Genomic DNA, 72,089 nt, shown 5'->3' on the forward strand with positions numbered 1-72,089 from the left:
GCATGCCTCATCTCCCAAGGTATTTGTTATATATATGGCTGCTACAGGTAGATACTCTCCCAACGTCCCAAAATAAATATTATTTTAGCATTCAAATTTTATCCCGCAAAAAATGTTATTTTAGTTTGTAATGAGATACATCTAATTAAAGCAATATATACCATGTACCAAGAAAATACTGTACAGAAAACACATGGAGCAAATCAAGTATTTAGTAGATATGATGTTACTTTTCTAGTTCTAACGCATATACAATCATTGAGGATCCAAAAACCCAAATGAATAACATGGTTTTCAATCACAATTATTAGAAATAATTAAGGGTAATAAAGTCATTTCTTAGAATTAGTAATGTACGTGAAATTTTTAAATACAACACTTATGTTGGGACGGAGGGAGTATACCTATATATAGAGCATTGCAAATTGGTGTCTTGGGCGCACTTTGAACCCTCTTTATTAGTTCAAATATTTGTGCTACTTTTAGAAAATTGGATCTCATTTTAAAAAATTAGTATAAATATTTGAACTAAAGAAGGTTAAAGATACACCTAGGATCACCAATTTGCACATGTATAGATGCCCGTTCAACAGCTCAGTAACATACATAAAAGACAAAACTAGGGGACGCGGTGAAGCGTGCTGAAGGTGATGGCCGTACCAATGATAATCTAAACTAGGAATTCCACTGGATTTATAAACTGTTGGTAGTTAGTTGCAGGCATCTTGGACTGAAACGGCCAAAGGAATCAGTCAGTTGAAAGTGTGAGAGGCTGGCGTGCAAAGTTGCAGTGGCGCGAACATTTGGCTCTTCTTGAGCTGAAGATACGATGGGTGCTTCATATTCGATCCCAACAAAAGATGCCTACCTGGACACGACAATCCGGGGCGGCAATGACAGCATGGAATGGAGATGCATATGTTCACGGATGTACATTCGAGCAAGCCTAGCTGCAAATGATGGATGGAGAACATGGGAGGAATTGCTCTCGAGAGGCAATTTGGCCGTAAAGAAATAGTGCTCTCCACGATCCACATGCTGCTTATGGCATGCACTCTTTGCAGCTGCTACGGTGCTACCTGCTACTGGCTGCGGCCACTTCTTGCTGCCAATGTTCAAACTACGACTCTCTCTCTCTCTCTCGCAGTAGTTTCAAACTACGGCCGTGTTTGGATACGGTAAATTTTTTGCGCACGTTTTTCGAGAAGAGAATCTCGCATGCATGGAGTGCTAAACGAAGTCTATTTGCAAAACCTTTTCAGAAATGGGTGTAAATTTTCGAGACAAATCTAATGACAGTAATTAATTGATGATTTGCTACAGTGATGTTACAGTAATCATCCTCTAATCGCGCGGTCAAAAGCCTCATTAGATTCATCTCGCGATTTACACGGGGGATTGTGGAGGTGGTTTTGTAATTAGACTTCGTTTACTACTCTAAATTTTTTGTCAAAGATGCTACAGTAATACCATGGTTTCTAACCAAACACGGCCTACAACTCGCCGAGCCCAAGTTCACTTTCCAGTAAAACCAAGGAAGATTGGAAGGTTATTGGCAATGAAAACTGTGATTCTGGACGGACACACGTGTAGTTTGGGAGCAACGGAACAATGGTGCGCTGATGCTGGATGCGAGTGTTTCGGTTGAAAGTTGAAAAGATAGCGCGCTCAAGAGGTCAGCAGCAGCGGTGATGGGGTGGGCCGTCGGCGGAAGATTGACTCGTCGTGGAGTTATGGAAGAACTGGCCATTTGTTGGGCCTCAACGTGGGGGCCCAAAGGCCGAAGGGGACAGTGGAGCCGGGAATCCTATTCATCATTCATAAGATTTTTTTCTTCCTCACCTTCCACTATTCGAGATCCATGCAACATCTGATAGCCATTCTATTTTTAGCTCCACTACCATCTCGTCTCCCACCTTCAGCCACCCCTCCGCTCCCCCATCTTTGTAACACCCAAATTTCAATTGTGTTTGAATCCAAAATGATTTTATTCAAATGATGTTTGTGTTAAAAAAAAAAAAGAAAACCTCTCTCTCTCTGCCCAGCCCAGCTCCCCCATCTTTCCTTTCTCCCTTCTTTTCCCTGCTCGGCCCAAACCACCGCTTGGCCCATCTCCCTGCCCAGCCCAATCCACCTCTCTACCCTCTCTCTCCCACCGACAGGCGGGACCCGCCTATCAGGGCCTCCTTCTACCTCCAGTCACGCCCCCCACTTCTCTGCCTGCATGCTCTCCCGGCCGCCCTCCTGCCCGCGCCCGCTCGCCTCCCTCCCCATCACGCCCCGCCTTGAACGCCGCCATCACTACGGCGCTATCCCCTCGCCTCCTCCCTTCCGTTTCTCTCGAAACTGTCGCCGCCATCACCACGGCCTTAATGGCAGGCCACCACCGAACTCCACCGTGCCCCTTCCCCTGCCGCCCCTTCTTCTCCCTTTCTCGGCTATAAAAAGCGCGCCCAAGCCCAGCCTCGCCCCTTTCCCCGCTGTCGCCCTCGCTCACACCCGCTCGCACAGCGCCACCGCCATCCAAGCTCGACGCCGCCGTCATTGATCCACCGTCTCGCCGCCTCCCCTTCGACTCCGACCGCCACCGAAGCTTCACCGCGCGGTGGGGATTCTCGCAGACCCGTTTCCCCTCATTTTCCTGCCCCCTCGCGGCCGGGATTACTCTCCGGAGCAAGCTCCGCCGAGCAGGGCCGCAGGATGTCGTGGCGCGCACCTCTCTGGCTGCTGCCTCACCTCGTCGAGCCCATTCTTCGCGTGCGCCATCTCCCCCTCGTCCCCCTCGGCTTCCTCGCGCACGAAGCCAAGCACTAGAGCGCCGCTTCCGGCAAGCGCGCCGCCCCCCGCCGCCCTCCGTCGCGGCGCACCGAGCGCCCGGTCACGCACGCCCTCCCCAACGCTGCCATCGTCTTCCCCGTCGCTTGCGCGTGATCCCCGGCCAAACCCCGAGTCAAACCGTGGCCCGGAGCATCGGTTTTTGGCCTACTCCGGCCATGCGCCGTCGCCTTGGCTCGCCGCCGGTATCTCGCGCCGCCCACCCGAGCCACCACTTTCCCTGAGCCGCGGAGCCAAGCTGCCAGCGCCCCGCAGCCAAGCCGCCGCCCCCTCTGAGCCGCACTGAGTCTAGCCGTCGCGGCCGAGCCATCTTCCGCACCATCGGATCTCGATCGGACGGATCCAATCCGTCTGACCCAAGTCAAACCAGAGCCGGCCGCTGAATTTTTGCATAAAGGACCCTCAGTTTCTTCTGAATCCACTCGCAGTCCGGAGTAGTTCAAAAGTAATTAGATTTAAATCCTATTTCTTCTGTTTAGACCCCTGATCTCTCTGGTTTTTTTATCCCAGGACCCCTCTTTTTGCATGTTAACCCCTCTATTTATATGTTTAATTATGTTTTAGCCCCTGGTTTCTTCCTGTTTAACCCTGAAAGTTCTGTTTCTTCACTGATAAGCCCTTGAACCTTGTTTTAAACATATTTTTCTCGTTCTAACTCCGTTTTCTGTGATTCTTGCGCTCACGCGATCCTTGCAATGCGTACATCATCTTTAACACCATATCTTTCTCTGTTTTTAATGTTTGTTGTGTTGTTTCTTATTTTTTGCTTGTTTTTGTTTGTGTGTTTTTGTTGTGTTATTTCTTATTTGTTGCTTGTTTTTGTTCGTGTGAACACGTAGACAACGCACCAAGGAAGAGAATCAGCAGTTTGGCAAGGAAGGGAAGTGGACTTTCTCCCCCTGCATATTCTATTTTGTCCCAATAATAGCATGATAATTCACTTTACTTTATTGTTTTATGCATATACTTGATGGAAACACCTATTAAGGATTTACCTAGTCTTTTACTCATGAAACCTTGAATACCGGGTTTAATAAATCTTGTTGGATAGATATAGTAAGATGCTTTATCTTTGGATGGTAAAATAATGAACTTTTGAGGAATGTTAAACATGCTTTATGTTGTTATCTTGGTTAATTTTACAAGATCATGATGTTTAATTGGAACATGGAGAACCACTCAAGAAAACCGTACAACCACAATGTCACATGGCTCTGACCTTAGCCGATTAATTAGACATGTGGTTAGCTGGCAGTCTTATCGAAAGAGCAAGGAGGGGGTCGGTGTAGGGGGTGATAACCTGGTCCTCTTGGGATAGTAGCTTTTGCTAAGGTACTGACTATTAGGGAGGTTTATGGACCACACTACTACTGAAACTCTAGCGGACTATGTAGTTTTCTACTTGTCTTTGTAAAGGCTTCGTAGCGTCCCTATGCAATCACACCTCGGAAGTGTGGTATTGTGCCTGATCAGCACATGCGTGGTTGGGTTCAAATTTCTTCAGAACTTTTACGCGAATTTTGGTAAAAATATACAACCTCTGCAGAGTGTAAAACTGATATACCAGCCGTGCTCGCGGTCAAGAGCGGCTTGGACCCTTACATGATAATTGAACTTGAAGAATAATTTAATCTGTGTTTCTATGGTTTTGTTATGATGATATATCTTTATGCTTAAGTGGGTTGGTATAAATTTATATCTAGTTAATAGGTGCTCGCTAATAAAATATGACCAACTAAAATGCTAATCGCTATAAACTCTAGCCTCTCTTGATGGTCGTGCATTCTTCCCCCACTTGCTGAGTACCAACCATAAGAGTACTCACCCTTGCCTAAATGTTGTTCAGAAGAGAATGTTGAAGTGGAGAACTACGACAACTTCGAGGAGTTCTAGGCGTGCGTTCACCAGTCAACTGCCTGTGAAAGGAGCTGCTGCTGCAGTACTTGTTTAGGATATCGGTGAATCGATTAAAGACCTTTGTGTCTGTTTATCAGAGTGTAATAAAGTTATGTACTCTTTCTCTTGCTTATGTTTTGAACACTATCTTTTGATATATTCACTTATGAAGCCTATCATATGTGTGTAAACTTGATCCTGGCGCACATATGAGATGCATTCGGTTTTGTTTTGAAAATCGAGTGTGACAAAAGTGATATCAGAGCTGTGTTGACTGTAGGACGCTAGCCTAGATAGAAATGGACGGAATTAAGGACTCATTTTCTAGCAAGCCATGTCAGCTTTCGAAAACAACTTATTTCCACATAAAAAATCTATTTTATTTCTTCTTATTTTTCTTTTGTCTCGTTTTATTCTCAAACCTTTCTAAGTTTTGGTTTCTCGCTCTGGACTAAGAAGACATCTCGCAAAAGCACCAGAGTTCCTAAGGTTCACATCTCCCCCACTTAGCCAGCTTCCCCAGCAGCCTGTCAAAGAGCGAAGTTGAAGAAAAAGAAAAGAAAGAAGTGTACCTCTACATTGAAATAGAGGATGGCCGTATCATGAAACTTGACTCAGATGGAAATCTCATGACCTCGGCAGCATCACCATCACCAACAACACCAGGACCCCTCACCATTTTTCTGCACTAGGTTCTTAGGTTGGTTATCCCTCTAAGTGTGTCTCGTTAGAACCGTTCTTGTGAGGACGTGCGATGTGTTAATGCTTGTGTAGATAAATGCTTGTTTTGGAGTTTTGTTTTGCTTCATTAAATAAAATGTTTAAAACTTGTTTTGGGTTCAAATCTTGGTTCTCTTCTTCTGTATCCACACATCATTCTTATCCAAGATTGGTTACTCTAACAATCAGATGCTAAATACCAGGACAGGAAGAGGACAAGACGTTTGTAGGATCAAGAACACTGACTAGAGGGGGGTGAATAGGTGGTTTAAAATCTAAAACCAACAACACTAGAGAAATTTAATTAGTAACAAAGGAAAGCCCTATGTCATGCTACTACTATCTCTAGATGGGGTTGCAACCTAGGGTGACAATATACAAATCAAGCTCTAGTAAAATAAATTTCTCAAAGTAAAAACAAAAATTAAAGTGAGCAAGAGAGGTAACCAAGCTTGACACACGAATTTATCCCGTGGTGTCGATGATTTGCCGGTCACCCCTAATCCACATTGAGGTGGATTCCAAGAATCAACCGCTCCTCTATCAAGAACCTCTTGATCTTGAGCCGGCTTGAATCAAAGAACCGCTCCACACCTCGATTCCACTAGAATTGCTCTTCACCACTCCGGTGAGGTGAGCATAAGACCTCTCACAACCGAAATCGGGGCTCCTCAACAATCTCCTTGGAGGAGCTCCACAAAATCCTCTTCTCCAAGCCATCTAGGGAGCGGCAACTCCCAAGAGTAACAAGTCGATGACGCTTGCTTGAAGTTTCCCTAGTGCCACAAAGCTCAAACTATTGATGCAATGCACTAGGAAGCCCTCACACTCTCAAAAATGCAATCTCTAAACAAGTGTGTGTGAGAGAGGGATGCCTTAGCTCTATAGTGTCAAGTATGCAGTCCAAATGGCCAAGAGAAAGACACAATGGCCGGACATTGGGTATATATAGATATCCCCTCAAAAACTAGCCGTTACATTCTTTTCTGCAAAGTCGCGGACCGTCCGTTGTTCAAAAACCAGACCGTCCGCCGTTATAAGCCACTGAGTCAGAGTGCATTTAATGCGTGTCAGAACTAGCCGTTACATCCCTGGCGGACCGTCCGCGCCCCAGGGGCGGACCGTCCGCAGTTAAGTGTTCCACACCACCAGAGACGAACATCGTCTCTAGTACAACTTTGAAATTAGCCTGCGGACCGTCCGCGCCCTAGGAGCGGACCGTCCGCCGTTCATCCTTGAAATCCACCAGAGACAACAATGTCTCTGGTACAAATTCTCAAATAGTCGGCGGATCGTCCGCGACCCAGGGGCGGACCGTCCGCAGCATAGATATTAGCCCAACCAGAGAAAACACCCTCTCTAGTACATTTTGAGTTAGAGAGGCGGGCCGTCCGCCCACTTGGGCCGGACTGTCCGCCATTCACATCTATTTTCCACCAGAGCCAAACATGCTCTCTGGTATGGGTGCGGACCGTCTGCGCTCCAGGGAGCGGACTGTCCGCGCTTGTGCAGTCAGCTCTCAAACTTGTTCTTTTTCAAATCTTGTCAAAGTGTCGTTAGCCCTCATGCATGCACCTAGACATTTTGAACAAAATGGCACTAAAGACCCATCAAGCATGAGTACACAACCCCTCTTGATAGTACGGCTATCTATCCAACAAATCCGGTCACTTTTCATCCACTAAACGCCTTGTGACCGGTAAAATACAAAAGCCATATTTTATACCTTTGTCTTGAGCCCGAGCTTTGCATATCATCTCCAAACTTCACACGTTCACAACCAAATCCCTTTCATCCGTGGATCAACCTATGCTCATTATCTCGAATGAAATTGTTAATCCACAAATTGTTGTCATTAATTACCAAAACTCGAATTAGGGGCCTAGATGCTTTCAACGTTCCAAGCACAAGACATGCTCATATAGTTAATCAGTAGAATCAAGCACCACCTCTACCACCAAACCCATAAATGGAGCAGTTTTTGGCAGCTCAGATGCAGAGCTCACAGTCAATTCACACTTCATTTGGTTTACAGTAATTACAGTGGGTAAGAGTGTACAAATTGGACTTTCTCACGTGGTCATGTTTCTCACACACACACGCTCACCTCTGCAATGGTTACATCAATCTTCGGATCACAGCGAGTTGTATTACTTCTCCTCCTTCCGTCATGAGGAACCTCCGGGGGTTTCCCACCATAGTTCTTCTCTGCCGAAGGTCTTCAGACTTATTTTGATCGCCTGAGGGTGTTGTTCGTCTCCTTCGGTCGCTCAGCTGCTCGAAGGTGGCAATTGAGCCCTTCAACATTATCGGAGCTAACGCACAACCTTTGGTATTCGTTCTCAGCTTGTTCAAGACCTACAGCCAACCCAAGGAAGAAAGTTTGTTCGTAGTCCCCGAAGGTGCCCTTTAGGTCCGGTCACCTTCGGGGCGTACACCCGAAGGTAGCGATCCCCAACAAGTGCGAGGTGGAGCTCTAGTGGCACCAACGATGTTGAAGCGGACGCGCGGAGTTCTGGCCGCTGTGGCGAGTGATGAGCCATGGTGCAGCAGGTCGTCAGCCTTGTAGAGAGCCGGCGAGCGAGGTGGTGAGAAAAAAAAGGAAAAGAAGAGAAGATTTGGGAATCGAATGGCGGCCGTCTACGGACGACAATCCAATGCAAATAATTCACAAAATAGAAATTCATGTACAAGATCATCATCACATCATCATCTACTTGTGAATGAGGGGGGAGCTGGCCCATACGTGTGGAGAGGAGGGGGACGCCGGGACGGGCTCTGCTAATGCGTGAGCGCGCGCCAGAAGACAAACCAGCGATCGATTCTCTTTTCCATGCACTTGCTGTGCTTCGTCGTGGCTGCGTGAGCACGACACATCATCACGGTATCGCACGGCCCGCGAGGTCCCACACGCGTGTGAAAACCCCACCTACCCCCACCCCTAATTAAAAAGCTCTGATATAACTTATGCAAAAAAAAACTTTACGAAAACAAGAAAAGTTATAAATACAACATTATATATACGAAATTATATACGTAATTTATGCGAAATATGCAAAAATTATCAAAAAAGAAAATGTTATACATATATAACGTGTTCGATCAAAAAAGTTTTATATACAAATCATACGGAAGAAGGAAAAGTTATATAACGAAAACAAGTTATGTATATAACTTATATATAACTTTTCCATTGCAGCAAAAATGGTAAAAGATCGTGTTGCTCGTCGTGTCGCCTGTCTCGATGGTCGCCAGGCGGCTACACCACGAACTCTCGGCGCTATCTGACGAGGAAAGAGAGAAGGAGAATGGAAATTGGGAGTAAGAGGAGAGCCGTGTGGTTGGTCCCCACGTGGGATAGCGGGTGAACAAATCGATTGTTGGAATCGCTTCCAACGATCGACCGCTCAATTGGATTTGCGCGCCGGGACTGCAGTCGTGCGGAGGGGGGAGATGGCTGCGGCACGCGAAGGGGGGAGCTGGCGGCGGCGCACGCGAGGCACACACGCTCATTCGAACTCTGACGAGGAGGCACGAGCTGCAGAGCGTGCGGTGGCGAGGACAAATGCGGGATAGCGAGCTAGCTTTGGAGGCCGTGTGACGGGGCTCGTAGAGGAAAGGCCGAGGACTCGGGGAGGAGGTGGAGACTGGTCGGGCGCGCGGCCAGGCTGGGGCTGCGCGCCGCCGGCCGGCGGGATCCATGGAGCCACTACTGCCCGGGCAGCAGCGGCTCTCAGCGCCCCTCTGCGGTAGTGATATAAGAACGCTTGTCATAGGTAACGCGCTCTGTACACTGGGCCACCGATATGGACGTTACATAGGTGCTGTGTAGAATATGGTTTTGCCGTGTGCCTTTGGCACACGGCAAACCATGTGATTCCCGTAGTGACAATGATGGATAGAAAGCGTCACCTATAATACGACCCAATATAAGTGACGCATTTTAAACTTTACATATCAAAGCTGGCAACGTTTTTTTTTTTGATATAACTGTGTCACCTTTGTTCGTGATCATCAATGATGCGGATTGGTAGGAAGCGTCACCTTTGATCCGCGTTAGCATTGGCGACGAGTTTGGCTGGGCAGCGTCTACGATGTTAGGACATTAGTGACATGTTCTGTTCAATGGCGAGAGTAGCAGACATATAGGTGTCGCTTCAAATCAGGACGCGTCAACAATGTGTTATAGGTGACGCGGGTCAATTATGTGTCACTGAATGGGGTGTCTTCTTTATGAAAAAAGTCCAATTTACTCTCTTCAAGTATATAGCTAAAGTCTTAATAACCCTCTAAGCTATAATTTGATTCAATTTAACATCTAAACTATGCCATTTAGTTCATTTCACTCCATAATACAATTTATCTTTTTTTTATTTCTCCATACACAAGTTAAATTTTAATTTCAAATTTTGCAATATAGTAGTGGACATTAGAATGCATATTGAAAAAGTTATTATAGTTTTCATCGTTTTTCATATAATATTGAACTTCAATGATTTATTTATTATTAAATATCCTAACCTATCGAAATAATAATAAAAAATTATGATTGTTTTTGTCTAACATTTGTTATGGTGTATACTATTATCTTGTAAAATTTCAACTTAAAACTCCACCTATGTATGGAGAAATAATAAAAGAAATTGTATTATGGGGTAATTTGAAATAAATGACATAGTTTGGGGGTAAAATAAACCAAACAATAATTTAGGAGTTATCTAGACTTTGGTTATAGTTGAGAGGAGTAATTTAGACTTTTTTTCTTCTTTACTGCTGTGTTCTGGTATAGTGTCGAGTGCTGCCTTATGCGGCCACTGTTCAAAACCCGCCGAGGGTTGGCAACGGAATGTAACTAAAACACTTTCTTTGAAGGCCAGAATCCTTGCCATTTCCGTTTGAAAAATGGTCTATCCTGATGTGTTCAAAGATTTGGATGATTCCTGAATGATTCACATATTTGAATTACAAAATCGGAGTCCAAGAAAACAAATACTTACACATTGAAACACGACACGCACCCTTCCAAAAAAAATACAAGAATTAAGTATCAAGGGAAAATCTAAACGACGTGTGGCCACTCGACGTGTGGCTCACTTGATTGGGACAAGTGGCGGGACGCTCTGTTCGTTCCGGAAGTAGTCTCCCGGATCCGTCTTGCCCTTGGTGATGGCCAGCCTCTTGAAGTTGGGCGCCCCGAAGTACTTCTCGCCCCACACCCTGCCGCTGTCGTAGCTCGTGACGCCGCCGCCGACCACCGCGTTCTGGCCGATGTCCAGGTCCCGGTAGTTCACGTACGCCGCCCTGGGGTTCTTGGTCACGAACTGGCCCATGAAGCTGTAGAAGCCGTTGATCCAGGTCGTCGCCGCCGCGCCGTCGCCCGACCAGAACGCGATGTGCTGGATGTTGTAGAGGACGCCGGTCCGGTGCGGGTAAGGCGTGTCGCCGTCGGCGATGCGGCTGACCTGCCCGCCGTGGGGCTCTAGGATGATGAGCCCGGCGCTAGAGCCGTTGAACCAGGGGATGATCTTCAGCCACGACTCCCTGGCGATGGCTTGCTTCACGTAGTCGGACTTGTTCTTGGTGAGAAGGTGCTCAGGCTGGTCGTCCGGTTGAGGAGGGCCTCCAACGGCTGGCCGGTGCTGCCGGAGTTGATGTAGAGAGCCGACTGCAGCCAGGTCATCTCCCGGCAGTCGGCGCGCGTCATGCCTAGCTCCGGGAAGGCGGGAACCGGGAGCTCGTCACCGGCAGGAGCTGGTCGCACGTGCCGAGTTACAGGGACTGGAACCACTACTATAGAATAGGCCTTCGTTCCAGGCCATTTGTCCCGGTAGTCTTTGGGCCCGGGACAATAGGTGGTTTTTGTCCTGGGTCCAACGGCTAGCCGGGTCAGCAGGGGGGCAAGGCCTTTTGTCCCGGTTGGAGACACCAACCGGGACAAAATGGGGGCCTTTTGTCCCGGTTGGTGGTTCCAACCGGGACAAAAGGCCCGCGTACCCTTTTGTTCCGGTTGGAACTACCAACCGGGACAAAAGGCCCTCATTTTGTCCCGGTTGGTGTCTCCAACCGGGAAAAAAGTCCTTGGCCCCCTTATCCCCTTCCCTCTCCCCCCGCCCGAGCCATTCAGCTCACTTGTTTCATGCTGTTCTCGGCTCGGGAGAGGGAGGAGTTCTTGCTCATTTCTTCACCACATTTGTGAAGATCTTTGATTCCCCGTCCATCCATCGGCGCTAAAGGTTTGGGGCTTGTTTTTCTCTTCTTCCTTGGCTTGTATAGCTCATTTCATGCTTTAGAAATAGAGAAAATGTGTAGCTAGCTCATTTCTTGGACATTTAGCTAGATTGCATATGTAGGTGTGATTTTCTTTTAGATTTAGATGAGTACGTGGATAGTAGAAATTTTTAAAATGAGTGTAGACACTTCATGTGATGTACTTGTATACATGATCATATTGTGGATAGTTGATTTTTGTATTCATGAATGAATTAATGAAATGAGTATATTAGAAATTTTTGTAATATGAATGAATTATTCATGAATGTATTTATTCAGTACTCTAGTGTACTCCTGGAACTGAAGGGTGTCAAAGTAATTAGAAGTTATAGAGAATTCTTTCAATTAATTAGAGATTTCTTTAGGATTAATGATATATTTCGTCTTTTTTATATGATTTCATTGTTATTTGCAAGAGTTATTAATCTGACCATTGTAATTGTAATAGGAAATAATTTTTGCATTGTAATGGTAAGAATTTATAATTATGTGGAAAATAAAGGTATTTTTCAGTAAAATATGGCTTCAGCAGCTGGAGAGAGTGGCGCCGGTGGGGGTGATCGTTGTCCTTCTAGAGAGAAGGGCACAACTCGAGTAGGTCGTCGGTCCAAAAAACCTAGTGCTTTTCATAGGGCAGCGCTCCGTTATTTGGAAAAAGAATATAGAGAATGCATGGCAAGGGGCGAGGAACCTCTGTTTGATCTTGAGGATTTATTGCGGCGTTACGGTTCGTCACCACCAAACTCGGAGGTTTCAGCTCCGCCATCTTCTTCTGCGCTAGCAAGAAATCCGTTAGAACATTCTGCGTTCCAACGCAAGGACGGTTGAAAACCTATGTGTTGTTGACCGAATTTTTAAATTTCATGTATAGTACTCCTTTGTTAAGTTCTGTAATGGATTAAGTACTCCTTTTAATTAATCAAGATGTATGATGGATAATGCATATCTTTTAATTATTCATGTTATGTTACATTTAGTTTAATTTAGGTTTGATATATTTTATTTATTCGATACGTGTAAAGAATTCAAATCGATTTATTTAAAATGCAGATGGACCGGCAATGGATGTACAATGCTGACCGACGTTCGAAAGAATTCATTGATGGCCTGCATTATTTTTTGTTTGTAGCTGAGGCAAACAAGCAGAATGGTTTTATGTGCTGCCCGTGTGTTCATTGCAACAATAACAAGGATTACTCATCTTCAAGAATCCTACACAGCCACATTTTCGCAAATGGTTTCATGAAGAAGTATGTTTGTTGGACGAAGCACGGAGAACAGGGGGTTACCATGGAAGACAATGAAGAAGAAGATTTTGACGACCACTTTCCCGGGAATGCTGGAATCGGTGCATTCGATGACGATATTCCCATGGAAGAACCCGAAGTAGATGTAGCAGAAAATGATCCCAGCGACGATCTGGGGCAGGCATTGCACAATGTGCAGGCAGACTGTGAGAGTGAAACGGAGAGGTTGAAGTTCCAGAAGTTGTTAGAGGACCACCATAAGTTGTTGTACCCAGATTGTCAAAATGGATTTAAGAAACTTGGCACCACCTTGGAGTTGCTGCAATGGAAGGCGACAAATGGTGTATCCGACAAGGGATTTGGTGAATTACTCAAACTTGATAAAAAAATGCTTCCTAAGGACAATGAATTGCCTGCCACAACGTATGAAGCCAAACAACTTGTTTGCCCTTTGGGACTGGAAGTGCAAAAGATACATGCATGCCCCAACGACTGCATACTCTACCGAGGCGAGTACAAGAATTTGGATGCATGTCCCGTATGCAGTGCATTGCGTTACAAGATTAGAAAAGATGATCCTGGAGATGTCGAGGGGGAGCCTCCCCGGAAGAGAGTTCCTGCGAAGGTCATGTGGTATTCGCCTATAATACCACGTTTGAAGCGTCTGTTTAGAAATAAAGATAATGCTAAGTTGATGCGATGGCACAAAGAGGAACGCAAGAAAGACTCGATGTTGAGACACCCCGCTGATGGGTCGCAGTGGAGAAAAATAGATAGAACGTACCCTAAATTTGATTTGGATGCAAGAAACATAAGGTTCGGTTTGAGTACGGATGGCATGAATCCTTTTGGTGAGATGAGCAGTGGTCATAGCACTTGGCTTGTGACTCTTTGTCTGTACAATCTTCCACCATGGCTCTGCATGAAACGAAAGTTCATCATGATGCCAGTGCTTATCCCGGGTCCAAAGCAGCCCAGAAATGACATTGATGTGTACCTAAGACCATTGGTCGAAGAACTCTTATTGCTCTGGGGCGATGAAGGTGCACGGATGTGGGATGAATACAAACAGGAAAACTTCAACCTACGAGCATTGCTGTTCGTAACGATCAATGACTGGCCTGCTCTTAGTAACTTGTCAGGACATTTGAACAAGGGATACAAAGCATGCACACACTGTTTAGATGATACCGATAATATATGGTTGACTCACTGTAAGAAGGTTGTATATATGGGTCATCGTCTGTTTCTTCCCATCAGGCATGCGGTACGAAAGAAGGGCAAGTATTTCAAAGGCCAAGCGGACCACCGAACAAAACCGATGCACCGTAGTGGTAAAGATGTCTTCAACATGGTAAAAGATCTAGAAGTTATTTTTGGAAAGGGGTCTGGTAGCCAACCTGTTCCGAACGAAAACGGAATGGCGCCCATGTAGAAGAAGAAATCTATATTTTGGGAGCTACCATATTGGGAAGTCTTAGATGTTCGTCATGCAATTGATATGATACACCTCACGAAGAATTTTTGCGTCAACCTGATAGCATTCTTGGGAGTGTACGGAAAGACAAAAGATACAGTAGAAGCACGTCAAGAATTGCAACGTATGGAAGAACGAGATGTCTTACATCCACAACAGCGAGATAATGGACGACAATACTTAAGTCCTGCCAGCTATACTCTTAGCAAGGAAGAGAAAGAAATCATGTTTGACTGCTTGAGCAGTATAAAGGTTCTATCTGGATACTCATCCAATATAAAAGGAATCTTAAATTTGGCAGAGAAGAAATTTACAAATCTCAAGTCCCATGACTGCCATGTGCTTATGACCGAACTTCTTCCGGTTGTGCTGCGGGGGATTATGCCTGATAACGTTCGGTTAACCATCGTGAAGATATGTGCTTTCCTCAACGCAGTTTCTCAGAAGATAATTGACCCGGAGAATTTGATAAAGCTGCAAAACGATGTGGTGCAATGTCTTGTTGGCTTTGAGCTGATATTTCCACCATCTTTCTTCAACATCATGACACATCTTCTAGTGCACCTTGTCAAAGAGATTGATATCCTCGGACCAGTATTTCTACACAACATGTTCCCATTCGAAAGGTTCATGGGAGTACTCAAGAAATGTGTTCGTAATAGAGCTCGTCCAGAAGGAAGCATCGCCAGTGCCTACGGAACTGAGGAGGTCATTGACTTTTGTGTTGACTTTATTGATGACCTTAAACCGATTGGAGTCCCTGAATTGCGATATGAGGGGAGACTAACTGGAAAGGATACATTAGGAAAGAAATCTTATGTCTGCACAGATGATTTCTCATTCAAGAAAGCGCATTATACGGTTCTTCAACAATCATCCTTGGTTGACCCATATATCGAGGAACACAAGAAAATTCTGCTCTCCAATTTCCCGGAAAAGTCTGAGGCATGGATTACACGTGAGCACATGAACACTTTCTGCAGCTGGTTGCGGAAGCATCTAATGCATAACATGGATATAAGTGAACAACTGTTCTTATTGGCTAGGGGACCATCTTGGAATATCTTAACATACCAAGGGTACGAGATAAATGGAAACACATTTTATACGATAGCCCTAGATAAAAAGAGTACCAACCAAAACAGCGGTGTTCATATGGATGCCACGGACAATAATGGAAAAAAGGACACATATTACGGCTACATTGAAGAGATATGGGAGCTGGATTACGGTCCCAATTTCAAGGTGCCTCTATTTCGTTGCCAATGAGTTAAGCTATCTGGAGGAGGGGTAACAAAAGATGAGTATGGATGACAATAGTTGATCTCAACAATCTTGGGTATAGAGACGAGCCATTTGTCCTAGCCCAGGATGTTGCTCAGGTTTTCTACATTAAGGACATGTCCAGCAAGCCAAAGAAGGGGATAAACAAGCAAAAGGATGAGCCTAAGCGACACATAGTTCTATCAGGAAAGAGAAACATCGTTGGAGTGGAGGACAACACAGACTTTTCAGAAGAACATAATAATTTTGTTGCCATTCCACCTTTCGAAATAAATGCTGATCCATGCATCCTGCTAGCCAATAATGATGCTCCATACTTGCGCCGTGATCATAATCAAGGGACTTTTGTGAAGAGAAAGTCTGTTACCGCTAATCCTTCATGTACTTGAATCATTTTATATTATTGTATAAAAACATAATCGCAATTAGAATACTTTTATTATATATGTACTGTACAATTATAATTTATGTGTTATATATATTATTTTATATATTTTTCACTTAATTACTAGACTCAATTATAATTTTCATTCAATAATGGATTACTCAATAAATTTTATTTATTTCATGAAATTACATTCACATTGACACACTATACTCTCTCACTAACACACACAATCTCACTAACACACACTATCTCTCAAACTCACACACTACTCATTAATATCATGAAATTGCTTAATTTTATCTAAAATTCACTTTTTAAACGTTAATATCGTGATAGAATCCACTTTCTGTCGAAAAGCAACAGTTTGAAAAAAAAATTCACCTAATATATTTTTGCATGGTCAAAATAACAAATATGATTTCAAAAAAGTTAGATATTTCATTGACCCAATCACTTGAATGAAAATTAATTATTTTTGTTGCGTGTATCAAGTTTATATAGAGATAAGAAATTTTATTCCATAATTTTTGGAATCATAATTTTATTAACTGAATTAACAAATGAAAGCCAATTTTAAAAGAGAAGTAAAAAGAAACAAAAACAAACATAACATTAGGCGGGAACGAGGGAAAACGGCCCCTTTTGTCCCAGGTGGTAGATCTACCCGGGACTAAAGGTGGGCCGCGGGCTGGGAATTTTCCCGGCCCGCCCAAAAGCCCCTTTTGTCCCGGGTGAAGCCACCACCCGGGACAAAAGGACCGGACAAAAGGCCCCCCCCATATATTTCCTAGCTTCCTCCCTCCTTCGCCCTTCCTCCCTCCCGCCGTCCGTTCCCCTGCTCCCCCCACCGCTCGAGCTCCCCGAGCACCGCCGCCGTCGACGTCGCCGCCCAGAGCCCCGCCGCGCGAGCCCACGTCACCGAGCGCCGTCGTCCCTGCGAGCGCCGCCGCCGTTGACGTCCGCCGCCCTCGTCTTCGCCGCCCCCGGCCTCCACTCCGCGCGCACGTCCTCGTCGGCGGCCTCCACTGCACGCCGCCGCGCCGCCACCCTCTCCGCTCAGGGGCGGCGCCAGGGGTATGCCCCTTTATGCCTAGGCATACCCAAAATTTAGAGAAAAATATCATTTTACTTAACTTATAAATATATATACTAGCAAGCTGTTGTAAAAAAAAATCGTCTTTCATCGTATTGGTATAATTGCGCAGTCCTATTTTGATGATCTTCAAGGTAGAAAAAGCACACTCAATGCTCACTGTTGAAACTGGTAGAGACAAGAAGCAACCGAAACAATATATCATTCAAGTGTGCCAAAATCTTATACTGCGAAGACATCAAAACTACTTCTTCTCTTTATATTCTAGCTTACTGGAAATGAAGTAAAGAAGACAATATGCTCGGTGAATTGTCTTTGAATACTCTAACTAAAAAGGAAAATCACTGAGCCAATTAAACTTGAAATGATGTTATGTGATTTCATTTGGGCCAAGGGGGGGCCACAACCCATGTTTGCCGACATGTAGCTCCGCCGGTGCATAGATGTATATACTCCATTGCACAAAAATTGTAGTTTTAGAAAATTTCAAACACATTACTCGTTCAAAAAAATAACTTTGCTACCTATAATTACTTCTACCAATTGTGATTGAAAACTGTATTATTTATTTGGTTTTCTAGATCCTTAATGAATGCATACACATTGAAACTAGAAAAATAATATCTACTGAATATTTGATTCGCTCTATACGTTCTTCTATGCAATGCTTGCTTGGTATAATTAGTATTGCTTTAATTAGATGAATCTCATTACAAGCTAAAACTACATTCTTTGTGGGACAAAATTTGGATGCAAAAACTATACTTATTTTGACATGGAGAGAGTATCATATACAACTTATGGACCCAATTCAATAAAGCCTAGCAAGGAAGCCCCAAATGCAAAAGAATCATTCTCTCCGTCTCTGCTCATAGCTCGCCCTGAGCCCCCGTCCCCCCCCCCCCGGCTCCGCGTTCGCCCCAGTGCGCCTCCGGCCCTCGGCTTTGAGCCCTTCGCCTTCGGCCCTCGGCCCTCCGCCTATCCCCTGGATCGGCTTTGGCGGCACTCCGGCGACCGGCATCCGGCTCTCTCATCCTGATGACCTCCCCAACTCAGCAACAGCAACTCCGGCAGGGGCAAGCCGCAAGCCCCTCGCCGTCCCAGTGCCAATACCCCAGCATCAGTGCGAAGGAGGCCGCAACCGATTATTATTCGCACCGTTCCACAACGCTTGGCTGTAGCTATCGCGTGTTGAGGCAGCGCAAAATGGCGGTGGCAGCTGTAACAGCAGCCGAACGGTGCGATTATGGATTTGTTATGCAACTTATCGTCAACTATATTGCGTATTAGCTTCAATTTTTTTCTATATTCGGCATACCCAGCCGCAAATTTCTGGAGTGGATTATTTAGATAGGGTTTTAAGGGTTTTATTTGTATTCATATTTTAGTTACGATGGACCCGCGACACACAGACGCGGAAGATGAACAGTTCCTGTTGAATATGATTGGCGAAGGTCAAGGAGATGTCGCTGAACAAGCTGATGATGGCAGCAATACCAACATATATTTGAATATGTCCGGTGACGGAATTGAGGCACCATCTATTCAGGATGACGCTGCTGCTGAACAAAGTGCTAATGTACATATCACAACTATACTTATTTGTAGTGACAATCATATTTTCATCTGAATCTATATGAATACTATGAATGTTTTTTTATAGCCGTCTGGATCATCGTCGCAGCAGAAAAAGACGAAGCGAGGCCCAACAAAAAAACTGGAAGGGCGGTTTATTATAACGAAAGTTGGTCCAGATGGCGAACCGATCGCTCCAGAAGCTGCCGCCAAAAAATTCATAAGACAATCCGGATGTATTGTCAGGGACCACATCCCGATCAGCTTCAGGCTCTGGAAAGCTTCCAATCCAAGCGAGGAACGGGATGCGGTACCCGAAAGAGAAAAAGAATGGTGCTGGCAGGAGCTTAAGAAAAACTTCACGGTTCCAGCTGAATCCGAAGAGATATGCAAGCGCTGGACCCTGAGTAAGATGGCCGAACAGCTGCGATCATTCAAGAAAATTTTGGCGAAGAAATATATCAAGACCGGGACCACACCCGTATTTACCGGCGTGCTCGAAAAGCTCAGGGTTCACTGGGATGCATTTGTGGAATACAAGTCTTCAGAGCTTGGGCTTCAGAAGGTGCAGAAGGCCAAAGACAACGCCTCGAAGAAAGTGTACCATCACACTCTAGGCCAAGGAGGCTACAAGCTTGCAGTACCCAAATGGGAGAAGATGGAGCAGGATCTGCTTGACAGAGGCATCCAACCTGCGACCATGAACTGGACTGAAAGGTCAAGGACCTGGTTTTATGGTCACGGGGGAAGCTTGGACCCAATGACTGGTGACTGCATCTATGGGCCAAACATCCAGGGAGCAGCCCAGAGACTACAGGAGGCCATACAAGCAGCGGCCGAGGTAACATTCCAGCCGGATAGAGAGAGGGACGAGCTGACTTACGCCCTTGGGAATCCAGAGCATCCGGGCCGCACAAGAGGCAAAGGCGTGGTTCCGTGGAAGTATGGGTTCAGGGATTACATTGATTCATATAGAAGCCGGCAAAGAAGAAAGAATGATGAGCGGGAGCACTTGCGAAGGCTAGAGGAACGGCTCATGTCACACGATCAAAGACTGGAGGAAGAGGTTCAACGCCAAGTGGCCGTAGCAATGAGCCAGCAACAGCAAGCGCAAACGGTGCCTCCAGAGCCTAGTGTCGCAGCCGATCACCTGTCTCAGTGGAAAAGCAGATGCAGGTGTGGAGCAGGTGTGCCAGGGTTGGGAGACGCTCGAGCTTGATATTCCTGGAGGCGATGGGGAGAGGACACTAGCAGAAGCCATTCATGGCTACATCCTATGGGATAAGCGCTACATTGTCCTAAAGTCGGATGATCAAACACCAAGACCGGCATCTCAGCATGCCTCTCCAAGACCGGCATCTCCGCAAAACTCCCCAAGGGCAGCACTGTCTCGGCAATGTTCACCGGCACATTCTCCATCACCATCATCTCATGCGCCGATGAACACTCAAGCGTCACCGTCGCCTCCATGGTCACCCCCTCCGCCGCCGGCAAAGAAGCAGAAACGGCCGCCGGCAAAGAAGGTAGCTGCACCGGCTAAGGAGCCTCCAAAGAAGAAGAAGGAAAAGGAGAAGAAAACCAAGGAGGCTCCTATTAAACCCTGGGACATGAGCCTTGAAGAATGCGATCGGATAACTCAAGAAAGAGTTAAAGAGCACTTCAAGCCGAAGCCGAAGCCGGAGCCCGAGAAAGTGATGAATCCGATAGATTTGAAATTTTTTAAGGGAATGTGCGAAGCAAATAAGAGAAAATTCATTCTGAGAGACCCCCCTTCAGACTACGAACGCACAATTATCAAAACTACTGAGAAAAAGAAGAGACAATCAAAGTCGTCGTCGTCCGATGTTCCACAGCTCGGAGCCCAAAAGAAACAATCAATAGAGCCTCTCGTTGTGGGACAGACGACGCAAGAACAAGACTTTGTTACATTTTCGAAAGAATCAAACCTGACAGCCGCTCAGATTGCAGGGGGAGAAGATATTCCAAAGGCCGATGTGGTCGTCAAATGGACGTTTGAGATCGGCAAAACTCTTATACCCCCGAAGTAGTGTCTGTGCTTCCAACGCAAATGTATAAGCTGCACCAGCACTACATGCGTGCGATGGCCGATTGCATCTTCATGCAGGGCGCAAAGATTAAAGATGACGATTTCTTACGGGGGGGGGGCCATTATATGGATAAACTGGGAAGAAATTTACCAACTATTCCATCAGGAGGCCCTCGACATCTCTATGGTTGGCTTGTGGGTTCTGTAAGTATTTTACTCTCCTTACGTATTATTTTGCATGATCTCAACATACTGATCTCTTGATTTATTCGGTATCATGTAGAATGGAGATACATACTTGCAGAAGAAAGGGATACTCTCACCTCGGCTTCATCGACCCAATTACTTGTAATTGGAGGCTTCTACATGACAATCCCGATGAGATATTCCAAAACTTGTTCAAGTACATAAGCGTTCATCACAACAAGCAAATGATATTGTTTCCTTACAACTTTGCGTGAGTGATTCCTTCCGTCTAACTCTTTCTATTCTGTAATCGAATTGTTTAAACCTTAACTACCAAGAACTGCCTCCGTATAATCTTGCAGTGAACACTTTGTCCTAATTGTCATAATTCCCGAGAAGAGCCTACTCGTGGTTATGGACTCATTGAGGAGACCTCCAGAACAATACGAAAATCTTCTTAACATGATGAAAAAGTAATTCTACCACTACTCCATCCATGACCGATAATTTGAATCACTTTGTTACTTGACTATAATTGTTCTAATCATGCACAGGGTTTGGAAAGAATTCGCTAAAAATCATCCAGGCAAATTTGACAAGGAATTGAAGATCAAGACAGATTTTCCGGTACGCGCTTGGATGATTCGTTGCACGATTCATTAGTTTTATTATATATTCATGTAAATACCTGATAATTTCTTCTTTCTTAAAGTGTATAAGGCAGAAACCAGGCACTGTATTGTGCGCATACTATGTATGCGAGAACATCCATGGTCTGGTAGGTCCTCCAAAGGGCTGGACAGATTGGGAGAAGGAAGTAAGTAAAAAAACTTGTTAATATTTGAACTCGTATTTTAATTAGTCAAAATTAATTATCCCCTTTTTCCATAGGTCGGGGAGATGCGCGATAAACTCATACCGGAGGAAAAGATTATGGCGATTCAAGAACAATTCTCCGAATTTATTGTTGAGCAAGTCCTCGATCCAAAAGGCAAATTCTACTATGATGGAATATCTAATATTGACAATCACAGCAAATATGACAATATACGCGAATATATGTAATTAAGAACGAATATAACTATGTAAATATATATGTGTGTCTATGTATTAAATTTCTATTTATGAGTATGTATGTATGTATTAAATTTCCAAAAGGCGAATTCTACTATGTAATTAAGAACGAATATACCTATGCAAATATGATGGAGTATGTATGTATTATATATATAAGCACTCCAATAATATATATGTGTATATATATATATTTATATAATATTGGTCCTAGACATTTTCATATGTAAAGGAATTCACATGTATAGATATGTGTATACATATATATAAGTGAATTAATTTATATATGAAAACTATCTAGGACAAATATTATATAAGTAACTATATATATATGTATATATTAGTGGAGATCATACACACTGAATTCCAATACATAAGTTTAATTGAAATGCAAAAGTATAATTTAAATAGAAAAAGAATTGAGAAAAGAAAAACATGAAAAAAAAGAGACCTTTTGTCCCGGTTGGTAACACCAACCGGGACAAAAGGGTGCGCCAGCCACGTGGGCGCTGGCTGCACCTTTTGTCCCGGTTGCCACACCCGGGACAAAAGGGCACCCCCTTTTGTCCCGGACAGGCGTTCCCGGTTGGGAAACCGGGACAACAGCGGTTTCCCAACCGGGACAAATCAACGTTTTTGTAGTAGTGAACCGGGCCTGCTGGTTCTGGATGATCACCCTGATGGTGAGCTCGTCGGGGAGCGCCGGCGCGAGGGTCTGCCACTTGGTCACGGCGTCAATGGCGCCCTGGGTGACGGTCTTCTGGATGGTGAAGGCCGTCACCCTCGGCGGGACCCTGACGAGCCTCACCTTCCATGACAGCATGACGCTGAAAGCTTCCGCCGCCGCCGCCCCGGATGGCCCAGAAGAGGTCCTCCCCCATGGCCTTCCTGTCCAGGACCCTCCCGCCGGCGTCCACCAGCGTGGCGTCGAGGACATTGTCCGCGGAGAGCCCGTGCTTGCGCATCATCATGCCGATGCCGGAGCCGCTGAAGTGCCCCCCCACGCCGATGGTTGGGCACACGCCGGCGGGGAAGGCGAGCTGCGGGTCCGCCCCTGCCGCGGCGTAGTAGAGCTCCCCGAGGGTGGCGCCAGAGCCCACCCACGCGGTGGCGGCGGCGCGGTCGACGCGCACGGCGCGGAGCTGGCCGCCGGCGAGGTCGACGACCGCGAAGGCGCGAACTCCTCGTGGCGCTCGGACCGGTACGAGAGGCAGTGGCGGACCCAGGATTTAAAACTAGGGTAGTCTTGGATAAAATTTTTTTGAAGTGCAGTACGGTATAATCTAGTAGCAATTCAATAATAATACATTAATACCATACATAATAACCAAATTTATAATAACATAGCTAAAAAGGTCCCATAATACGCTAAATTCAGCTATGTTTTCATTCCTCATGACTAAACATGCTAATAACACACGGAAGCAATACAAATGGATGCAGCAATTATTCAATTATTCACTTAAGGTCCAAATTCAGAAGTGAGATTAAGATGGAATAGAGTAAGAAAAAACAGTCCCGCAAAAAAAAAGAGTAAGAAAAAACAGTACGCACCAGTGAGGGGACTGCAATTGGGCAATGGAGATCGTAGAATTGGGGATGCTAGGTGCCAGAACCTGGAATGGCTGGTGGCTTGCTGCGGCTGATGCTCATGCCACCCCTGCCGCTCGTGGTGCGCGTGCAGTACCCACGCGTGTTGGGATGGCCGGGCAGGAATAGGTGCGCGCTGCCCGGTGACCACCGGATGCGGACTGCAGAGCTGCACCGAGCGGCCGGGCTTAGGGCGCGGCCGCGCGGGTGCCGGTAGGAGGTGCGGGTCTGCCCCGAGCAAGCTAGCTCCCAGCAAGGGTCAGTTGGATTCGAGGGGTAGGCGACGACGCGGCGTGGGGCGGGGGCGCAGGACGGCGGTAAGGCCACACGCATAGGCGGCCGGTGGTTGGTGGATGCTCGGGCGGGCAGCGGCCGGCGGAGGCATGAGCGGTCGGTGGCGGCGCAGCCCCACGCGGGGTCAGGGTGGGAGTGGGACGGGGCATGGCTGCTGGCCGCATGGGCCGTGTGACTCACTGTCTGTCGACTATTTGGGCTTGTGTTCGATTGTTGGGCCAAAATTTCTAAGTACTAAAAGTTTTTTGGGCCAAAATTTAGGGTAGTCCTGGGCCTACCTGAACTACCCTTTGGGTCCGCCACTGACGAGAGGCCCTCGTAGTCGTGCCCGCCGCTGCGCACGCTGAGGCGCACCCCGTGGCGGCGGCCGCAGAGGACCGCGGCCTCGACGTGGGAGGCATTGGCGGCCGCGACGACGCAGAGCGGGCGCGCCGTGCCGGGGGCGAGGAACCTCGGGTTCCGCACGGAGGACGCCAGGACGGAGGTGAAGGAAGGCGAGCCGGGGGTGAAGAGGAGCTGGCTTGGCACGGACGCCGAGAGGCACCGGAGGAAGTCGCAGCAGAGGACGGGGGCGGTGCCGTAGCAGCAGAGGACGCAGACGAGGAGCGCCAGTGCTGCTTTGGCTTTCACGGCCATCTTCGCGGCGAGGGCTGACCGGCCGAGACTCGTTGGGATTGTGATTGTGTGGTTTAAAAGCTGGCGACGCGTATGCGTATTTATAGACTACGTGACGCGTAATCGCGAAACGAGCCGCTGGATATATAATATATAATATATAATATATAATATATCTGGACCTGCCTGAGGCCTTGTTTAGTTCCCATCTCATAAACTCCGTAAACACAAAAAAACGTCACATCGAATGTTTCGACACATGCATAGAGTACTAAATCTATTTACAAAACTTTGCAACGTGATGCAACGCTCATGGGCTGTAAATCGCGAGACGAATCTAATGAGCCTACTTAATCTATGATTTGCAACGTGATGCTACAGTAACCATCTGTTAATTATAGATTAATCATGGATTAATTAGCATTATTAGATTCGTCTCGCGATTTACAACCCATCTGTGAAAAAATTTGTAAATAGATTTTCATTTAGTACTTCAAATTAACAAGATTCTTTCCAAAAAAATTTGCGTTTCAACTAAATAGGGACTGAATATGAGGCGAGGTGCAGGGAAGTTCGCGCACACCATGCACGCATGTGGGAAAAGTCGTGGTCAACACTACACGAGTCAAATTGTTTGTGCCGAAGCTACTCGCTGGCTTCAGGCTGGCCGGTGAACCTGAGTGATGTGGTGGGTCCGTGAGTGCGTGACAAGCGGTTTTTTTTAATACTCAAGAGCACTGGGGAATCATGTAAGAATTTAATTTGGACACCCGTGCGGACCGCACGCTCACACATGGATGGACTGCCGGGAAGACCGAGAACGCGCCACCGAGCACCTCACACACGCACACACACTCACGCAGGCGCTCAGTCCCCTCAGAGGAAAATCCCTGTGCGACACCCGAAACTCGAGCCAGACAGGTCTTGAGCTTGGGCGGGCGGCGCTCCACCGACCGTGCCTACCACTGAGCCACAGGCTCGTTCGCTGACAAGCGGTTTCTGACTGTAAGGTGAGACACAATCTAAAGAGTGCAAGTAGTCAAGTGGAAACTGTCGGTGTGTTAGCTTCTATATATAGTAATCAAAAACAGATTTTCTTTTTTCTGAGATGAGAATGGGTTAGACCATAGAGCTACCTGGACCACGCGATTTGGATCTGTTATGAAGAAATTAGAATTAGTGATCAATTTTTGTAATAGTTAATTAGATTAGACATTAGACGGTTATCTTTCATGAAAAGGCCATCACGAAAGGACCAATCCACAAAAGGGCCAACTCATGAAGGGGCCATACCGAAGGGGCATGCCCCTTCGGCCTCCTTTGGTAACGGTGATCTCTATCAATCAAGAATCCAACCATTCCATTCAAATTTACTTTTAACACGTTATCATGCACGTTAGCCTCTCCACTGACTCTCGATTACAGGGAGAACTCGCCGAGTTATTTCCAAGAAGAGAGGCCGGAAGTCTTCACTGAGCGCTAGAGGCCTATACTCTATACACCCTGGGGATGGGGTGCTGGGAGCGCTCCGTCATCCCGGGAGCGCCGCGTGTCACAGCTGGAGGAGACGCCCGACGCGGACCGTTCAATCCGTCGCAGGAGGTGATCCAGGCCGCTCTTTAGTTATTTTGCGACTAGGCCCTTCAGTTTGTGTTTAATCAAACCCGCCGTCCAGATTTTTTTTTTTTGCAAAAACACCCGCTGTCCCTACACCCCTCCGACCCCCGCGCACCCTCCCCCGCCCCCTCCCCAAACCCCAACCCTAGCGCCCCCGCCGCCGCACCGCTGCCCTCCGCCCCCGCCGCAGGTCGCCGCCCTCTGCGCCTCAGCCTCCTCCACCGCTCTCCTCCACTGCCTCCGGTCGCCTCCCTTGGCCACCGCCCCATCTGGGTTCCCCACCTCTCGACCCCCCTCCCCCCGTCGCCGACCCTGCGAACCCTGCCGTCCGCTCCGCCCTACCGCCGGCGGGGGATCCGACCCGCGGCGTGCCGGCGGCGAATCTGATCTGCTCCGCCGTCCGTCAAGGTCCCGCCACCCTCCCCCTCCACCCGCTCCATCCCGGTCGCCGTAGGCCTCCGCCCTGGCGGAACTCGGCGTACAGGCGACAGATCCGGACGGTGGTGGATCTGGCCGGCGGCGTCGAGGAGGAGGCGCGCGGGCGGCGGATCCGGCCGCCGCCGGCGGCGGCCGGTTGACCTGGGCTGATTTTTTTCTCGATGGGGTTGAGCTGGAGCAGTTTTTTATTTTTCCCTTTTCAATTTTTTTTCTTTTGTGCTATCTTTCTTTAAATTCAGTGGAACTCACGCAGCGGAGCGCGTGGATTGTCCTAATTGGCCTAACGCTCCCTGGAATTCGCCGAATTGCTGCAAGAACAGAGGCCGATAGGCCACGCTACTTCAGGTCGTCGCCGCCGACGCCGCCATGGTCGCCGCTCCCGTGGTGGTTGCGGACGCCGTTCCCCCACTGGACGCATAGGCTCGCCGGCGACATGCTAGGCCAAGAAGAAGACCGCACTCGCCGGCGACGACAACGGGCGCCATCAACTTCTTCGTCCATGAACTCTGCAGTCGCCATCCTGAACAGAGGCCCGACCTCAACTGCAGGAATAAGAATCGAAGGATAATCGCCCAAAGCATAAGAGCATAAGAAAATGAAAGAAGAATTGAAAACTACAACTATCGGGCAGCCATCATCTCAACCTATTTCTTCAAATTTCTTCTTTCTTTACTGTTATATATCACTAATCGAGTACATGCAGCAGCATCGAGAATCAAGTGTTTGGTTTCCCAGCCTTGATAGAGAAGAGGAGAACAGATGCATTTTTGCCTTATCGACATCCATGAAATGGAAGAAGCAAACCATCATGCAAAGAACCTGTCAACGCCGACGATGCATGGGGCTGGAGGCGGCGCACACCGGAGGTCGCGGCGCAGAAGCCATGAAGCGGCGTGCAACGGCGCTCGGCACTGGCGGGCGACCACGTCGCCGGAAAGGCACACTGGCGGCGGTGCACCGCGGCCGGCGACGGCACGGCCAAGGCGCGGCTGCACGCCCAGACGGGACTGGCGCGGCGCCCAGAGGCAAGGTTGCGGCGGCGGCGGTCGGGGCCAAGGGGCACCACGACCTTTGGGGCAAAGGGGCGGCGGCGGTTCAGGTCGTCACGGACTTTCTTATCTATCTTGTGGAAGATAAATAAGTCATTTATTTTTAAGCCCATTTTGACCTAATTATTCTATGTTAATTTCTGCAAACGTATTCAACATCTTAATATAATTAATTCAACATTTCATTAAATAGATTCAACATTTAATGATTAAAATGTTGAAATTGTAAAAATCAAATGTTGAAACTGGAAGTGCAAAATATTGAAATGTTGAATTTGAAATGTTGAACGGCGACTAGCTTCTTCTCCGGCATGGGATGCGAGCGGCGGTGCGGCGCCGGAGCGCGCGGGAGCAGCAGCACGCGGAGAGCACGAGCGACGGCGAAGCGCGCGGGTGGCAGAGCGCACAAGCCGCGGCACGCAGAGAGCACGGCGACGGCGCACGTAGGCTGCGGCTGCGGGGCGCGTGCGGCAGAGCACGCGGAGCGGCAGCACGAAGGCAGAGGCATGAGTGCGGAGGCGAACGGGGAGGCAGAAGCACGGAGCACATGTAGGCATCGGCGTGGCGGCGACGCAGTTGGTGGGGTGGGGTGGGGCCGGGGTGGCGCACGGGCGCAGGGACGGCGCAGGCAGCCGCTGGGAGAGAGAAGCTCGTGGTGGGGGAGAATGGATCCAATGATTATGATTGTTTGTACGAATCTCAAACACCGTAAGATGTAAAAGAAAAAATATATCGGAAGATAGGAATTCCGGATCATCATGCCCTAACCGCTCCCTCAGGCCCTTACACGGGCCAATTGGTTAGGCCGGCCCAAAATGGGCCACCACCCGCAGGCCAACACGAGCTGCACCAAGTCCTGTCTCTCCTATGCAAAATCGCAATAAGGCTTCTCAAACTTTATTTATTTATATTTTGTATTATTCAGTTCTGCATTTTTTTATATTTAAGGTCCTAAATTGTTATGTTTTAGCCACTAGACTAGATACAAAACTACAATATATTGTATTTATAATTGAAAAATATAAATGCTTGTTTTAGACCTTGTGTTTTAAACGACTTATGATCCAAATTATTTACCTAGTGTAAATAGATAGTTTTTGAGACCTATGAGTCTTTAGAAATTGCATCATAATACATTATATTGCGGAGATTTTTACTGTTTAATATTTTCATATATTTTTCTGTGTCTATGATTTTCTGTTTTAGTCATGGACTCTGATAGAATTTGTACGGTAGAATCTTTACTCCTATACATTGTTTGCTTTTGAGACCAGAAAATTGTATATGTAAACATAAATAGTTTATCAATTTTATTGGTTGGCAATTATTTTAATTGCAACAAAATTGGATCCTCTTAATTAAGTGATGCTTAATTAATGATGGTTGTATTTAGGAATATATTGGCCTAAGTTTAGAAAGGGCAAAATGGCAGCCAAACCATTTTTGCTAGTAAGGCTAACATGAAAAGTGCAATGTTTTTTGCTTTGATCCCTAAAGGATTTGCACAAATTATGCCACTATCCAACTATAGCACTATGTGCTTAGTAAATTTTCTATTTTAGTCTCTGACTTAAATAGTATCGATTTGGTAGAGTACTTTGTTAACCTTGTTAATTTGGTTATTTTTCTACAAATAATGTTTTAACAAAGATTGTTTCTCTTAATTAAGAATTTCTTAATTAATGAGCAATTATGCAAAATTGCTATATTCATATCTTGGATAAATTTGGAATTCTAACACAAGTAATGGTGTCCTAAGCATTAAGCATTGGCTACGATTAATTCATATTGAATTATTCAGCCCAGAGATTGTGCCTATGGCAGCGATTATTCGCCCATTGCTGAGAGATCTACATCACATTTATTTAAACTTGATAATTACCTAAATTGTGTTATCCCAAATAAGCATTTTGGAAATATACGAATGGTACACTTTTATGGTGATTACCATCATTTATTATTAAAAGTTACACACATGTAGTAGAGTCCTAGGCATTGGCTGTGGTATATTCATGTAAATATATCAGCCCAGGGACCGTGCCTCTAGCAACAATTTATTTGCCAACTACTAAGAGATTTACTTTATGTCCCGAACATAGAGATTATCTACTATGTGTGTGCCATATTAATAATAATTGTCTATGAGGTATACACATCTTGTGACTACCTCTAATTGTTGAGAGGTTTGAAGTTTTGTTGACTACCTCCAACTATCGAAAACAAAGTGAAGATATGGATCCCCCTAAATTTTGTATTGGAGATTACAACATTACCATATGATTTTTAATTTACCTTTGTTGTAAATTAATTAAATCAATGGTCTATCACATATTGTGGATATTGACTTCGGAGGAGTTTAATGAACTCGCTCTAGATGGTATCACTATCCCGCATGGACAGTCGACAATAAGCATTGGTTTTATCCCATTGACTAAGGGAAGAAGTTTTATCCCATTGACTAAGGGAAGAATTTCATGAACCTCCATTAGGGGGTTATTTGTTAAACATCATAGATGTTGTAATACTTATTGTCAATGCATAAGTATTGTAGGTATCATATTAATAATTTGATACTTGACAATATTTATGGATTTCTGTATATTAGATGAGAATTTTATTGAATTCTTGTTATATATAGATATAAATCATACGGGAATCATTCCAATGTGGAAATGGTATGTGCTTAGTGGATTTTTTTACCACAAACTGTATAATTGGGGAAGCAAAATGTTCCTGGTTCTTATGACTAGAAGAAGGAATATTTTTGGCCATCGTTGATGCGATGCAATGATAGTTTGATTTGCTCTACCACTATCATTCTTCCTATGGATATGAGTTAACAATTGAGGATATTTAATTATATCCTAATTCGACTCATATCTTACCAAATTATAGAGATATTCAAATGTGTTTTCATTTGGAAACACAAAAAGATAATATTGGATATGACATATAAGTAATGAGATAAGTCTCATTTTGATTGTATTATGCATACAATCATTCCCGTACAAAATGTTGCGTATAATATAATTTTTCACACTGTTGATGCATTCCAAATTTGGAATGATCAACTTGCCCACCCTATCGGATTAGTTGAAAAATTATTAGCAATTCTATTGGTCCTATTTTTTCCAAAAGTGTGGTTACGACAAGTGCCACATATAGATTTTAAGACCATCTTATCTTAAAATAATATTTGAATGTCTTAGATTCACGAGAATATTTTTGGGTCCGATACAAATATTGTATGGACAGTTCAGGCATTTCATAATTATAAAAATATATCTATAAGATGATCTAGAGTGTGTGACGTATCCACACTCAGCCATGCATTTGGTAAATAATGGCTCAAGTTGTGAGCTCATTATCCTGAACACTACTGAATTTATATGCCTCCAAACAATTGTTTCGGCATTAGAATTCAGTTATATATCCAAAAGGATAAATGGAATTTATGAGAAAAACATCAAAATAATAAAGGACCAGTGTTAGAGAATTACTATTTGTCAACTTCGTGTTGGGGTCAGATAGATTTACACACTTCTGACTTATGATTAATTGCATAACCCCTATATGCATTTAGTACGTGGGAATCCTTGAAGATTTTCTATTTGCATAAGATTGGGTTACGTTGTATACGTACCAATCTCACCACCACAGTGTACATTGATGGGTACACACAGAAATTTGGGATCAACATAAGATTTCAAGCTCTGTCAATCATTAGTATCTAGAACCTCTCAAGGAGGACCTATTTATGGCCCGTACGCTGAGTTTATTTTAATAACGAGCATTTCCAGGCATTAGGGGGAGATTTGACGTATCATATATAATGATAGGAAAATATTTGGAATGCTTTAATCATTTCAAGCTCTGGATCACGTATTAAATGACTAACTTTGGAGTTCAAAGAACTATTATTTACAAAATATTGCAAATAGACTGCCAAATGCATTTACTAAGTACTAAGGTATCTTTTAAATTTGTTAATCCTTTACAAGTATGTGCCAAAAAAAGTGGAGATACCAAATAAATCCACTCAACTCCCAATTGTAAATAAGAGGAAGAGAAGTATATATGGCCATAAAGCAAGATTATTCATTGCTAACAATAGATGGTTTTCCTTCTTAGATAGTAAATGCAGGTCAACCTATGGTTGGCAACATATTGTGGGTAAATATTGGTTATTACCCGGTGGATGAATGTCATCCACAAACCTAGCTCAGAGGTGCACCTAAATACTGATGCTAGGATATCGGAAAGCCATGACTCTCATTTCAGGAAGTCACGATGAGTGTTAATGGTATTTTTGAGTCTTGATAGACTGGAGAATTTTATAAAACAAAGGCTACACGTGTTGACACATATTTCTCTGAATAAATTGTATACAACATTCCAAGTCATCCAATTAATAAGACCATGGCAGACTGTTTTGAACACTCTTATTAGAACTTGTTAAATGAAGTAGTACATACAGAGATAATCTTGCTCACCAAGAAAGACATGTCTTAGCCTATGGAGCTAACATCTCAAGGTATTTTTACTGTGGGATACATAAGTGTTTTCATCCTAGAATGGATTGAGAACAATATTGTGGTGAGATACAAAGCAAGACTAGTAGCATAAGGGGTTTACGCAAAGCCCAGGCACTTAGTTATAGTGCAAATTATTCTCCTAAATAATTGTTAAGAATTTCCGATATTATCTTTTGATTGGCAGTACAAAAGCATCTATCTTTGCAGTTGATAGTTGATAGATATAGTGATTGCATATATTTATATGATCACTTGATTTGGTATATTTGTGAAGCTTTCGGGAAGGAGTTCACATACCCAAACCTCATACATAAAATCGCAACATATATTGTGTATTGCTTAAGTCAAGATATGGCTTAGAGCAGTTAAGTCGAATTTTGTACAATCGACTTTGTGTGTATTCCTTAAAGTTAAGGGATACAAGGTTGATTACACGTGGGTGTTCATTTTTGATGTCCTTGACTGGACTTCATAGTCTTATATGGTGGTCAATATATTTGACACCATTAGTAATAAACACACATTGATAGCGCGTGATAATCAAAAGACGGAGTTTAAAATGGAAGATACAGACTAAACCAATATTTTGTTTTGTGTTTATGATCTAAGCATCTTCTCTCAAGGTTTTGTATAAAGCTTCTATATCCAGATCATATTGATCGATTCAATATGAAGGTATCCTATGGTTGTTCTATCTCTAGAAGAGAGAAACGTTATTGTATGCCATAGTGATTGAGATGAGATAATAGGACATATGGTTCATTATCTCTGTGCTATTGACGCGCTAATATATCTTGCAAAAGTTCTCGGCCGGATATTATTTTGCAAATATTTGCTATCTAGTAGCAGCGCTAGTCCAACCAAATATTGGTAGATTGGAATTAAGAGTATCTTTTGATATCTCAAATAGCACATGTGATCTTGGTATAATCCATGATCCGATCATGTGGATATAATGATTCTGGTTATCTCTAAGATCCCAAAATCCAGATCATTGGGTGGCTTAATGTACATATGGAAAGACCATTCAGTGATAGTCTTTAACTAGATATTTAATGGTCAATTCCAATAATCATTAGATATTGTATTGCACAAGGCTTTACATGAATGTGTATAACTTGACAGAATGATAGATCACATATTGAAGTTATGTGGTGTTGATTCTATTGAATCAATAGTCATTACTTATAAAGGTAATGCAACTTGTGTTGTATATGAAGACAAGTAACACTTAGTGTAATATTTCTACACTAAGATGGTTCTGCTGTATAAGTAATATGGACATACGAACAATTGCAAAATAAGTGATGTGATAATCTCGTTGAGATATTCATAGAGTCTACCATACTCAACATTTCTTATGTGTTGAGTACATTGGTGAGAATTTAATTTGATATTTGCAAGTATCCAGGGGAGAGTCTCTCTGAATAGTAACTTGTTGCAAACATCATATTGCACTCTTTTTTTTCTATGAGTTTTTCCTTTGGAGATTCTCATATAAAGTTTTTAATGAGGCAATATCAACACAAGGTCTTGTCATATCATCCATTTTTCCCATAGAGTTTTTGGTGGATGATACTCGGACATAACATGCATTGTACTCTTTTCTTTATGTGAGTTTTACTTTTGAGATTTCTCATATAAAGTTTTTGATGAGGCAATGCCAGCACAAAGGTATATGCTATATCATCTATTTTCTCCACAGGGGTTTTTGGAAGATGATATTTGAAGCATATTGACCATAGGGTCAAGATGTTATTAGACTAAGACTTTGGGTTTATCTCAAGGGTCTACTAACATTGGTAATTGTATATTATGGAGTTTCTCCTTATTTTTCCCACTGGGTTTTAAGAAATTTTGCCTAGTATACCGAAATTACTTTGATTTTTCCCACACGGTTTTCCAAAGATTCTCCTCACATTTTTCCTGAAAGGTTTTTGAGGGAGTTATATATATATATATATATATATATATATATATATATATATATATATATATATATATATATATATATATATATATATATATATATCTCACATCTCCTGAATTTTCACATTGGGCTTTCAAGGAGTTATTCAATTGATTACAAGAGCACAAGAAGAAGAAAATTGATCAAGGGGGAGTGTTATGAAGAAATTAGAATTAGTGATCAATTTCTGTAATAGTTAATTAGATTAAACATTAGGCGGTTACCTTTCATGAAAGGGCCATCACGAAAGGGCCAATCCACGAAAGGACGAACTCATGAAGGGGCCATACCGAAGGGGTATGTCCGTTCGGCCTTCTTTAGTCTTGTATATAAACGGTGATCTCTATCAATCAAGAATCCAACCATTCCATTCACTTTTACTTTTAATAGGATCAGCTGAATAGTGGATATTTTGTTAATATTATTCTGGTAGACTATCAAAAAATTATTAATATTTGTGTCTCCAAATAGATTTAATATGCACATTCTGAGACTACTCGGACAGCCTCGTCGGCGTAGAGTCCAGTCAACATGAGTACCTAAAATCTTACATGACTCCCCAGTACCCCTGAGTGTACATGATTACTTTAATTGTACTCAGTTTGTAATATAAATATTAATACTATTTTATATAAATTCGGTCAAACTTGAAATTATTTGATCATTTTTTTTGGGACGGAGGAAGTATGTGTTTGTAATATTGTCCTTAATAAAATGTCCTAGGGTGTGTTTTGTGAAAAATGAATTATAACAGTGCTCATGCGAGGTTTGAAGCACAAACAAGCGGTATAGTGCAGTTGTGTAGTACAATTATACAAACAGTTTCAAAAGGGATTTAATTTGAAGCGTCGACAGACAGATACAATGCAATGCAGTAAACTGCGAAGCAATTTCAGCTTACATCCAGATCAGTGACAAACTAGCTTCTCGGCACAAGTGGCGGGATGCTCTGCTCGTTCCTGAAGTAGTCGTCAGGGTCGATCTTGCCCTTGGCCAGAGCGAGCCTCTTGTAGTTGCCCTTGAAGTACTTCTCGCCCCAGACCTTGCCGGCCTCGTAGCTGCTGACGTTGCCCACGACGACGTTCCTCCCCAGGTCGAGGTCCCTGTAGTTGAAGTAGGCCTCCCTCGGGTTCTTGCTCACGTACGGCGCCATGAACGCGTACAGGTCTCTGATCCACCTCACGTACGGCTCCCCCGTCGCTGCCGGCGGCCCAGAAGTTCATGTACTGGATGTTGTACAGCACGCCGCCGCGGTGCGGGAACGGCGTCGCCGCCTCCGGCACGGCGCTGATCGCGCCGCCGTAGGGGCCCAGGATCATGAGCCCCGGGTTAGGCCTGGCTAGCCAGTTGAAGATCTCCGCCCACACGCCCCTGCCGATGGGCTGCCGGACGTAGTCGGACGTCGCCTTGTTGGAGGTGTCCATGGGGGTGGTCCTGTTCAGCAGGTCCGTCGCGGGGACGGGCTGGAGTAGACGTAGAGCACGGACTCGGCCCAGCTCATCTCCCGGCAGTACGAGCGGTTCATCCTGAGCTCCGGGAAGCGGCCGCGCATCACCGCGAGGAGCGCGTCGCACGTGCCGAGGTACTGGGACTGGAAGGTGGCCACCCCGTTCTGTACGATCACCCTGATGAACAGGTCGTCCAGGAGGGCCGGGCCGACCTCCTGCCACGTGGTCAGGACGTCGACGGCGCCGTCGTCGACGGACACGGGGACGATGAATGCCGTGACCTTGGGTGGGACGGGAACGAGCCTCACCCGCCACGACAGCACGATGCCGAAGCTCTCGCCCCCGCCGGCCGCCGCCGCGGATGGCCCAGAAGACGTCGCGCCCCATGGCCTTCTTGTCCAGGAGACTGCCGTGGGCGTCGACCAGCACGGCGTCGATGACGTGGCCGACGGCGATGCCGTACTTGCGCTGCAGCAGGCCGAACCCGCCGCCGGTGAAGTGGCCGCCCACGCCGATGGTCGGGCACAGGCCCGCCGGGAAGGCCAGCCGCTCGCCGCTCGCCTTCGCGACGGCGTGGTACAGCTCGCCGACCGTGGCGCCGGAGTCCACCCACGCGGTGGCCTTGGCCCGGTTCACGCGCACGGAGCGGAGGTTGGCGAGGTCGACCACGGCGAACGCCTCGGGTTGGACGGACCGGTACGAGAGGCCCTCGTAGTCGTGCCCTCCGTTGCGTACCCGGATGCGGATGCCGTGGCGGCGACCGCAGAGCACGGCGGCCTGGGCGTGGGAGGCGTTGGTGGGCGTGACGATGCAGAGCGGGCGCACCGTGCCGGGGGTGGAGAGCCGGGGGTTCCTGATGGACGATGCCAGGACGGAGGCGAAGGAAGGCGACCTCTGCGTGAAGATGAGCTCGCTTGGAATGCTGGCCGAGAGGCAGCGGGGGAAGTCGCCGGAGGAAGCCGAGGAGGCGGGGGCGTAGAAACACACGAGGCAAACGGCGAGCACCAGTGCTCGGAGTCGAAGCACGGCCATTGTTGCTGCTCTGAGACTGACTCCAACAAGTAGATGCAAAATAGGAGAGGCATTCCTCCATTTGCCTCGTACACAGTAGATGCATCACCCAAACAAAAATCCTCGTCTCCAACAGGCGGAGGCAAAAGCAGATGCATCACTCGTCGGCCATTCCTCTCGCGCGCCGCTTGTGAGGGGAGACACAGCCGGAGGAGGACGCCGTCGGACCGCCTCACCACGACCTCGAGGTCCTCGACGCCGAGATTCGCAGGAGACGGGGTGAGGAGGTCGAGGAGGCCGCGTCGGGGAGGACGTCGCGCCGGGGAAGCTGCCGCCGCCGAGGAGGCTGCGCCCGCCTGCCAGGCCGCCGCGCAGGGGAAAGGGAAGTTGCAGGGGCCGCCGGCCGCGGCCTGCTAATGCGAACCGGCGGTGAGGAGGCCTTCAGATCTCCGCGGCGAGGAGGGGGCCAAGCCCGCCTGCCAGGCCACTGCGCAAGGGAAAGGGAGGGAGCAGGGGCGTCGTGGCGGCGGCAGCGTCATGGCGTCCTCCTCCGCCGATTCGAGCTCGGCTCGGCGAGTCCTAGGTGAGGAGCGGCCGGCGGGGCCAGGTGGAGCGGACGAGGCGAGCGGACGCCGCCGCCGCCGCCCTCCGTCCCTCCAGATCTCCGCGGCGAGGAGGGAGCCGATGGTGAGGAGGGGGCTGTGTCGCCGGAGGTGAGCAGGGGGCGCGCTCGCCGGAGGTGAAGCAGGGGGCCGCCAGTCCTCCTCCTGGCCGCTGCCGCCAACACCTGCCCGCTGCTGCTTCTGCGCATTGCTTCTGCCCGAGCTCGCCCACTGTCGTGCCTGCGCCCGCTTCCTCCTCGTCAAATGCATAGCAGGAGAGAGGCGATTCATTTTTACCTCTCTTCTCTCCTCACAATGCAAAATGCCTGCTCCTTTGCCTGTTCTGTTGGAGCTCCATTCGGCGATGCACAGTGCCGCGGCGGAGGCATATATACATTTGCATATCGTTGTTGGAGTCAGTCTGAGCTAGCACGATGTGCTTGGTGATGCTGTGGGATGGGATCTGTAGTGAGCCCTCTGCGTCCATTTAAAGCCAACGTGTACGCATCAGTTTCCAGCTAGGATTTGTAGTACAATATTGTTGCCTATGTAGGAATACGGAGCGCATGTTGCAGAAGAATCTGAGCACGTATGGAAATGGAGAAGTCGCGCGCGGCAGGAAGGTCAGCCATTTGAGCTGGGTCGGAGGGTTTCAGAAAATGGTGCACCGCCTGACAGGTCAATGAAACGCGGCGTGCTATATATATTGATTAAGGACTTGAGTCTAATGTAACATTCTTTACAGGGGGCTGCCTAGTTTATGGTCGATTCTCGGACAATCGCTGATAGGGGCTTCGTACCGTTTTTTTTCCATGTCACGGTAGTTCTTTTGTCGTTTTCTGATAAAAAATTTTCAGAGAATTTTTCCAAACTTTTTTTTTGAGAGAAATGGAATTAAATTTTGACAAGAAAATTTTGAAAGAGAGTTTTAAGAAGAAAATTTGAAGAAAAAACTTTGCATCGAAAACAAAAAAAATTGCAATAAAAAATAAAAAATAACGTACTAGAGAAATTTTTCAAAAAGAAAAAAAATTAGAGAAATATAATAAAATTTTGAGAAGAAAATTTTGAAAGAGAAAGTTTTGTTAAGAAAATTTGAAGAAAAAGTTTTTGCATCTAAAAGAAAAAAGAAGAGTTCGGGTGGAAAAAAAATTGTAAAAAAATGCAACAAAAACTGAAAAAAAGTCAAACCTGGGAGTTGTGCCTCCCGGCAGGCCCCGCCGTGCCGCGCCTCCCCGCCATCACTGCGACACCCCGCAGCCGCCGCGCACCTCGCCGCCACCATGTCGGCGGCGCACCTCCCTGTCGTGCCATGCCTCCCCGCCACGCCACCCACCACTGCTGTGACATCCCGTCCTAGAGCTTAATAGGATTGATAGAATACTCATACCAACAAGTTGCAACTTCTTTTCCGGAAGCTGGTCTCCAAAGAACTCCGAGGTTAAGCGTCCTTGGCCCGGAACAATTTGGGGATGGGTGACCGACCGGTAAGTTATTCCCGGGTGTGCAGAAGTGGGGACAAAGTGTGCAGAAAAGACATGTGTTGGTCTGTGAGGATAGTCTGTGTCCTAGAAAGCTGCCAGATGTAAGTGGGCCTGGCCTCGGGGAGGCGGGATGTTACATACCATACTCACCCCCTTTAGAGACCGACGTCCCCGTCGATCAATCCTAAGCCAGAAACGTCCTCTCTTGGCCACGTCCTGTACCTCCAGTGCCAACGTCCCATGTGCCACGTCCATGCGTCCAGTGCCAACGGTCCTTGTGCCACGTCCGTGCGTCCAGTGCTAACAGCACATCCCAGATGCCTGCGCACTGACCCACCACGCGCCCGTCCACATGCCGGTGGCATCTGCGCCCCACGCGACCGTGCTCATGCCCGCGCACTTACGCCCGTACGTGCCCGTGAAACCGCGAGAGTCGGCTCTGATACCATTCTGTAATGTCCTGCCTCTCCGAGGCCGGGCCCACTTACATCTGACAGCTTTCTAGGACACAGACTATCCTCACAGACCAACACATGTCTTTTCTGCACACTTTGTCCTTACTTGTGCACACCCGGGAATAACTTTCCGGTCGGTCAACCATCCCCAAATTGCTCCGGGCCAAGCACGCTTAACCTCGGAGTTCTTTAGAGACCGGCTTCCGGAAAAAAAATTGCAACTTGTTGGTATGAGTATCCTATCAATCCTATTAAGTTCTGGGATGTGATGTCACAAACTTGGCTCTGATACCATTATGTAACGTTTCAACCTCGGAGTTCTTTAGAGACCGGTTTCCGGAAAAAAAGTTGCAATTTGTTGGTATGAGTATCCTATCAATCCTATTAAGTTCTGGGATGTGATGTCACAAACCTGGCTCTGATACCATTATGTAACGTCCCGCCTCCCCGAGGCCGGGCCCACTTACATCTGGCAGCTTTCTAGGATACATACTATCGTAACAGACCAACACATGTCCTTTCTGCACACTTTATCCTCACTTGTGCACACCCGGGAATAACTTCCCAGTCGGTCACCCATCCTCAAATTGCTCCGGGCCAAGCACGCTTAACCTCGTAGTTTTTTGGAGACCGGCTTCCGGGAAAGAAGTTGCAACTTGTTGGTATAAGTATCCTATCAATCCTATTAAGCTCTGGGTCCACACAATTTCAAATAGGCTAAAAAACAATTGAATAAGACCCAAAAAAACAATTTTCAAACAAGATAGATTCGATAACTCTAAATAAAATCCAAATAAATCACTCTAACAATATGATCCTTATATTCACTTAGTTTTAATTTCTAGGGCTTTTGAGTGAGAAAGCATTTAATCTTATATTTTTCTAGCTATTATCACAACCACACAAAAAGTTTTTGAAAACTCATATTTTTGGAATATATAATATTCTGTAAAAATTACGGGATGTTACAACTGCGGCGCCTCCTCTGCGCAGAGCCCTGCACCGGTCAAGTCACCCGCTGGATCCGGGGAGGAAAAAGAAAGAGGGGGAAAGGGGAAGAGGAGAAGGAGCACGGAATGCTTGAGAAAAAAAAAGAGAATGAGAAGGAGCCGTCGGGTCCACCATGTGCGTTGTGGGAGTCGGCCGAGTCGACCGTGAGTTTGGAACCTCACAGTCGACTGTAGAATCAGGCTTGGGACTTTTACAGCACGTCTGATTGGACAATAATTAAATAGGAAATGGGTGGTCCTATCTCAGTTTTTTTAATTAAAATGGTATGGTTAAAATGGGATTACCTTGTCCCACTTAAGCCTTGAGGACCTTATTAGGTTCACCGTTGTTCTCCTACACGGCGTTTAGCCCATGTACAAGCTATGTAAACACAAAACGGTGACCAGCCGTGTATATACACTATAGAATAACAACATGGCGGCTAGTACTTGCACTACAATATTGTTGCCTAGCTAGCTGGGAAGGAGAACGCGCGCTGCAAAAGAATCTGAGCTCCTATAGAGCTGAGATAGAGAAGTCGTGGCTACAAGAACAGCCATTTCAGATGGCCGGAGCTGGACACGATGCTGTACAAGCTTCCGGGGTTTATGGCTTCCAAATATTTCTTTGGTAAAATAGATATTTTAGTCCTTCAACTTTACTCTGAGAGTCAAATTGGTCCCTCAACTTTCAGATTGGCTAATCTTGTCCCTCAACTTTTGTTTTTAGGTCAAAATTATTCTTGTGCTGACGTGGCTCTTGCTACTAACATGAGATTGATGTAGAATGACATTTTTACCCTTGCCTCCTTCTTGTATTCACTTTTTTATTATTATATTGCTGTAATTAATCAATGATGTGACACTGTTGTTTCTCCTATCTTGTTGTCTCTTGTATTTATTGTAGTGCCCTTTCATATTTAATTTAATCTAGATAATATAAGAACAGCATACATATATTTGATCAATTTTTTGCGGCACTACGCAATATGCAAATTATGAAGAAGAGACATAGCCAAGGGTAAACAGGACTTTTCGCATTAGCATGGTATTATAGAGCATCAAATTAATATAAGGATGAATTTGACTTTAAAACAAAAGTTGAATTGGCCTTTCTGAAAGTTGAGGGATCAACATGACTCTTGGAGTAAAGTTGAAGGACCATAACACCTATTTTGCCTATTTCTTTCATAGTGTACTCTTATAGAGATACATGCATTTCAGGAGGATGATACAGGTAGAGTGATCAGCCTATATTATACAACCACATGCATATATGAATTGCCAATTAATTCTATTTTTTTTGTAGATCACGGTTTCATAAAACAAATAAAACCAATCTGTAGTAGAACACAGCTTGTGTTTTTCCCAAAATTTCAAGCCTGGCCTATTGTACTTTGACCTCTGCAGCTTCTGAAATCAAAATTGGAGTGAGAATGCAGACCTCACTGCATGCCGTGGGGTCTCAAAAGCGAAGCTGAATCAGCAGGTGCTCGTTCCCAGCCCTGCTAGCGCGCGACGGACGACGCGTCGCACCCACCCTGCACAGCACAGGTTCGTACTTGATTTTTTTATTTTTCATTTTTCCTCTGTCCATTCAATTAGTTTTTTTTCTCATAGTAACATTTAACAATTGTACTCATGTGGATCTTTTACGTGCATAATTTACATACATAAGTTGCCAAATATAATTCTAATTCAAGTTGTAACAAAAGTTATACTATGTATAATTTATATCCCTCATAAAAATTGTGCTGCAAAATTGTTATGTAACTTGTTAGGAGGAGAAGTTATACGTTACGTATGAATCAAATGTTATTTAAAAGTTGTATGTATAGTTACGCGTATAAGTTGCATGTCTTGAAAGTTATGCTAAAACCATAGTCCGCAATAAAATGTTAGTAACAAGTTATGTGTCAAAGTTATATACATAAGTTATCATATTCTGAAAATAGAAAGTTGCAGGAATAAAAAAATTCCAAAGTGGAAAGTTTGGTATTGTCGGGAATCGCTGGCTCATAGAGCTTCTGGCGAGTGACCGCTAATTAGCAAGCCCGGATAGCAAAACTTGCTAGCTACCTCTACAATGCTAACGTTATGCTAAAACCCCAGTCCTTAATGGAAGTAAGCGATGTGTCATGTATGACAGACCGAAATTGATAAAGCAATTTGTTGATGAGATTGAACAAGAGAGGCAGCCGTGATGGCTGCCAAATGGAGATGTACTCCATGTGGTTTTGTTTGGATAAACCCATTCTCTTCCAAAACGCGCGCGTGTGTAACCTATATTTCCACCTTAATCCCCACTATTATATATATAAACAATTACAGCAATGTAAAACAACGTTTTCACTTTCATCCACTCTCGATCATCACTTTCAACACTGATGATGGTTTTGCTGGGTGAAGTCCGAGGTGAAGTTAAGATTGATCAAATCATGGTCAACTATCCAGGTCACCGGCCGACCAGGCGACCGGCTGTTGAACGGTCTCCATCGGCCAGCTGCCACTGTTAAATGTCGCTCATCATCTCCATGTGAACATTGATACGGCCGGGGATTGATTCCCTGATAAATAGTTCTGTCAGTTAACATAGCCGCCCACTGTCAAATTTTCTAATATACAGTGCTCACGATGATTAGTGAATGCTAATAAAGTCTTGTACTATTCGAGTGCAATCCACTCGACGGAAAAAATCATCTGACACATTCCTTGCTGACTACATCTCATCCAATTATATAAGTTTAATCTGTAAAGGTAAAGATCTTAAAATTTTAGTCTAAAATTTTTAGAGATCGGGTTAAAAAAGTTTATTATATTTTATATATTGCTAAGCTAAGGGTAATTAATGGCTCAGCGAGCGGTCTGTGAAATTGGGTTTAACGTGATGCTCGTTGGAGCTTACAGTTCCGTGTTAAATAGCCGAGAACAGCCCTCGGCGTGGCTTGTACAAGGGTCTTCTTGATTTACAAGTTACACGTACAAGGAAAAGAACAAACGCTGCTAACTTTCCTAGTCTAGCTAATTACAATCAATCAATCACAGGATTACACGAATGCGATACATTCCATATTCCAACACCCCCCATTAATCACAACTGTCCATCAAGTTGAGATTACGTCTGAACATATCAGCAGCCGTTGTGTAGGCAAGGCTTTAGTGAACACATATGCTACCTGATCTTCAGATGAAATGAACCTAACTTCCAGTAACTTCTGTGCCACTTGTTCTCTCACAAAGTGATAATCTATCTCAATGTGTTTAGTGCGTGCGTGAAAGACTGGATTTTCATATAGGTACTTTACTCCTATATTATCACACCAAAGGCGTGCTGCTGGAGGATGAGGAATTTTTAACTCACCAAAGAGCTTGTGAACCCACATAAGCTCGGCTGTTGCATTGGCAAGTGCCTTGTATTCTGCTTCTGTGCTAGACCTTGAAACAGTTGCTTGTTTTCTAGCACTCCATGAGATCAAATTGGGGCCTAGAAAAATAACAAACCCTCCAATTCACTTCCGATCATCTGGACAGCCTGCCCAGTCTGCATCTGCAAAGGCTCTAAGCAGCAAGGATGGAGACTTTCTGATCTCTAGTCCGATGTTCAGTGTTCCTTTCACATATCTTACTATCCTTTTAACAGCAGCAAAGTGATCAGTAGTAGGACAATGCAAAAATTGACAGACTTTATTGACTGAGAAGGAGATATCTAGTCGAGTCAAGGTGAGGTATTGCAGTGGTCCTGCTATACTTCGATATCTTGTTGAGTCATCAACCCCAAGTGGCTCTCCTTCTGTTCTGGACAGTTTTTCAGTTGTAGAGAGAGGTGTGCTCACTGGTTTGCATGAAGTCATGTTGACACACTGAAGAATTTCTGTTGCATATCTCTCTTGACTCAGCAAGAGACCTTTGTTCGACCTCTGCACTTGTATACCAAGAAAGTAGTGCAAGTCACCGAGATCTTTTAGAGCAAAATCTTTCTCCAAATTCTTGAGCAGAGCCTGCACTGCATCTTGAGAGGAGCTAGCAACAATTATGTCGTCAACATATAAAAGAACAAATACTGTTTGCTTGCCCTTGGAATAAAAGAACAGTGAGGTGTCAGTTTTGGACAGAACAAAACCAAGTTCTTGGAGTTTAATACTTAAACGAGAATACCATGCTCGCGGTGCCTGTTTGAGTCCATAGAGTGCCTTATCCAACTTACAAACAAAATCTGGATGCATTGCATCTTCATAACCTGGAGGTTGGCGCATGTAGACTTCTTCTTCTAGAATTCCATGAAGAAAAGCAGTTTGCACATCCAATTGTCGGAGACACCATCCCTGTGAGATAGCTATAGACAAAACAAGACGAATGGTGGCAGGCTTGACTACCGGGCTAAAAGTGTACTGGAGGGTTTGGAGGTGGAGATGATGTGGCTTGGTGAAGAATCGAGCTCTGTTACCATATGAAATTGGGTTTAATGAGATGCTCGTTGGAGCTCATGGTTCCATGTTAAATAGCCGAGAACAGCCCTCAGCGTGGCTTGTACAAGGATCTTCTTGATTTACAAGTTACACGTACAAGAAAAGGAACAACACTGCTAGCTTTCCTAGTCTAGCTAATTACAATAAATCAATCAATGGATTACACGGATGCGATATATTCCATATTCCAACACGGTCATCATGTGTACATATGGGTAAAAAAAGTCAAAACTGAGGAACCGGCCTGAAATGATCAAGATCGAACCTAAAAAAATGAAACCGAAACTCTCAATTCCTGATTCGGTTAAGCAAGCAACTACCGTATTATTTTCGGTCATTTCGGTCTACAGCCATAACCGAAATGCACGGAAAAACCGAATACAAATTGAAGCCCAGAAACCAACACTCCATCCCATCACCTGGCTTATCCGCTCATTCCTCCTCTCCACCCGCTCTGTCCCGTCGTCCGCCGCCCTAGATCCTGGCTAGCAGCTGGCTCGTCTCCTCAACTCGTGTTCGGCCACTGCGTGCTAGGGTTCATTTGGTCGTCACTCGCACGACGCACGACAACACCACAAGTACGACAGTGGATCGGCATCCTCCTAGTGGCGGAGCAGCGGCCGGCAGCGGATCGGCATCCTCCTAGTGGCGGAGCAGCGGCCGGTAAGCCACATATAAAAATCAAAGCAAATACGTAATATAATGAATGATAAATTTAATGTTGATAACAAATCCATAATAATACCTAAAGACAAGTACTAGACATGAAAAATTAAAGAAAATTACAAAATGGTAAAGGCTACGACAATATAACCCTACAATTCCCTTGTTCAAAGAGATGGATGATATCCTCATCTTTCACTTGACTGAAGAATTCTCTCTTAATAAATATAACCAAGCAATTTTTCAAATATTCATTACCATTTTTTCTTTGCTTGTTTTTACAAAATTTTATTGTGCAAAACATTCTTTCAACACTAGTAGTGGCTACGGAAAGAATTAGCACAAATGAGGAGGAAGCCGCAGCCCGCGAGCGATGGCAAATGGGGGCAAGGATGCGAGGTCGTGAGGTGTTGGTGCTGCCCGCCGGTCGCCGGAGTGGGGGAGAGCCCAAGCAGGGAGCCGTCGTCTGACCGAAGGCCGAATGCCAACTGGATGGGAGGTCAGGGGCGGACCCAACTCGCAGAGAAGGACGCGAGCGGCAAGCGACTCCGACTTAGTAGTGACGGGACGGACGGAAGTTTCTGCATTTGTGGACTTTCTATGTGGGCTTTGTTGTATTGGTCTATGAGCCATATTTGATGGTGTAAATTTGTGTATACATATTAGTATTTTCTTTCAAATCTTGGGTATACCAAGAAATATAGGGGCATACCCTGGCCGCGGCCGCTACTACGAAGCCACAAAGGCACCTCCAAGAGCCTCGCGCTACTGCTACTGAGCCGCCTCTTGACTTCAAGTTGATACTCATCTTGATGTGATCACTAAGAGCAACTCTAGGCAGACCCTCTAAATAAGCTCTTATCTTTAATTTGGAGGGTGGAATAAAAAACCACACTCCAACAGATACTCTACTACAACCCTTATTTAGGGAGGCCTCCAAATTTCTTCCCCCACCCTGACAAATGGGTCTCACCCTTTGGATTAAAAGAATAGGGTCAGATTTAGAAGTCACTACTGGGGTTGAGGTTAAAAAATTAGCTCTCAAAAAATAGAGGGAGCCTTTATTCAAGAATTAGAGGGTCTGATTTGAGAGTCATTGCTGGAGATGCACTAACAAAATATTTATCATCTTTATCTTTACTCCATGTACTCTTGCATTAGATATATTCGTATCAAACCTATACGACGATTTACTTGCACCGGTTATTACCTTATGCTCATCGGAGAGCAATGCCACGAGTTGGAGGTATGCTCGCCGCGGGCTGCGCACTGCGCCACGCCATGGCGTGCCGCAGCAGCGCTGGACACGGGTCGGCCCCGCTGCGCGGCCGGCTGGCTTGCTCGTTGTGCGAGGGGATCTCCCTCGGCGCCGCGCGCCACATGAGGGTCATCAACGTGAGAAAAGGAGGGGGAGAGAGGAATCAAGAGTAGGGAACTGACATGTGGGACCAGGAATAAAATTGACTTTTCACATCTTAGTTAACAACACAGGGACGGAACTAGCAATGGAATAGCACAAAGGGGATGAAACAAAATTTCTATGGCATTGAAGGAATTTCTCAAAATTTTGTGGCATAGAAAGGAGGCATCAAAATTTCTTTGGCACTGATGGAATTGGCTCTAGATTTGAAGGGTGGAGACGTCTTACATCGTTGGGACTTAGAATAGTTCAACAAAATCTGTATTCCTTAATTGACCTAAAACTCCTACTCAAAACATGAAGTGGCCAAGAGGGAATGCTAAAAACAGAATACTCCAGTATTTCTGGATGTTCCTGTATCATTTAGCATGTTCTTGTTTTGCCAGTTTTGACCAACGGTATAAATACTCACTCCCTTCCCGAATATCTCAAACATATTTTATTTCCTCGGGACAAGATTTTGTCAGAAAATTACTCTGTTGACATGTTTTTTATACAAAATCTTAATCACAAGTTATAACTTTTGAATACCGACTGTAATTACAATTTTGTATTCAAATCTTATACATTCACAGAGTGATCCGCGGTCAAAGAATTGTCCTAGGTAGCGAAACAAAATATATTTCTGGATGCAGGGAGTATATTGAACTCAATTGACAGCTTATATTCTTGAGCTTGTGATGGTCTAGAACAAACAGATGATTGTTTACGTTAATTACCCTACGCAGGTAATTGCCGAAGTGTTCCTGGGTGATGTTGAATCAGGGCTTTCCCGTTCACATTGTGTCTGTCGTTCTCAATTTCGCAAGTGCTCATAATCTGATTCGCGATGTTGGTGCGGTGACTTCGTTGGCACCATGCACAACCACGAATCTTGGATCGCAACACTAGCATTTTCTGGTTCTTGACAGCTGCCAGAACAGATTGCAGTCGACGTCATTGCTGACCACCCCTTCCATGTCCAAGTGCCAAATTGACTGATCAGCTGGCAGTGACTCTTGGCTGCTGTTGATTTGTTGTGAGAGAAAACTACTGCTGGCTGGCTGGTGGCTGATGGCTGCTGCTGATTTGGTGTGAGAGAAAAACATTGTTGCTGGTTGCCAGTAGAACAGAGTTAAAATATTTTCACGCTACCAGAGTTAAATTCCGTATAGAATACATTTCACAAGCATACTTATATTTTAAGATATCAGCGAAAAAACTATAACATTTTAAATATTTGTGTCCATTTCACAAATCGGCCACTAGTCTAATTAAATTTTCACAAAAATATAATAGTGTAGGCCCCCTTTCACGGCCATCTTGGCTATACATGCCCACGTGTAAATTTTGATGAAGTATCACTGACATACGGGTACGCCAAGTCATGAAAGTTGAAAGTGGAATAGTGTCAGAGTTCTAGTTATGTGTGGCATCTAAACTCCATCTCTAATAACCCATAAATACAATTATTAATATGTGTAAAAACTAACTCATCATGCAAACTACTTGCACATGTATACAAGGAGCTAGCGATGAACATATCGTTATTCATGGTTTAGCAATCATAAAAGATGTTTACTTTAACAAGTCACCTACTAAACACTATATACTTAACATTTTATATGTATAGTTTAAATGTAAGCATAATTATCTATGTTGAATTGCCTAGATGATAGTGGAAATTTGCTCATAGCTAGGTTGAATTGTAAGCATCCGAAATTCACTCGCGTAGCCAAATGATGGTGGAAATTTCCAGTCTTAGGTCTCGTTTGATTTTTTAAGTAGTTGTCACATCAAATATTCAGATGTCAACTTAATATAAAACTAATTGCAACAGATGTCAACCTAATATAAAACTAATTGCACAAGTTGCAATTAGGGCTCTAGACGAATCTATTAATTCACTACAAGAATTCTTGGCTTGTATGACAAACCGAATCTGTCATATAAAGTATGAAATTGGTCATAAAAAAATGTTATGATGAAAATCCCCGCGTCATGAGGTCGTCACAAAACGACCGTCACATAATGTACCTCGTGACGGTTTTATGGTCTATCGTCACAAAATGCCTGTATCTTTTGTGACGGAATCCTTATAGCGTCACACATTGTTACCTTTTATGATAACTTTTGTGACGGAATCCTTATAGCATCACACATTGTTACCTTTTATGATAACTGATTCTGTCATATATTAGTTAGTCAACGCGTCACGTTATGTACGAGTCGTCACAAATGGTCAGCCAAAGAACCAGTTTGGATTTTTTTTTATGACGCCACAGGGTCGTCATGTATGGTTTTGTAGATTATGTGACAGTTATATTTTGTCATGTTTTGTACTGTTTCGTATGGTATTTATTCACATTTGTAGACGGATGTGTGGCGTCACAAATTGTCATTTCATTCATGATGAGCGTGGCATGCATATTCAGTGACAACCCACTGATCTTTCATCACAGCACACAAAAGTATAATACACATATATCATCAAAGCCATCATCCACAGGATTGACATCACAATTCATAAATCATTGAGAATTCACGGATTGACATCCCAAATGATAACACAATTCACCGAAGCCATCATGGATACACATGTTCCAACCACAAACTTGCAGCATACTTGTTCAACCACATAGTTCCAGGTTCTAGGTTCTGGCACATAGTTCCAGGTTCCAGCAAACATAAAAATATATGCAGAATATAACATACAACCAGATGGCGCATAGTTCTAACGAAGTTCCAAGCACAGACTAAGTTGAAGCAATGTAGCAAAAGCTTAGGCAAAGGCCTCATCCTCAGAAACTGCATTCATACCTCATTCTTTCTGAAATTTCAGGACATCTCGCAGCAGCTCATTAGTCTCCTCAAACTTGATAGTCATCCCCCTCACTTGCTCTTGGGTCTGCCGCAGCAAACTTTGGTTTTCTTCGAGTGCGGCCTGCTGAGTTTGAAGTTGTGCCTTCAACTCTTCCTGCTTCCTAACAGATTCCTCTCTTTTAGCTTGGAGGGCTGCCTCAAACTGAGCTTGCATGCGTGCTTGTGCTGCTGTCGATGAGGACTGACCAGTCTTTGATGGTCGAGGGACACCAATGTTAGGAAGAAATATGGATGAGCGGCTGATCTGGCTAAGACTTTCATCAACAATCTTGGAGGGGGGACTTTTTTGCTTCTCCTTCTTCTGGCTCTCTATTCTTCTCTGCCACCATTTGTTCCTACATAAAAAGAATGCACTTCATAACAAGGCCGCAGAACAGTGTTGAAACAGGCATGTATTTTAGTACAACAGATGTATCCAATCATTTTGGAACTTACATATATATCATTGGCAAGAGGAGTGCGACCATTTTTTGACTATTCATACATTCCCCAAAGAACTCTACAACATCTGGCTCACTGTTGTTGTACGTAGGCCTCTACGGCATGTAAAAGCCTTGGATTACTTTGAAGCACACATCTCAGTTTTCATTGCGTAGTAACAAAAGGATCCAGGCCAACACCAGGCAATCAGTGTGCATATAGAACAAAATAACGACATAAAGAATTTGAACATACAACCCAAAAGTGTGTAGTATAGTACCCCAAAAGTGAAAGCAATAGTATTACCAGACTGTATCGATGGGCTATGTAGGACCTAGAACCCGTTTTTTGGTGAAGCTGCACGTTGCCTCGATTTACTTTATTCTTTGCAAATTTCTCCTGCACCACAAATGCAATACAAACTTTTAATTCACATGCACAGTTTGATTGCATATTAACAAAAGTAGTGATGCAGGGCATGGACCTGATTCTTTGGGTCACACTAGTACTCTACGAGCTTGATCCACTCCTCTTTCTTCATTTTACGTGGAGGTTCTTTGGCCAACAGCTGTTCCTTTGTCAGGGACTCATCGAAATACTTCCTTTTTAGGTGATACCTCTGCTGCCTTACTCCCTTCTTAATGATATCAGTGCATGCATATTTGCTTGGTCCCTCATTCTTAACATCGACATCCAACCTATTCTGCAGCCACACAAATCATTTATTAGAAAAAATTCCTTACATGGGAGTAGAGCTAGTAATGAAAGAAAGTAGTTGTAGTGAAATAGGTGTCTCACCGCCACTTTGTCAAGGACTTTTTGTACTTCTGCTGGGCCCCCATCTCTTTCATAAAGCTTCCAAGATGTGTAGATATGCAGCTTGTCTCTAAGAGCTACACCAGTTTCTGATGCCAGCTTCACAGCTTGAAGTGGGACATCAGGTCTTTTCTTCCCTTCAGCCACGTGGATAGCCAGCTTGTTTCCTCTCTTTATCATCTTCTCTAAGCCAGCCCCAATGGTTTTCTTGCGGACTTCCTTTCGGGGCGCTGCATTGGCAAACAACATGCAAACTGGGTTATTATAGCATCCACAAATGTAGATATTGAATGTAGATAATAATGGTTGGAAACACATATTGATTACCTGGAACTAAGTCACCAACTAGTTCTCCTTCATTTGTATGACCCTCTGAATCGGCATCAACTTGGTCATTTGAGTCATTGATGTCATTGCTTTGCCTAGAGCTCTATACACCTGGCGAGGTTTCTATAGGATATGATTGGTTAACACTAGTTGTGGAAGTAAGTTGCAGAAATAGGGCACGAGTGGGTGTAGGAGTAGGAGTACTATGCTCAGTGTTTCCACCAGGTGCAGATACGGGTTGACTGGTGCTGGGTAATCTAGAAGGACTAGGCAGCTTGCTGCCACTGGAAATGGGATTAGTTTTAGGGTTGGCTTTCGAAGTGGTCTTAGGAGGCAAGGGCAGTCATTCCCTAGGTGGTGGACGGACCACAGGCGAAGGCATGGCTGCCTGTTGCCTAGTCAATCTGGTAGGCGTGCGCGGTGGCAGCTGTTTTGTAGCCGCCATTTGTGCCTTCTTTTGCTTCTTCTGCTGAGGGCGAGTTCCTGGAACCATCGCTCCTACCTGCCAAGAGAAACATGCATCTTATCAATTAAGGAACAAGTGTGAAGTACATTAAATGACTATAATGAAGTACATGTTTGAAAAAGACTGACAAGATACTTGTTAATTGGCCTAGTAATGCATCTCACCTCAGTATTATCCTCATTATTTAGGTCATCATCACTCTCAGATTGGTTATCAATGTCAGAGGATGGGTCATATTCTTTGTCAGAATCGCTATTGTCAGACACTACTGTCTTCCTTTTGCACTTTTCCTTTTTGGAAATAACATCTCTAACTTCCTGAGGTAATATTGGAATGCCAAGAGACTTAAAATGTTCCTCGATATCCCTTACCCTTTCATCCCTGTCCAGCTCATACTGGGTTTTTGTCATTTCTTACTTAGTTTCATCAAACGCACAGAGAGCAGAAATTGGATTCAGTTTCTGTAAAAGAGATGGAAAAGAACTAACAAATCAGTATTCTTTGAAATCTTAGAAAGAAGGAAAAATAACAATCAAGAATAACATAGCAAGTTACGTACAGCCATGGGCAAGTTTTATTAGTCAGACAGAGAACAATTAGCAAAACACACAAGCACTGGAACCAAAGGTCTCGAACAATTAGCAGAACACACAAGCAATGGAGGAGAAGGAGGAAGCAGAGTACCCTTGGAGCAGGAGGAAGCAGAGTACAGCCGGCGTTGAGGAGTGCACGTGGATGTCGTCGGGCGACGCTGTCGGAGCAACGTTCAGGACGTCGATGGGGCTCGCCGGCTTCCGGTGTTGAGGTGGAACCGCGCTTGGCGCCGCTAAGATGCAGGGAGGGAGGAGGAGGCCATGCTAGTTGGCGTGGTGGGCTTCAGGGACAGCGGGGTGGTGGGCACGAGTAGTGGTGGCGAGGGGGCGCGAGCGGCGGCGGGGCGGCGCTAGGGTTTGCGTGGGTCTACGGGGATTTTCCTCTTTGTCTGACCGGGCAAGAGGATAAGGTGAGGGTGGGGGGGGAGGGGGTTTGGATGGCTTGAGCGGGAGGTGGGGTGAGTCCCGTGTGTCGGTGAGCGGGATAGAGCGGGAGAGAGTTAGGTGCGGCAGTGAAAATTTTGGCCTGACGGGTGGAGCCGGATTATCGGTGGCCGGTCATAGACTGGGGCAAAGTTGGTTCTGATGCAGCAGGTCCACTTGTCAGTGACCCTTTGAGTTCTATTAGGTCTTTGGACAAAAAATTGGTGTACTAAATACTTTCAAATTAAAAAGTGATGAACACAAAGATTGTACACCTCATGAAAATGCACACTTTTTGTTTTGGTAGTTTGTTCATTCGACAAAGTGGCTGTAAGTTTGTTCATGAAAATGACATATCTCACGTATAGTTCATGGAACTATAAGAGAGATTGTAAATTTTATGAACTACTTTACTTTCACTTTGTCAAATGGGCAAATGGCCAAAATAACAATTGTTGGTCTTCATGAGTCGAACAACTCTCGTGTTCATGACTTTTGTACTTGAAGTCATTTGGAGTTTCAAATTATGGTTTGATGTTGTATATTCTTTTAAATTCAACTTTTTAATCGTTCAAACTTTGTAACATGAAAATATGACCAAAATCAACACAACAATTTGACAGATCATGATTTTAGAAATTTTTATAAAAAAAAGCATCAGATTTTGAGATAGTATGTAGGAGAAAAACTTGTTACAAGATTTTGCCACAGATTAAAAACACAAATGTGTGAGCAATTCACAGGGAGCAAGAGAGGCTAATGAAGATCTTGGCCCACATGTTATTGATATGGTGGACCACATGGCACTCAAGCCTAAATAACATCTGGGTCCACATATCATATATAGTAGGGGTACTTCACTTATGCTACCGGTTTCTATATCTTTTTTTTTAAAAAAAACTTAGCTACGAAGCTCAGTGTGGCTGCTCGGCCACTGCCACTGGCCATCCCGCCGCCCCAACCTGCTGCCTCGCCGGCGACTAGCACCTGCAGGCTCGCTGCCGATCTGCACGTGCTGCCACACCGCCGACCTGCACGTGCTGCCTCACCGGCAAAAAATCATCTGCAACTGCCGCCCCTCCCCTCACCTGCATCTCGTGCCCATCCCCTCGAACCCATCGAACCCGCGGTGGATCTTGTCCGGCAAAACGAGCTACTCCACCGCCCACCAGCAGCCACGGCAACCACCCCCACAAGGTGAGCTCAGTGGCTCACAAAAAAAAGGTGAGCAAATCGATGTGTACATCTTTCGATTTAGATTTTTCTTCCAGTGTTTTTACTTTAGTCAAGGGATTTATGATGGATTTGTTACTCTTTGCACCTAATTTTATCCAGTTCGAGATGGATAGAAGTTGGATTTATAACAGTGCACTATTTTTGCCGGCCTTTTTGTCTGGTGTTCTGCAATTCATGGAATATGTCAGAGGTAGATATAGTGCAGATGAGAAAATCAAGTTCCCATGCCGAAAATGCCTAAACCAGATAGAGAAAAGCCTAGATGATGTACACGAGGATATCGAACTCAATGGTATGTCTAGGTGCTATACTAGGTGGGTTCACCATGGAGAGGAAGAAGATGATGTTGGACAAGATGAAGATGGAGAACTCGCTATTGTACCTGAAGATATGTCATTGGACGGAAATGACCAGGCAGCACTTGACGAGGAAGGACAACTTGAAGATGTCGTAGATGACGGTGCAAGGGGAGTTCATGGGTTGATTCAAGATTTGCGCGACGCAGCAAGCCATGGCTTTGGTGGTAACTTATATAAACAACTCATGGAAGAGGCAAAGCGTGAACTTTATCCAGGTTGCACCGAGGAGACTAGGCTATCATTCATTATTAAACTGCTGCATATAAAAGTGTACAATCGGATAACAACATCTGGGTTCGATGCATTCCTTAAGTTTCTTTCTTCATCTTTGAAGAATATGCCCGGACTTCCTAAGTCCTATAACGAGATGAAAGCTCTGCTTCGGAAGATTGGTTTTGGTTATGTTTGTATTGATGTGTGCAAGTATGATTGTGCCTTGTTTTGGAAGGACCATGAAGGCGATGATCATTGCCCAGTTTGTGGCTTCACAAGATGGAAAGTGAACAAGGAGGGTAGAAAGAAAGTTCCTCACAAGGTCCTCCGTTACTTTCCAATAATTCCACGCCTTCAAAGGTTTTTTATGTCAAAGTAGCGGGCACAATATGCAAGATGGCACAAGGAAAAGAGGGTACCCATTGAGAATGAAATGAGACATCCTGCTGATGGGGAAGCTTGGAAAGATTTTGATGAGACTTTCAAGTCTTTTGCAGATGATCCCCGCAGTATAAGGTTAGGCATTGCTACTGATGGATTTAACCCATTTGGTCAGATGAGTAATTCATATAGCATATGGCCAGTGATAGTTGTACCATACAATTTTCCACCATGGATGTGCATAGACCAATCCAATTATATGCTTGCTTTACTAATTCCAGGCAAAAAATCACCAGGCAAAGATTTCCATGTGTTCATGCAGCCTTTGATAGCAGACTTGATAGAGCTTTGGAAGGGTGTAAAAACTTATGATGCAGTTGAAGGCAAAGACTTCAGCCTGCGTGCAGCGATTCTGTGGGGAATCCATGACTACCCTGCATTAGGCACCATGTCAGGCAGAACCACTAAGGGTTACTTTGCATGTGTGCACTGTGATGAGAATCCATGCTCCGAATGTCTTAGAAACAAAATTGGTTTCATAGACCATAGACGTTTCCTCCCTAACGACCATGCTTGGAGGACAAACAAATCTTTCAATGGCAAGCATGAAAAAAGAGAGAAGCCCAGGAAATTTAGTGCAGATGAGGTTATGGAAAGGTTGGATGAAGTTTGCTATGTTCCAGGCAAGAATCCAGATAAGCCAAAATCAAGAAAACGACGCCGTAATGAAGATGAACCAGTATGGCATCTGAAGGTTAGCTTGTATGATTTACCATACTGGTCAAAATTGAAGCTACAATACAACCTTGATGTTATGCACATAGAGAAAAACATATGTGAAAACATTTTGTCAACTCTACTTATTATTCCAAAGAAGACAAAGGACACCATTGCTGCTAGACTAGATTTGGAGGAGAGAGGTATAAGAAAAGAGCTTCATTTGCTAGATGACAGTGGTAGTTCATCATCAAAGCCAAGAGCTTGTTATGTTCTAAAACTAGAAGACAAGAAGAAGTTCTTGCAATTTGTGAGCAATGTTAAGTTTCCAGATGGCTATGCCTCCAATATATCAAGATGTGTTAATATGGAGGGAGGAGGATCAATGCATGGGCTGAAAACACATGACTGTCATATAATGCTGCAACGTATTTTACCAGCTGGCCTTCATGGTTTGGTGCGCAAAGACGTATACGAAGTAATTACTGAATTGGGTACTTTTTTTAGACAACTTTCCTCCAAAACTCTAAAGGTTGATGCACTACACAAGATGAAGGAAGATATTGTGCTTATCCTTTGCAAGCTAGAGAAAATTTATCCTCCAGCATTCTTCGATGTTATATTTCACCTAGCAGTACACTTAACTGATGAGGCACTCCTTAGGGGACCGGTGCAGTATGGATGGATGTATCCCATTGAGAGAAGGTTGGGCACCTTTAAGCGTTTCGTCCGCAATCAAGCAAGACCTGAAGGATCTATTGCGGAGGCATACACTGCCTATGAGTGTATGACCCAGTGCTCAACATATTTCAGTGACATCATTAGTAGGTTCACTAGGCCTGAAAGAAACTTAGATGGAGAAGAGAACATCTCACCCAATGGTTACTCTATTTTTGGTCATGGTATTAACCTATTGGGTGCTTCAAAACTTCATTACCAAGACAAAGACTATGACTCCATGATTTAGTTTTTTCTAAATAACTGCGAAGAGGTTGATGAATACAAAGAGTGAGTAATTCCTGTTATTACAGCCATCTTTATTCAATACTAGTGTCACAAAATAACTAATTAGCTTCTTACTTGGTAGCATGTATAGGGCACAATTAGAACAAGAAGAGGTCAACGATGTTGGAAAAATGATGTCAACACAATTCGCTGCATGGTTCGAGAATCATGTGTGTGCTACTTCTACAACATGACTTCATAATTTATGATCCAATACATTTTCAAATCACTAATTCTGTATGTTTTTTACCTACAGATTACCAAATTGAAATATGAAGGCTCAACACTTGTTGATGAAGACTTGTACTCACTAGCATGTGGGCCGGATTCGCGCATGCGTTCGTACACAGCCTGTATAATCAATGGGGCACGGTACCACACTATGGCTCGTGACGAACATAGGAAGACACAGAACTCCACCATCAAAACTGCAGGTACTCACGGTGATGACACAATTGACTTCTATGGGACAATCACAGACATTATTGAGTTGAGTTATAGTAGGAACAGCAAAGGGCGTAGAACTGTTATCTTATTACGATGTGAATGGTACCATCTTGGGGGAAGGACATACCAGATGAAAGATGATGGTTACTTCAAGAGCATAAACATCACAGGCCAATGGTATAAGGATGATCCTTTCATTATGGCCACAGATGCTACACAAGTATTTTTCTTGGAAGATACAAAATTAGGTCCATGTTGGCGAGTGCTTCAAGAATTTGGCCACCGACATATATTTGATGTCGAAGAGTCCCACACAAACCAACCAATCCATGAACAAGTACAAATGAGATGTCAAGAGGCATACCAAGAGGAGCATATTTCATCTACAGATGGTGTAGTGAGAGACATTCCTCCAGATATGGATTTGTTGCACATGGATAATGAACCAGGCAGCCCTATTAGTACAGACCTCGTCGAGAGCATCCGTCGACAAAAACATATTGCTCAAGGTGATGAAGCAGACCGCGAAGATGAAGATGAAAATGAAGATGAAACCTACCTTGAGTACCATAGTCCAGAAGAAGGCAACACTTCAGGAGAAGACAATGATGTTGATTGACCTTTGCATTTCTAGAGATTTGTGAACCATGAACTTTTTTGTTATTGATTTTGTTGTATTTGAATTATGCTACTACATTTGTTTCTGATTTGTGAGATTGTAAGACCTTATATGCAATGTTTCTGTTTTTAGTGGATACTTCATGTCTGATCCAAGTTACAGTGTCCAGATTTAATTCACATGATGTATATCTATATAGTCTAAGGTTTCTGTGTTTTCATGACACATGAAAATGTCATGGAATGCCCAGAATCTGTCCTAAAATGTATTTTTGGGTTTTTATGACCCCAAGGCCATGTCATGGAAAGTACAAAATCTGTCACAAAATGTAATTGGAAGTGACATACATGCTGCAAAAGTTTCAACCCACACAATTTTCACATCAAAGCAAAAGTGATCTTTATTTCCAACATACATTAGCATTGCACATACATAGGGCACACTACTGTCCACCACAACAGGTTAATACAATATGTTCTTCAACACTACAGCTTCAACACAAAGGCCCATACATCATCAGAATTGCCTACTTCAATACAGCTACAACCAAGCCAATGGCCAACACCACGAATATTGTTACATTCACACATCCACACACAAGACAAATGCAACTTCCCAAGCCTTCCCTATTCTTGCCAACCATTTCCTTCACCTCGTTCAGATTTTGTTCCAAGCTATCAATTTTTCCCACCAGCTTAGGAACTTCTGTTGTCGAAGCAGCTGCAATGGTCGAGGAAGCTGGAAGTAGATAACCATGATCCTCAAGGTACACCACATATTCCTCCTCGAACCAATAGCTGGAACATCTCCCCTGCATCCAAATGACAACCACAGATAATTTAATACCAATAGTGCAGGCACTGAATGCTACAAACACTACCATTTTCAGGGAAGCACATTCAGGGAACCACTGAACTGACATTTCCATAGCCTTGCCGGGGGCACTTGAAAAACCTCTTTCCAATATTATACTGAGACTTCGTGGTAGTACCAGTAAACACCCACACATCCTTGCAAGTCGGGCACATAATCAATGGTAACCCGGTCATATCATCAAGCGGCGCCTGCAGATCGACAGCAGTGGACGGAGGCACTGCAGCAACAACAGCAAGGGGTCCAGGTTGTAGGGCAACCTGAGCTGCGCTTGACCGCCGAGTCCGAGTGGTTGAGGAGGACGCCTGTGACATGACAACCGAAGAGGGAAGGTGAGCAACAGTGAAAGGCAACAGAGGGGGGACAGGGATGGGGCACTGCCAAAATGGCACACCTAGGGCTATGAGGAGCTGCCACCACCGAGACGACGCTCAGCCTGCGTGCTGCGGTCGGCCCGCCCACCTGCAAGCCGCGCTCACCCCGCCCACCGCGCTCAGCCAGCCAGCCAGCCGCGCGCGCCTCGCCGCCCAACCGACCTCCGCTTCGCCACCAAACCGGGCCCCTCCGATGCTCCGCCCGCCCGCAAGCTGCGCTCAGCCCGCCAAGCTCCGCCGCCCGCCGTGCTCCGTCAACCCTAGCTTCACACCGAGATCCGCCACTAGCCAGCTGCCGCGCTCCACCAGGCCGCCCGCCAACCCCTCCGCCTGCGCCCGGCTGCCACGCAACACCGGCCCACCCGCCGCCGGCAGCCACGCTCGGTCCAGTCTCTCGCCGGCAGCCATGCTCCGCTCGCCCAAACGCTGCCCGTCGCCTCTCATGTGGGAGTGGGGGATTTTGGGGAATGATTCGAAATAGTCAAAGTCCTACTGGGAGTATATTCATGATTTTTATTTTTTTAGGACTATGGCTGAATAATGACGATGGGGACCGTCATGTCAAAATTAAAAAACAATGATGCTACAAAAAGGTCACAAAAAACCACTCCACGTCGTCACAAATACAATTCCATCGATCGGCTACTGCCGGCCGGTATTTTGTGACAACACACGACATCTTTATGTGACATAATATAGAGTGTGGTCACAAATAGTTCAAGGTCTCATGAATTTATGACGCCACTATTTTTTTCGTCATATTATGTTACAATATATGATGATATTTGTCCTCGTCATGGGGACTTTTGTCATAAAAAATAGAATTCTTATAGTGTTAAGTATAATTAATGCATGATTAGCAGATGATAACTGTAGCAATTAGTGATCAAATTATAGACTAATTAGGCTTCATAGATTCGTCTCATGGTTAAGTCATGACTTATGAAATTTGTTTTAGAATAAGTCTATGTTTGGTGCTGCTAATTGGTGTTTAAACGTGATGTGACAGGACTTATGACTTAAATTAAAAAAACCAAATGAGGCCTTAGGTTGAATTACCTACTTTTGCAATTGCAAGACTAACGACAGTGTAGTTGGGACCTATAATTTAGAACTTTCAATAAAAACAAAAACTGCATATAACTTAAGAGGTACAACAACCGCTTAGGTTTTAGCTGAACTCGCGGATGGTAAACTTTAAAAAGGTGAAATCGAAATTGACTGGCCAAAGTCTGAGGCCTCGTTTAGATGCACTGTGTCAAGTTTTTGAAAGGGAATCATTTCACATTTGAAGTATTAAACATAGACTAATCACAAAACCAATTACATAACTCGTCTGTAAACTACGTGATGAATCTAATGAACCTAATTAATCTGTCAATAGCATATATTTACTGTAGCAATTTAATATCTAATCACGGCCTAATCAGGTTCATTAGATTCGCCTCGCAATTTATAAGCAAATTGTGCAATTAGTTTTTTATTTCATCTAGATTTAATTCTCAATGCAGGTGCCACAATATTTTTTTGAAATTTTGAATATTGGATCTAAACAAGGCCTGAATGCATGAAGTAACAGTAGATAGGCCTCAACACATAGATCAAGCTAAGGTCTCAAGTAAAACATTTTGAACAACCACGCTGTTGCGATGTAGAAAGAAGAAGTATGAATTTTGATGGATAAGCAAGTATACAAAGTTATTAGTAATGGAAGTTTGCCACAAGCAGAAAGAAAATAAGAGACAAATTTAAGAATAGCTGAATTTATTCAAGGACTAATATTAATCCTTATATTTCTTTGCTAGCCCCACAGCCACAAGTACGTACGTGGTTAAAGGCAAGTACACTCAAATACAGGAAACTGTATAGCTATACAACATGTGCAAAAAAAAATTAATGATTAGGATAAGCTAATAACTAGATTTATATTCTAATAAAATGTTTCAACCGTATAGGCGCGCGCCATTTTCCTATCTAGTCCCTGCCGCTCCCTACTTGCTCGGGCGGAGCGGCGGGATGCTCTGCTCGTTCCTGAAGAAGTCGTCAGGGTCGATGTCATTCTTGGCCAAAGCGAGCCTCTTGTAGTTGTCCCTGAAGTACTTCTCGCCCCAGACCTTGCCGGCCTCGTAGCTGCTGACGTTGCCCACGACGACGTTCTCGCCGAGGTCCAGGTCCCTGTAGTTGAAGTAGGCCTCCCTCGGGCTCGAGCTCACGTACGGCTCCATGAACGCGTACAGGTCGCTGACCCACTTCATCTGCGCCGCGCCGCCGCCGTCCCCGCCGGCGAACCACACGTTCACGTACTGGATGTTGTACAGCACGCCGGCGCGGTGCGGGAACGGCGTCGCCGCCTCCGGGACGCCGCCGATCGCCGCGCCGTAGGGGTCCAGGATCATGATCCCGGCGTCGGGCCTCGCGAGCCAGCCGGCGAAGATGCTCTCCCACGCGTCCCGGCGAATCGCCCGCCGGACGTAGTCCGACGTCATCTTGGTGTAGGTGCCCGCGGCGGTGGTCCGGTTCAGGATGTCCTCCACGGTGCCGCCGCCGCCGCTGCTCGGGTAGAAGTAGGGCACGGACTGGATCCAGGTCATCTCCTGGCAGTGGGTGCGGTTCATCCTCGTCCCGAGCTCCCGGAAGCGGCATCGCATCACCGGCAGGAGCGCGTCGCACGCGCCGAGGTACAGGGCCTCGAAGGTCGCGGTCTGGTTCTGGAGGAGCACCCTGATGAAGAGGTCGTCGGGGAGGGCCGGCGCCACCTCCTGCCATCTGGTCACGGCGTCCACGGCGCCCTCGTCGGCGGCCACCGGGATCCTGAACGCCGTGACCGTCGGCGGGACGGGCACGAGGCGCACCTGCCACGACAGCACGACGCCGAAGCTCTCGCCGCCGCCGCCCCGGATGGCCCAGAAGACGTCGGGCCCCATGGCGTCCCTGTCCAGGAGCCGCCCCCTGGCGTCCACCAGCAGGGCGTCCAGGACGTTGTCGGCGGCGAGGCCGTACTTGCGCAGCAGCGTGCCGAAGCCGCCGCCGCTGAGGTGCCCCCCGACGCCGATGGTCGGGCACAGGCCGGCCGGGAACGCAAGCTGGTTGTTGCTCGCCTGCGCGACGGCGTAGTAGAGCTCGCCGAGCGTCGCGCCGGAGTCGACCCACGCGGTGGAGTTGCGCGCGTCGATCCGGACGCCGCGGAGGCTGGACAGGTCGACCACGGCGAACACCTCCGGGCGCTTGGAGCTGTAGGACAGGCCTTCGTAGTCGTGCCCGCCGCTGCGCACGCGGAGGCGGACGCCATGCCGGCGGCCGCAGAACACGGCGGCCTGCACGTGGGAGGCGTTCGTGGGCGTGATGACCCAGAGCGGCCGCACCGTCGCAGGCGTCGAGAACCTAGCGTTCCTGATGGAGGACAGCAGCACCGAGGTGAACGACGGCGAGCTCTGCGCGTACACGAGCTGGCAGGGGATGCTCGCCGAGAGGCATTGGGGGAAGTCGTCGGATGCAGCGTGCGAAGGGGTGAGGAAGGCGTAGCAGCACAAGACGGTGAGGATGAGGACCGGCGCCAAGGATTTGGCTGCCATGGCCATCTTTGCTTCTTGCTTGTTGCAGAGTTGTGCTCGGATCGAGCTCGATCGATCCCCACATACATATACAACCCCAAGAAGCTGCGGCGTGGGAACACGTGCAGGCGCTTGTTCCTGTTCTCCATTATTCCTGGAAACGTCCGTGCCTGGTGCTGGAGGAAATTAAACGTAGAGAAGTAGTAATGGTCAAAGCTTAGCTGTGGGAAACGTCGAAAAGTAAGAGTGGTGCTCTAGCACGTTACGTGCGTGGCGAAGTGGAATGGTTCACTGCAGGTTGAAATCAAGGTGTACCACTCATATTTAAGTTGGATCGGTCTAAAGACACGATGACGATCCCTATCTTCCTTTCTACCTAAAAACCTCGTACTCTATGTAATAAGCCTGTGACCACTATTATGATAATTATATTCTTTTTGCATGCGCCCATGCCATTAATTAAAAGAAGTAAAGCTAAAATCTATCTATCTATTATCTTAATACATTAGAGTCGTTTCCTTCACCACTAAGCCTCAGCCCCCCCCCCAGCGCCTATTAAAGGCTGAGCTCGACCCCTGCTCGCGCTCGAGCAGCCGTCGCCCGCCATTGTCGTGCTCGACGGGGGGTGCTCGCCGTGAACTCCCTCCTCCGACCATTCCCCACCCTTGCCAAGCCCCCAGACGCCTCCTTCTCCTTCCACTGGTCCTACCGGCCTTACCCACGCTGCCGCTTCCTCATTGGAGTAACGCTGCCGCCGCACAACACCACAGCTGGAGTGCCTGCTCCGCCGGCGACCCCCTTCCCGGCCACCTCAGCCTCAACCAAGGACATCACCAAGTAGCTCTCGCCGCCGTGGTGCTCCTCCAGCACTTTTCCCCCACCGCCGGGGAGCCCCGTCGTTGGAATCTCACCCGGACCGCCGCTGACCCTGATAGGGACCACATTGCAATCTTAGTTTTGATTCTAGGGTCCCGGATGCAAGAAACCGAGAACCTATTTGTAAACCTCAAACTCAGAACTAGTTTTTGAAAATAATGAACTTATAAAATCAATATAAAATACTTGAAAACTCATTCTGGGAAGGCCGTTCTTGAGTACGGCGAATGCACACATTGATGTGGGATCCGGAGAAATTCACCTTTAGACCAAAGGTTAAGCAATGCTCCCAGGTCAAATCTTTCAACCGGAAAAAGAAATTCGAGAAAGAGCCGAAGAAGCCATCCATCCCTTCCATGGAAGCCTCATCGAATTAGTGGAAAGCATCCGAATTCGAGAGTAGATCAAGCTTCACAATTACATGAATGCGAAGCGAAGAATCTAGCGTAAGAAGTTTTTGGAATCGGAGAGCAAAGAGATAGAAGCAAAGCCCACTACCAAGAAAGTGTCATCGTCAGGGGCTCCACCCAGCGATGACAATCGAACCAAAGGTATGGAGAGTCCCGCTCCAGGCTCAAAAACCGAGCTCTTGCCATGAGACACATGGTACGTATCCATTCTTGCATTTGCATATAGGATAGTTTATTTCCTTGCATAATTTTATTTTGCCTTTCCCATAGCATGTTTAAATTTGAGTACAATGCATATTTCATTTTTTGAACTCTTGCATCAAGAAAACTTCACAAAAATTCGGTCAAATTTAGACTGGGTGGCCCCACCTAGGCCGGCCGGCCCCACAGATGGTTCTGGTGTTCCTACTTTTCTGGGGTTGTTCTTTTCGTTTCGGTTAACTAGCATCACTGAAATCTCCAAAGTTCGGACAATAATAGACATGTTTGTGTGCTTTCTAACCGGGGGTTGAGCAGGTGAACAAAAAAACCCGTTTAACTGCACAATAAAACCGGTTGAAGTTTTTGCTCCGAGCAGATGGTGACTTCAACAATCACCCTCACTAAACTCGGGCTTCTTTTGGATTTGTAAAAAGATCTTACTGCCTTGCTTGACCAATTAGTTTTCGATGAAATATAGAATATTTTAGTTCGCAGCTTCATCGTGCTATCATTGAGCTTCTTGGAATTTATTCAGTTGCATACATCGTGGAAGAATCGGGGTATATAAACCTGAACCTCTAGCATCACACGATATGTGTCAAGGAGGCAGAAGGAAAGCGCTCCGAACTATTAGGTTTTTTTTTGCGAAATAAACCAAAGGAACTATTAGGTGCTTGTTCTAATAAAATACAAAAAAAAATCATCATATTCTACGGACCCTTAGACCATCCGCATCCCTTCGAGTAGGATGGTGTCCATAACATTAATGAGGCTGACACATAAGCAATTTGATGACATGGCAAGAGAGTTAATGAGGAAAATAATAGACATGGTTTCTCATGCAAAACACTATGTCTACACAAGAACCAAGAAAAAGAGAAGAGTGATAGGGTGAGACAAGAAAAGAAAAGAGAGAGGATTGGATGAGATTTATTTTCTTCATTTGTCATAGACACTATGCATTAGGGAGGTAGTGTCCATGAGTAGTTTCTTACTCTTTTTTTTTCTTTAGACACCACCTATAGACACTATTGGTTGAAAATGGACTTAGCAAAGAGTTATCCTAAATTCTATCTTGTCTTAGAGATTGGGGAGGGAATAAATTTGAACGCAAGTACCTCGTACATGCTCATCTCATTGGATTTTCTTATATGTGGCTTTCAACATTTATACATATTATTTATATTATGGTTATTGTCTACCTCAATGTGGAATTATTTATTGATGCGTGATGGGGAATTATTGATGTGGAATTTAACTCGTGGAATTTGTGCTCGAGCCGCTGAGGACATCTGTGCTGGAATACAGTAGAGGAATTAATTGAGATCGACTCTACTGAAATATTTATTATTTACATACATGTTTGACCCGGGCACAACACGATGGAATTGATGTGTTTGTTTTGCAGTATCGGCTCTGCAGACTGTTAGCCCACATGATCAGATTAAAATAGATCTAATACATACAACTGATCATGACACATGACTCACACATGTGTGATTGGAATTATTATATTTTAGACTCGTAAAACTGGCATGTCTGATCGTGGTTAGTGACATGGTTCAAAAGCCACACGGTTTTCCGGAACACAAGTTAAATATATGTATATATGTAACACCTGTAAGTGGAGTCTATATATAGGTCTCTACCCTCTAGCCTCATTATGCATTGTGAACGGTACCACGGGAAAAGCAGAGAAATAGAGAGTAGACTGAATAGCCCACAATTCCCAACATTGATATCAAGAGCCAGTCCGATCTAATTCCGCAGCAACAAACCCTATCACGCCGCTGCCGCCCCCGCGGCGATTGGATCGTCAAACTCTACGTGCTGCAGGCGGGGGCATCTGCCTCTCCTTGCTGTGCGCATGGATCGAGGAAGCCACCGCCGATCGAGGGGACATAGGCGTCCTGGGCACTGCGCGTGGTTGTCGCCGACGTGTCCCTGCTGCCTCTGACTCTGCCTATGCACGTGGTCGTCGCCAACGATCCCCTGTTGGCCTTTGACTTTGCCTCTGTCAGCACGGTGATCAAGGAAGGAAGGAAAGGGACTTTTTTTTAATCATCATCGAATCAAGTTCGCAATCAAGTCTACACGTGGATCAAGGTGAACCTGCACTAGTTTGTGCTAGTTCACGTGAAGCTGCCAGACAAGAGTAATTTCACTTTCTATCCAATGACGTAGAATAGTATTTTCTCTGAATTAATCAGAGGTTACAAGTTAGATGGATCTAATTTTACGGTTTGGAAACGGAAGATCTTGTATTTGCTTACTGCTGAGAATATTAATTATGTCATTGATGTTCCTGAACTGGAAAAGCCAAATAATGATGCCAGTAATGAGGAAAAGGGAAGCTATTTGCTAGAATATGAATCATGGGCTAAGGATAATAAAAGAGCTCGCAAATTTATATTAGGTTTCATGACTGATTCTTTATCTGCTGAGTATGAAGGTGAACAGATTGCCAGGAAAATCATGGGCAAACTGGAAAAGGATTTTGGTGATGTGTCTCTGGTAAAAGTGCTCAGTCTTGTTAATCATTTTCTCTCTACTAAGATGAATGAAGGTGCTTCTGTTAATGAGCATATTAATAAACTGAGTGTTCTGGCGGAAGAATTAAAGGTTGCTGGTTATCCTTTTCAAAAAGAAGTGCAGGTTATGATAGTATTGAACTCTTTACCATATTCATGGGAACCATTCAAGATGTCTTTTTGTCATTCTGAGCGCACACTTAATATGCACAATTTGAAGCATCACTTGCTTATGGAAGAAGACAGAAAACTCTCCCAGGAAAAGGAAAGAAACTCAAACAATTCTGAGTTGCACCTTGTAGAGGAAAGATACAATGGAAACAAAGGAACTGGCAAAAGAGGAAGCCTAAAGGGGATATGAGAGACAAGCTTAATAAGAAACGCGGCCGTGATGACCATGAAAATTATGACTCATCTCAAGGGGTGACAAGAACAAGAAGAACTTCACTTGTCACAACTGTGGCATGTGTGGGCATTTCAGAGATGACTGCAGGAAGAAGAAGAAATTTAATGATAAAAAGGAGCAGGACAATAATCAAGATGATCCTAAAGGCAACCCTTCGGGGGAAGGTATGCATCACATTTTCGTACGCACTGAATCTTTATTTACTACCATTTTTCTAAATAGTTGGGTTGTCGATTCTGGTTCTACATCATATATTGCTAGAGATAAAATTTTTTTACTTCCATGCAAACAATTCCAAGAGAAAATAGATATGTCTACTTAGGCACTAATGCTAAAGCTGATATATTTGCAATTGGAAATTATATTCTCAAACTCCCTGGTGGAGGAAAATTATTGTTGAAGGATACATTATATTCACCTAGTATGAGAAGGAATTTAATATCTGTCTCTCAGTTGGAATCTATTGGTTATGATATACTATTTGGAAAGGGAAGGGTTAAAATATTACTCAATGGAAAATTAGTGCATACTGGTGTTCGTAATGATGGTCTTTATTTTTTTGATGATATATTGGAAGATGATACTGTTGATTGCTTAGTTAGTGAAGATAACTCCATAGTGAGGAATTCTAATGATATGAACACATGTTCAGAATCTTATTTATGGCATTTACGACTTGGTCATATATCTAAAAATAGAATTAAGAGGCTTATTAATTTTGGAATTCTAAACTTTAAGTGGGAGGATTTTGGTACATGTGAGGCGTGTATAATGGGTAAAATGACTTGTGCGCCTTTTCCAAAGGTGGAAAGATCTACAGAGTCTCTTGCTATTATTCATTCTGATATTTGTGGTGAGATGTCAATTCCTACTAAACGTCAAAAGGTTTATTTTATCACATTCATTGATGATTATTCTAGATACGGTTATGTCTATCTCCTCAAACACAAGTCGGAAGGTTTTGATGCATTTAAGATATTTAAAACTGAAGTGGAAAATCAATTGAATAAAACTATTAAAGTTTTAAGAACTGATCGTGGGGAAGATTATAATTCATGAATATTAAATAATTTTTGTAAGGAGCATGGAATTATTCATCATTATACTATGCCATACACTCCACAGCAAAATGGTGTGGTTGAGCAGAGGAATAGAATACTTATGGATATGGTTAGATCCATGATGGCTTATTCTGATTTACCTTTGTCTTTTTGGGGTGGAGCTCTATATACTGTTGTTTATTTATTGAATCATTCGCCATCTAAAGCTGTCACAGCCACTCCTTATGAGTTGTGGACTGGAAGAAAACCCTCACTTCATCATTTAGATGTTTGGGATTGCAATGGTCAAATTAGAGTGCCAAATCCATATTGTACTAAATTGCAGTTTAAAAGCACACCAGGAATTTTTATTGGTTATTCTTCAATATCTAAAGGGTATCATTTTTATGATCCTGAGAATGATAAACTGGTGGAAAGTAGAGATGCAGTTTTTCTAGATCAACACACCCTCGCCGTGCTAAACGGGCAAGGGTGGAATTGTTGGCAACTCCAAATGAATTGCAAATGGATACATCTTGAATTAACTCACGTAATGAGGAAGTTTTTACTCCAAAAATTAATAGAGACCATACTCCCAACACTAATATAGTTAGGAGAAGTGGGAGGAATACACATTCTCCATCATACTTAGATGATTATTATGTGTTTCTGGGGGAATGCACTCTAAAATTTCAGATTTAGAGGAAGATCCAAAAAGCTATAAAGAAGCCACTAATTGTGCTCAATCACAACTGTGGGTGGAAGCAATGCGGGAAGAATTAAACTCAATGAGGAAGAATAAGGTTTGGGAACTTGTTTATTTAGCAAACAACCGCAAACCCATAGGTTGTAAATGGATTTTCAAAAGAAAACTTAATGCAGCTGGCCATGTAGAAAATATAAGACTAGGCTTGTTGCTAAAGGCTTTACACAAAGGGAAGGTGTTGACTTTGTGGAAACATTTTCTCCAGTTGCAAAATTTACTTCTATTCGTATTATTAGTGCTTTGATGGCTTATTATGATATTGAACTCCATCAAATGGATGTCAAAATTGCTTTTCTTAATGGCCATTTGGAGGAGGAAATTTATATGTTACAGCCAGAAGGTTTTGGAGAAAAAGGAAAAGAAAATATGGTTTGTAAGTTAAATATATCTATATATGGTCTTAAACAAGCTTCACACCAATGGTATATTCTTTTTGATAATGCTATCACGTCACATGGGTTCTCAATGACGGAAGGTGATCATTGCATATATACTAAAGTTATTGGAAGTAATTTTGTGTTACTATCATTATATGTTGATGATATTCTTATTGCTTCTAATGACAAAGTTACATTGGTGGAAGTTAAAGCTTGGTTATCTTCTAAATTTGATATGAAAGATATGGGGGAAGCTTCCTTTGTTTTGGGAGTGGAAATACATAGAGATCGGAATAGACGACTTCTTGGTTTGTCCCAAAAGACTTACCTTCAAAGCATTCTAAAACGATTCTCTATGGAACATTGTAAACCTGTTAATGTACCTTTAGTAAAGGGAACTAAACTCAGTGAGGAATTATGTCCATGCACTCCTTAGGAAAAAGAAAGAATGAAAGGCAGTCCTTATTCTTCAGCTTTGGGATGTCTTATGTATGCTATGTTATTCATACGACCCGATCTTAGCCATGCTACTATTGGAATTCTAAGTAGATATCGAAAGAATCCTGTTGAAGAGCACTGGAAACAAATTAAACATGTGATGTGTTATGTCAAAGGAACCTTGGATTATTCATTGTGTTTTAACGATCATAATCTTCAACTGCAGGGTTATACTGATGCTGATTGGCAAGGAGATTTGGATGACCAGAAATCTATGTCAGGTTATATATTTACTTTGGCAGGAGGTGCTATTTCTTGGTGTAGCAGGAAGCAAAATTCGGTTGCTCTTTCATCCATGGAAGCTGAGTATATTGCTGCATCTGAAGCAGCAAAGGAAGCAGTATGGCTAAGGGAATTTCTTGCATCACTAAAGGTCATGGAAAGTGCATCACAACCTGTCACTATCTTTTGTGATAATATGGCATCGATCAAGGTCTCCAAAGATCCAAAGTTTCATAGCAAAAGTAAACACATTGAGGGAAGGTATCATTATATTCGTGATGTAATAAATAGGCTGAAGACTATTCGCGTGGTTTATTTGCCTAGTACTAGTATGGTTGCAGATCCACTGACTAAGCCACTTAGTCAGGAATTATTTTCCAAGCATGTTAGAGACATGAGACTTCAGTTTATCGATTGAAATGTTTTAGCCAAATAGGAGATGTTGGATTTTCTTATATGTGGTTTTCAACATTTATTCATATTATTTATATTATGGTTATTGTCTACCTCAATGTGAAATTATTTATTGATGCGTGATGGGAATTATTGATGTGGAATTTGACTCGTGGAATTTGTACTCGAGGCGCCGAGGTCATCTGTGCTGGAATACAATAGAGGAATTAATTGAGATCAATTCTACTGGAATATTTATTATGTACGTACATGTTTGACCCGGACACAACACGATGGAATTGCTAGGTTTGTTTTGCAGGACCGACTCTGCTGACTGTTAGCCCACATGATCATATTGGAATTGATCTCATACATACAACTGATCATGACACATGACTTACACATATGTGCTTGGGACTATTATATTTTAGACTCATAAAACTGGCATGTCTGGTCGTGGTTGGTGACATGGTTCAGGAGTCACATGGTTTTCCGGAACACAGGTTAAATACATGTATATATGTAACACCTGAAAGTGAAGTCTATAAATAGATCCCTACCCTCTAGCCTCATTATGAATTGTGAGCGGCACCACAGAAAAGGCAGAAGAATAGAGGGTAGACCGAATAGCCCACAATTCCCAACACATCTCCCATATCTTATTCTCCTCTTTTACGATCTAGGCCTCGTTTAGATCGATGCACCTTGTAAATTTTTTGAAAAGGAATGTTTTCATGTTTGAAGTATTAAGCATAGACTAATCACAAAACTAATTACATAACTCGTCTATAAACTATGATATGAATCTAATGAGCCTAATTAATTCATCATTAGCATATGTTTACTGTAGTTTTACTGTACAATTTAGTGGCTAATCACAGTTTAATTAGGTTCATTAGATTCGTCTCGCAATTTACAAGTAAACTATACAATTAGTTTTTTATTTCATCTATATTTAATTCTCTATGCAGGTGCCCCAACATTCTTTTAAAATTTTGAATTTTGGATCTAAACTAGGCTCTAAAATGAGTAATGATGTTTCTCTTTACACAAACGGCTATATATCTTTGCCACTTATGACAAATGGCTGAATCGGCCCCTGCCTTTTTCTACTCATTGAGTAACTGGGTCTAGCTTAATTACTTTGTGCTGTATATTATTTAGTTCCTACTATTAACTCATAGCCTTCATAGTAAAATCTAGCTACTCTCTCTCTCTCTCTATGTGTATTAACTATTGTTTTACTTTGTTAACTAGGGAGCCCTAGCCACGCTCGAGCTGGTCCAACCGAACCAACTCCCTCCCTCGGCCTGCCATTGGGCTCGGCCCAGCCTATTGCCAGCCCACCAGCACACTCTATAAAAACCGGGCAGCCCACCCCCAAACCCTAGCTCCCCCACCCCGACCCCCTGCCCTCGCCGCCTCCCCTACCTCCCCAGCTACACCTCCCAGCAGCGTGGCGGCCCAGATCTGCATTTTCAGCATCGCGGCGGTGACGACGGCCCCTGCAGGCTGCTTGGAGCAGCGGCTGCCCCTGCAGGTTGCGCCGAGCGACAGCGGCCCCTGCAGCGGGCAAGGAGGCGCCGGCAGGGTTGCTGCATGCCATGGTGGTGACGGTGGCTTCTTGCAGGCTGCGCCGAGCGGCGAGGAGGTGCCGACATGGTGTTCGCACGCCACGGCAGCGACGATGCTCCCAACGGCGGCCACTACAGGCTGGGCCGAGCGGCGTGGTCGGCTGCTACCCAAGTGGCGGACCCTAGCGGTGGAGGCTGCAGTGGATCGAAGGCAAGGAGTGTGGCCTGGCGGCATCGAGCGGCGTCGCGAAGCAGTGTCTCGCAGAGTGCGGCGCGGAAGCTACAGCGACGTTGTAAGCATCTAGGCCCTCAAGGTATGTTTCGGTGATTAATGACAACTATTATTGTGACTAATGAGTTTGTGCAGCTTAATAGA

General features: G+C 44.7%; 2 protein-coding genes and 2 pseudogenes across 2 annotated transcripts; all 4 read right to left on the bottom strand.

The window, feature by feature from the left end:
• Window positions 1–10,481: 10,481 nt before the first annotated feature.
• LOC120705184 lies at window positions 10,482–24,612 on the bottom strand (annotated as a pseudogene).
• A 10,506-nt stretch (window positions 24,613–35,118) lies between these two features.
• LOC120702143 lies at window positions 35,119–36,679 on the bottom strand (annotated as a pseudogene).
• A 21,468-nt stretch (window positions 36,680–58,147) lies between these two features.
• Window positions 58,148–59,276, bottom strand: LOC120702144. The gene is made up of 3 exons (XM_039985901.1): window positions 59,141–59,276; window positions 58,542–58,714; window positions 58,148–58,432 (listed from the first exon to the last, which is right to left on the bottom strand). Exons 1-3 carry the CDS (start codon window positions 59,274–59,276, stop codon window positions 58,148–58,150), a joined length of 594 nt encoding a protein of 197 aa, XP_039841835.1.
• Window positions 59,277–60,727: 1,451 nt separating this feature from the next.
• LOC120703690 (berberine bridge enzyme-like Cyn d 4) lies at window positions 60,728–62,647 on the bottom strand. Its single transcript, XM_039987843.1, has one exon. The coding sequence runs from the start codon at window positions 62,444–62,446 to the stop codon at window positions 60,860–60,862; it is 1,587 nt and encodes a 528-aa protein (XP_039843777.1). The 5' UTR covers window positions 62,447–62,647; the 3' UTR covers window positions 60,728–60,859.
• Between the last annotated feature and the right edge of the window lie 9,442 nt (window positions 62,648–72,089).

This window comes from Panicum virgatum, chromosome 4K, assembly GCF_016808335.1.
Source record: "Panicum virgatum strain AP13 chromosome 4K, P.virgatum_v5, whole genome shotgun sequence".
Classification (NCBI taxonomy): domain Eukaryota; kingdom Viridiplantae; phylum Streptophyta; class Magnoliopsida; order Poales; family Poaceae; genus Panicum; species Panicum virgatum.

Excerpts from the sequence above, each read along its gene's own strand:
- LOC120703690 (XM_039987843.1), bottom strand. The coding sequence starts at position 62,446 with ATGGCCATGGCAGCCAAATCCTTGGCGCCGGTCCTCATCCTCACCGTC.
- LOC120702144 (XM_039985901.1), bottom strand. The coding sequence starts at position 59,276 with ATGGCTGCCGGCGAGAGACTGGACCGAGCGTGGCTGCCGGCGGCGGGT. Across the intron at positions 58,715-59,140 it reads CTGGCTAGTGGCGGATCTCG|TGCCTCCGTCCACTGCTGTC; the intron begins GTGTGAAGCTAG and ends TTGTTGCTGCAG. Across the intron at positions 58,433-58,541 it reads CCCGGCAAGGCTATGGAAAT|GGGAGATGTTCCAGCTATTG; the intron begins GTCAGTTCAGTG and ends ATTTGGATGCAG.